The following is a 61,636-nucleotide window of genomic DNA, read 5'->3' as shown; positions in this document are numbered from 1 at the left end:
GATTTCATGGATTTCAAGAAAGCAGAGTAATATTAGGAGTCATGATTAACATTTGCACTGTAGTAATGACTGTTTCTCTGTTGTGCTATTGAAATACAGATAGTCCTCAGCGTACAACCACAATTGAGCCCAAAATTTATGTTGCTAAGTGAGAAATGTGTTAAGTAAGTTTCACCCCATTTTACAAATTTTCCAGTCACATTTCTTAAGTGAATTACTGCAGTTGTTAAGTTAGTAACACGGTTGTTAAATCAATCTGGTTTCCACATTGACTTTGCTTGTCAGAAGTTTGCAAATGGTGTTTGTGTAACCCCAGGATATTGCAACTGTCATAAATGTGAGTCAGTTGCCAAGCATCTGAATGTAAATCACATGACCATAGGATGCTGCAACGGTCATAAGTGTGAAAAACAGTTATAAATCACTTTTTTCAGTGCCATTGTCACAAACGATCACTAAGTGAACTTTTGTAAGTTGAAGACTACCTGTACACTGCTTTATTCTGTGAAACCTACAGTATTCAGTCTTTTACAGCTTCCTTGCTTAATGAATTCAGATTCCCTAGTTAGCCTGTCACCTCATGCCTAAAGCTCTGTAATCCCGAAAATATTTTGATCTCTAAATTATCTCATATGATGCAACTCTTTATTCAAGATTCAAGATTCAAGATTTAATGAATTTGTATGCCGCCCAATCCCAAAGGACTCCGGGCGGCTTACATAAAAACAGTTTTAAAAATACTAAAAGATTTAAAATACAAAGAAGTATTGAAATACTCTCCAATTTTCTAGACCTTTAAAATCCTCCTTCAGAAAATTGGACCACTCAAACATTTCTTGTATCTTTTCTAAAGGCTTTCTGTGAGGAAGATGGATGGGTAAGAAGTTTAATAGAGATAGGTAAGTAGATAGATGGCTGGCTGGCTAGATGATAGGTAGATAGGTAGGTAGGTAGGTAGGTATGTAGATAGGTAGATAGGTAGGTAGGTAGGTAGGTAGATAAGTAGGTAGGTAGATAGATAGGTAGGTAGATAGGTAGGTAGGTAGGTAGATAGGTAGATAAATAGATAGAGATAAATCTTTTTCTCAGCTGCACAACTGCCTAGCTTTCCAGAGCACTGATAACTTGATTTCACTATTCTGCACTGCTCTTTTTCTACAAAATTTCATAAAACTAAGTTTCTACCAACGTACAGTAGATTCAGTTGTTCTCTTGGAGGTAGTTTAGGTAATTAAACATTCTAAAGATGTGCTGTGAAAAGCTTTCTCTGTCCTTTCTCCGACCTCTACCTGGACTTTATTTTTCAAATCCTTTGTTTTAAAGGCATGTGTCAGAGGCAGGTTTGACTCCTACCTGCTGTTAGAGAAAGTGCGAAGAAACTGAAGTGTTACCATGCATGATGCATGGACCTGCCTCTGGGATGAATTGGAAGTCAAAAAGTAATTTGCCTTCAAACATTTTAGAATTAGTTAAGTTCCAGCTGGGGAAATTATAACCTTGATGGGAATTTCCCTAATTTAAATCTAGTGATGCCAAACTTACCTGAATCAAGTAGAATACGTCTTCCCACTAAGTCTGTTTGGACAAGCTAACAGACCACCATACATGAGAGCTTTGTGTTTTCCTAAATAGGGTGAGCACAATATACCTTCAACTTAAGTAGCCTCAGTTCCCTGTGGAAGACTGAGTCTTTCCTCTGATGATCTGGAACATTAGTATCATGCCAAACATTTTCTCTTAACTTTCCCAAAGGGAATTTCATCTAAGAAAAAGAATGGGGGGAAAACCACCATTCCCTACCCGAGATCTTCAAGTAAATAATCATCTTCCACATTAAAAGTTCAGTCATTTTATGTATTTATTTATCATTTCACCTTATATCATTTGTTTTAGGGCCCTTTCTGGAAGAAACAGTGTTGTTCACATTTGATAATAGCCAGACCTTTTATTATTATAATAAAAAACTATTTATTTAAATAGGTTTTAGAGAAAAACATAAAAAGGGAAAGAAAAGAAAATAACAAAAACAACAACAAACTGAAGAGAAAAGAAGGGATTAATAAGAAAGCTGTTAGCTAGCGTGAATGATTAATCTGGCTTGAATCATGGTTCTAAGTCTATACAGATTCAAACCAAAACTAACTAAAGTGAATAATTATGGCTTCATCATATTTGAGAAGTAAACTCCAATTTCCGCATTATAAAATAAAGCCTAAAGATCTATTAAAAATTGTGGATTATTTTTTTTTGAAAAAATTGATGTCTTACACCTCTTATTTAAAAATATTTTATTTTTATGGAACTTTTAAAATCAGTTCCTTGAATACAATCCCCCTCCCCCTTTTTCAATTTCTTATGTTTTTAAATGTTAAAGACTCATAGTTTGGCAAATTATTTCTAGGAAACACACACACACACACAAACATGCAATCAACTTTGCAAAGTTGAATAGAAAAATATGAATATTCATCAGTGGTGGGTTGCAGGTGGTACACCCCAGTACGGGAGTACCGGTGCCTGCCTGGAGCACCAGGTACCGTTCTAGTATGATGCTCCAGAGGGCCCACCCACCCACCTGAACTCCTTACCTGTATTTGAGCTCTTCGGCACTTCCACGCATGTGCACGGCGAGCATAGCACCTGTGCGACACTCCGCAAAGAAATTTTGAACTTTGCAAAGTTGAACAGAAAAATATGAATATTCACCCAGTCCCTGTATCAGATTTTATTTCCTAACTAGCAATCCATGATTTAATTTCATATAATTTAACTGGTAACATAAATGTTCACACATCTCCCCTCCAACTCAAGAGCAAAGAATACTACTTCTTATCCACATGTCTAAACATGTCAGGATCAGAGGTGGGTTGCTAATTTTTTTACTACCGGTTCAGGTGCGTTCCCACATATGCACACAACACTTCTGCGCATGCACAGAAGTGTCTGGCGGATGGGTGGAGCCCAATGGTGGGATTCAAATAATTTAACAACCGGTTCTCTGCCCTAATGACCATCTGGGTAAGTGGGGCTTGGTGGTCATGTGACTGGGTGGGCGTGGCCAACTCAAGGTCACTCAGGTCGATGGGCGCTTCGCCTTAACTGTTACAATGTAATAAGGGTTAACCGGAGAGGCAATTTCTGTAAGCAGGGCAATAAAGATTAGGCTAGAAACAACACTAGAATGTTTCCTTCCTGCCTTCCTTACAGGACTAGCCCTGTAAAGTGGAAAAAAACAAAAGGAGATTTCTTCCAACAACCGGTTCTCTGAACTGCTTAGAAAGTTACCAACTGGTTCTCCCAAATAGGTGCGAACTGGCTGAATCCCACCACTGGTGGAGCCTCCCACCAACACCACTACTGGTTTGCTTGATCCGGGCTGAACTGGTAGCAACCCACCTCTGGTCAGGATCATGATTCATGGCATGGGCTGAGGTCTGTCACATGACAGCCAGTAATGACAGCCAATAAGTCTGTCACATGACAGTCAGTAAGGATCGGAATTATATGTCCAGGCATGTCTGGGAATCAACTGCATGTAGTTTCCAGTTGTGAATCAAACTCTGTTTTCTATTGGGAGACATATTGTGATTTAAATGATCATGAGTTCCTGAACTATGATCACTGCGTGTCTCCTTGGAAGTTTCTTATGGAGAAATATTGATATATTGTGGATGGTGATTTACCGCCTTCAGGCTGCCCTTCCCATCTTCCCTCTGCCATTTTGTCTGGCAGGAAAAACAGGTGCCTGGTTTCCACTGAGGCATATTCTTGTCACGCCTGCCATGTTCATTATTGTATGTTAAATGGGATCCTTGCAAACCCAGTTTTGGCTCTTTTCAAAGAGGCGGGAAATCAGTAATTATAAAAACAGGACTAGGCCTCTCCTGATGAAGCTGTCATGGAAGTGTGTGTGCTTATGATACGTGTGTCTCTTGCCTGGCCCCTGGGAGATGGAGGTGCTGCTTTTCAAGGTTCTTCCTGGGGCTTTACTGTTGAAGGTCTCAAGGAAGGAAGAAGGATGCATTGAAAAGGGAGAAACAGTTCTTTCTGCTTCAATGCAAAGTGTGCAACGCCCAGTTTGACAACAGATTGAAGAAGTTACTGGCATAGAGCATACAGTTGCTCTATCCCAGCGATGGCGAACCTTTCCGGCACCAAGTGGAAACTGGAACGTGTGTGTGTGTGTGTGTGTGTGTGTGTGTGTGTGTGTGTGTATGTGTATGTGTGTGTGTGCACGCCGGAGCACCAGAAACCCAAAGACCAGCTGGCCGGTATGCATGTCAGAGCGCCGGAAACCAGAAGACCAGCTGATGATGGTCACGTGCCCACAGAAAAGGCTCTGCGTGCCATATGTTCGCCATCATGGCTCTATCCTAATCTTAAGCCCATTTGAGGAGAGACCATGCACGACTGGCCGTGCTCCACGGCAGGAGGAGGCATGGCACAATGGAGCAACTGCTGCTTGTTTGGTGGGGGGGGGTGCTGGCTATAATGGGCAGCTTTGTTTTTTTCTCACAGTGATTCTGCCGCTTGCCCCACCCACTACCAGCCAGATGCCCTCGCTTCCCTCAAGTATTGCTTTGCCAACTTAATTTCCAGCTCCGTCGTGTTTTTTGCTATCATGTGCAGGAAAAGAAGTTTTCGTGACTAAAAAAAAATTCTATCGATTCCAACTTTGTAAGATTTTTTTCTTTTGCAAGAGGTTGAAATTGATTGATTGCATTTTATTTTTAGTCCCACAAAGTTTTGTTTCTCTGCACATGATGGCGAGAAATGTGATGGAGCTGGAAATCAGGTAGGTGAATAAATGCTTGGGGGAAGCGAGGGTATCTGACCATTGCCAGCAAACCTTTCTGCCCACAAAAAACTCATTTTTGACCGCTGACATCAAAAGGCGGAGCAAGAGCTGCCGGAAAGAAGCCAGTAGACCTGGGAATCTGAAATACCTTTCCTCCTCCCCCCGACCAACCTTTCCCCCAACTGTCACATTCCCCAAATTACAGCGAAAGCGAGAGGCAGGAAGCCCTGCCATGCTTGGTGGGGGAGAGAGAAGAGGAGCTCCATCTCATTCCATGACCCCCAATGAAAGGCAGTGTCAGCCACACGCCCTGTCACCATGCAGAGATCATGTAGGCAGAGGCAAAGGCAGGCAAGCAGGCCGGGCTGTGTGAGAGGCAGCTAAGGGAGGAAGACTCAGTAGGCAAGGATCACCTGGGCTGTGGGGGGACGTGGTTGAGGCAAGTGAGGGAACCAGAGAGTAGCAGCAGCTATGCCACAGGCAGGACTATAGAAATCGGTCAATGTGGGCGGGTTGAGATAAGGAGGAGGGGCAGGGTAGGGCCAGCCAACAATTTAACAACCCGTTCGGCCAAAGTGGTGCGAATTGGTGGAATCATATCTCTATGTATATTTATGTGTGTGGTGTATGTGTATGTGTATGTGTATGTATATGTACTTGGATCAAATAAGTCAATTTTATATTTCTTTTTGTTTTTAAAATCTTGATATTTATTCCTTTTAAAAAGAATCCCCAAAGCTTATTTCTTTTTATTTTCTCTCAGGAACTCCCTTGTGAGTATAGCACTTCTTTTTTATAAGTCCAAGATAAATAAATTGTCCACGTCACTCCCCTGATTCATTATTTGTCTGTTGCTTTTAGTGATTAAGTCATCAACTGGTTTCACTTATAAATACATTCTCCATTTCATTCTTCTATTTTGTCATTTTAAAATCCATATCCCAAACAGTCTCATTCTCATTTGTATCCTCTTCTCTTTTAAATTCATTTTATTGCAGCATACAATCTTAAAATAAATTTCTGAGTGCATTGTTAGCAACATCCTTGTTTTCTTTGAAAGTCAATATACTTTTCTCCCTCCTATATTAGTAGAGCTCCTTTCCTTTAATTATAATATTTAGTTATTTCTAGTTGCCTTTAGTGTTCAACCATTAAATTCTCCTTTTATCATGGGTTTAATCCGCAACACTTTCCCACAAACACTTTGTATGTTTGTGTGTGTATTTGTGTGTGTTTCCTAGAAAGAATTTGCCAAACTATGAGTCTTTAACATTTAGAAACATAAGAAATTGAAAAAGGGGGAGGGGGATTGTATTCAAGGGACTGATTTTAAAAGTTCCATAAAAATAAAATATTTTTAAACAAGAGGTGTAAGACATCAATTTTTCCAAAAATAAATCCACAATTTTTAATAGATCTTTAGGCTTTTCTTTATTTTATAATGCGGAAAATGGAGTTTACTTCTCAAATATGTTGAAGCCATAATTATTCTCTTTAGTTAGTTTTCATTTGAATCTGTATAGACTTGATTAATCATTCACTCTAGGTAACAGCTTTCTTATTAATCCCTTTTTTCTCTTCAGTTGGTTGTTGTTTTTGTTATTTTCTTTTCTTTCACTTTTTATGTTTTTCTCTAAAACCTAATTAAATAATTTTTTTTTATTATAATAATAAAAAGTCTGGCTATTATCAAGTGTGAACAATACTGTTTCTTCCAGAAAGGGCCCTGAGACAAATGATATAAGGTGAAATCTCCATGTGTTAAAAGGATTTAAGAAACTCACAAGGATTGTTCTAATTTCAAAATCTTATTTCTTAATCTTATTTCTAATTCATCTGACCCTAATTTATAATTATAATTATTTTATAGTTTTCCAAAAGCATATTTCTAATCACCATTTTGCTGTTATTTAAAAAAATCTTTAAATTTATATTTAATAATTCTTTCAAGCATTGAAGGAAATACACCTGATGTTTTTAGGCTTGTTGATCCATAGGTCCCTAAGAGCTGAAAAGCAATTAACAAGCAATTTCTTAAAGTGATTAGAGAAGGGCATAGGCAAACCTAGTGTTCTTTTAAAGGTGCGAAGCATAATTTTAGCAAGATGCTATAGTGTTATCTCTCAGAGCTCTAAACCTTCCAGAGTGCTAGCTCCTTGCAAAGAACAACTGTATACAGTAGAGCATTTGTGGGTGATCTGAAGACTTTTTTCTTGTCCAGCGGAAAATCACAAAGAGCCAGACTATTCATCAGCTCTTCATTCTGCCACAGTGGAGCTGTGCTTCAGTTTGCCAATTCTTACCTTGAAGTCCAACTTTTTCTCCAGCTTCTCATTGTCCAGTGATTTTATTCTGATCATGCTGTGTGTGTTTCATTCTGTTTCTGCCTCTCTGTAGGATGTTATATAGTAGGAAGAGGAATGGGAAGATGTATATATTGGAAACAGTTGCTTACAATGAGAAGTAAGTGTGGAAATTTTTGAGGACCGAAGATGGTGGTTAATTCTTGCAGCAATCTCTCAGATCTGCTGTCTTTCTTCATCATCTTTTATGAAGGAAGGAGGGAAGGAAGGAAGGAAGGAAGGAAGGAAGGAAGGAAGGAAGGAAGGAAGGAAGGAAAGCTGACAGTAAAAATTGGGGCTTAATTGTCTGTAATCTAGTCTGGAGAAATACAGAACCTAAATGACATTCATTTGGGTGCTGTGAGTCTCCCCCAGATTTTTTTGAAGGCTGCCTTTACATCTTTGTTGCGTAGGCTATAAATTAAAGGGTTGACCAGAGGATTGACTACTGTATAAAACAATGCATTTGCCTTGTCCCAATTTGGAGTGTGTTGAGAGTGAGGTCTGCAATACATGATTAGAATGGAGCCATAGAAGAGAGTGACTGAAACCAAATGAGCAGAGCAAGTGAAGAAGGCTTTGCGTCTCCCTGCAGCCGAGCGGATACGCACTATGGCTGCCCCAATACCAATATAGGAGCTCAAGATCACAACTGTGGTTGCCAACATATTACTACCAATAAGAGTAGCCAGAATGAGTTCATATACTTGTGTGTTATCGCAGGCCATCTTCACAAGTGGCATTGCATCACAAAAGTAGTGATTGATGATATTGTCCCCACAGAAACGTAGTCGAAAGGTGTTGCCAGTGTGGGCAATGGCATTGGCAAAACCAGCTACGTAGGAACCTACTACCAGCTGGACACAGAGCTTCTTGGGCATAGCAGTGACATAAAGAAGTGGGTTGCAGATGGCCACAAAGCGGTCATAGGCCATGACGGCCAGTAAGAAGCATTCACTATAAGCCAAGCCAGCAGAGAAGAAGAACTGGGCTGTGCAACCAGCAAGGGACATGTGGTTGTTCATGGACACACAGTCAGACAAGATCCGAGGAGTGTAGACTGAAGAGTACCAGATATCCAGGAAAGAAAGACTGCCCACAAAGAGGTACATGGGTGTGTGCAAGCAGGAATCTAGGTAGATCAGGGTCATAAGGCCCAAGTTCCCAATCAGTGTTAGCGTGTAGGAGACCAAGAAGAGCACAAAGAAGATTATTCGTAGAAATGGGTCTGTTGTAAACCCAACCAAGACAAAATCAGTAAGCAATGTCCAATTGCCTTCCACTTCTGTCATTTTTTTGAGCATAACCTGTTTAGAAAGGAAAGTGAAGTGAGAATTCTGCAGTTCTCAGCCCAAGAATAGAGAATTCATTCCAATCTCTTGAAGATTTGTTGAACTCCCAAGACCTTTGGTACAATTTTGTCAATGATGCCCCGAACTGATTTTGCTTCTACTTTTAAAATGTTCTATACACATTTATAGCATGCTGTTTATAATTGTTGTCAATAATATTCCAAACTTATTTCTAAATATAGCTCTCAGCATATGGAAGTACTTGACTGATATTATTGGCTGTCAAACCTGTTGGACGGTTGGGAGATGAATAGAATTTGGAGGAAGACAATGAGGAAAACTAGTCTGGGAAGCTAGAGACATCACCTAGGGCAGGTTCTCCCAGATAATTACATGGACACCTCTTTTTGTTATAGGGCTGCATAGAAAAAAAGAAAGAAAAGAATGAGAGATTAAAGGGATCCTATGTCTAGCATGCCAAATTAAAATGAAGAAAAGTATCCTAGTACCTTTTATTAGATTAAAATGGAGAAGATGAAATCCACATGAAGGTGTGGACTTCATGTTTGGGGGAGGAGGTGTAACACCATTAAAGGCTGAGCTCCAGACAAGATGAGGCCATGTATTGTAATGGGGGAAGTGTACATTTAGCAGGGGCTTCTGCTGCTAACATGAACTACAAGTGAGGGAGGGGGGAGATCATGCATAAATATTTGAGAATCTGAAGGCCCAGTTCTGCACCTGTTGATTTTATAATAATGCATAGATTTTCAGGCTGTAAAAATCAAAGGTTAAATGAGGCATAATATTTTATATCAGCATCTCACAAAACAGGTTTAGAGGAGATTTTATTCTGGAATGATTCAAATCTAGTCCAAATATTTTAAATCTTGCAAAAACAAGTGAATACTATTTCCCATAAATTGTCGAGGAAATAGATGCATCTGTTGTGCAAATTTTTAAACAGATAAAAATATCCTTTTAGAAAGTCTGCACATTCCTAAATGAACCAGCACCAATTACTTATCTGGAAATTCTTCATTTCTTAATTTATCTGTTATTCCCTCCCCCCGCAATCATCTCAAGGCTTATTCTGATCCCTCCCTATATTCCTTTTCCTATAATTTTGTCAGGTGCAACAGACCAAGAAAAAGCGATGGAATGAAAGTCAGTGAACCACATATTTGAGCACCATCTGGGTAATGGGTATTGGTAATAGTAATGACATACCACCCAGGCAATCTATTACCTGCCAGTTATGGACAAATGGAAATCTCAGATTGGTAGGATGAATATTGTCCCATTCATGTTATACATCAAGAGGGTCTCTGCCATATAGTATATCCATAATTAGCTCATCTGGGGCCCTGCATTTACAAAACTGGAAGCTGACATCAAATTAGTTTGTGAAAATGCTCCCAGTCCCCATTCTCAGCCTTTTTTGGGGGGGGGGGGCTCATGACTCTCCTCACCTTAAGGTGCTTTGGCAGCATTAGTATTGGATTCCATAATTTCACCCTTAATATTCTGTCATCAGACTTCAAATAGTTCAGCCAAGCATTCTTAACTTCGTCCTCTCTTCCCCAATATACTGGAAGCAGTTATCATAATACTCATCCAGAATAGTCACTGCATCAACTAAGTGCCTGAGGGTGCAACACGTCTGGAAAGGCAAGCTGGCTAGAGAAAGCAGACCTCACCAATGACTTCATTTGCGGTGGTGAAAGCTAAATTGTATCCATCTTCTGGATTGTTTTCTTTTGCCCTTTGTCTCCTGTCACTATCAACCTGTTTATTTCATACCAATTGCATAATGGTACATTAAATCTGAAGCCATTAAATGCTGGGGATGATACTTGTTCAATAATTCTGAGATTTGCACTTTCATTTTTCTTGTTGACATGAATTCGAATTTTGCTGACAACCAGCACTTATCTTTCAAGTTTTCAAGGATTTTTTTTAAATGAATAGGGTACATGGAACAGTTTAAAGTGCAACATTATGCATTAATCATAGGCCCTGTAATGAATCCAGCACGAATTACTTCCAACATGTTGATGTAGGATACCCCTATAAGAGAATGCTTGGTACCAAAGCTCCTAGGGCGCATATGAATTATTTTGCATTCAACACAATCCATTGGAGAGCAATTTCTCAAAAGCAGAATTATTTCAAAATTGCAGAGAGGGAAAGCTTAGACTAGAACCTCAAATGTATAATAGAAACCAAATAGGGAAAGAAAGAGTTAATGGATTTCAAGAAAGCAGAGTAATATTAGGAGTCATGATTAATATTTGCATTATAGTAATGACTGTATACTTATTGTGCTCCTTTATTCTGTGACACCTACAGTGTTGTCTTTTACAGTTTCACTGCTTAATGCATTTAGATTCATTAGTTAGCCTGAGCCACCCCATGCCTAAAATTCTGTAATCCCTACAATATTCTGATCTCCAAATTATCTCATATGATACAACTCTTCATTGAACCTTCTGGACCCTTGAAATCCTCCTTCAGAAAATTGGAACTTTATAGAAGTCAGCAGTTTAGGTAATTAAATATTTTAAAGAGCTTTCATTGCCCCTTCACAAAGCTCTACCTGGACTTCGTCTTTCAAATATCATTTTAAGATTTTTGTCAGAGGCAGGATTGGCCTGTTTCTGGGGCAAATTAGAAATCAGAAAATTGATCCACCTTTGAATACGTGGAGTTAATTAATCAAATCCTAGCTGAGGAAATTAGAATCTTGGAAGGAATCTCCCTAAATTATACCTGGAGATGCAAAGCTTACCTGAAATCAGCTGAGTACATTTTCCTGCTAATTCTGTTTAGCCAAGCTAACAAATCAGCCTATATGGGAGCCGTGTTTTATCCTAAATAGGATGAATACACTATTCCTTCAAATTAAGTACCCTCGGTTTCCTTTGGAAGTACTTAGATTGAGTCTTTCCTATGGGGGATAATAAACTGAAGATGGAGCATCAGGATCATGCCAAAAGTTTTCTCTTAATTCCTCCAAGGGGAGTTTCTTCTACAAAAGTGAGTGAGTGAGAGAGAGAGAGAGAAAAATCACTATTCCCTGAGGCTACCTTAGATCTCCAGGTTAAGCAATCATCTTCCATGTTAAGAGGCCTTAGAAATTCAGCTACATTCATAACTTGTCTCATGGCCTTTTCCAGAGGGGGGAAAATGTGGATTTAATAATGATCATCCCTTTAAAATTATTGTAATTATTTAGTGAAACAATTTTTTCCGAAAAATACAAAGAGAAAAACAAAGAAAATAACAAAAGAAAGCAATGAAAGAATCTATAACAAACTAAAGAGAAAAAAATAAATAAAAAAGGATTACTTACTAAGAAAGCTTCCAGTCAGTCCTAGAGTGAATGATTAACTTGACGAAGACCCTGATTCTAAGCCTATATGGATTCAAATCAATAGTAACAAAGGTGAATATAATGACTTCATATTTTGGAAATAACTTCAATTTGCGCCTTGTAAAATAAAGAAAAGCCTAAAATGTTTTAATTTTTATGGATTTTTAAAAATTGGTGCCTCTAATGCAAAAAAGAATACTTTTTAAAGCCATAACTGGTTTACACCCTTTATTTAAAATATTTTTGCTGACTTTTCAAAATCAGTTCCTTAAATACAAAAAAAAAACTTTCTTGAACAGGAAAACACCCCACCCCTCTCATGCACACACCAAGAGAGCTTTGCAAGTTGAATAGAAAAATACGAATTTTCACATACATTTTGAAGCAACCAGTGAATCAGATCTTATTTCCCCATTAGCAAGATGTAATTTAAGTTGACACAATTTAACTGGTTAACACAAATGCTTGTACACCTCCCCTCCAAACTATGAACAAAGAATTATATTCCTTGTCCACATGTCTATTTCTGAATATGGACTGCAGTCTGTCACATAATGAACTGCAAAGAGGGTGGGTGTGAGGATGATAGTAGAATTGATTTGATGTTACCTGTTCTGGAAGGTTTCTGCAACTGCACAGTGCAGCCTTCTTCAGGGTCTTCTTTCCAGTTTTTCTTCAGCCCCAACCTTGTTAACAGTCTGAGTCCCGATAAGAACCTTCAAGCACACACATATGCTGAGACCACCTTCAGAGAAGATTAGCCGAATACAGGGAGTGCTCCTAAGTAAAGAGAGCCTTCTCTTGTCCTTTTTGTCTCAAAGCTGAATCCTGTAAATATATCCAGCACATTAAACACAGAGAAGCAAAATCATTTTAGGAGAAATGTCCCATGTTAAGTAATACTCTGTTTCCTCTTTATTCTTAATTTCCATTGTTATCCTGTTATCCTGTTTTTTTTAGCACCTTCTAATATTTTCTTTATTACCTTTTCATCTATAGGTATACTTTCATTGTTCCTATTTTGTGCATATGTGTGATTCTTGCTGCTGTTATTACATGTAACATTCAGTTTTGTTGTATTTCCCCGGTACTTAATAAGAACAGTTCTTGTTTTAGATCTATTTGCTGTGCTGTCATCTCTTCTAACCATCTTTTTATCTTTAACTAATATCTTTTTGCCATTGGACAGGTCCATCAAATATGGGAGTAGGAACTGTTTACATTCCCAGCATTCTGGTGAAATATTTGGGAACATTTTTGCCATTCTTGCTGGTGGCAATGCCATTTATAGAACATTTTGTACAGGTTTTTTTTATATGCTGTTGACATCATTAACTTGTAATTTCTTTCCCACAATTTTTGCCAATTATCTAATTCTATAGAATACCCCAAAATTTTTGCCCTTACTATCATGCTTTCTTTTACATATCTTCTTCCATTTTAAAATAAAATAAGTAATTATAAATTTTCTTTATTAATTTACTACCTGTCCTTAACAATATCTTAACAATTTTATTAAATATTTTAATTACAGTTGTAAAATTTAATATAAATTAAAACCAGAACTAGAATTATAAAGAAAAAGTGCAAAAAAAGAACAAAGACAAAGAAAACATATAAAGAAAGGACTTTCAATCTTTATCAAACAAATGATTCTTCTTCTTCCCATAACCCAACCCTTATTTACAGGCAAATCTATAAATCATCGACTTTTCAATCCTGGTACCAGCAGAAAGTTCATAAAGGGCTATCAGAACTTTCTAAACATATTATATTAACTTTGATCAAGCAAATCAACTCTATATTTCTTCCTATTACTTCTAAAAATCTTGATCTTTAACTTATTCAGATGTCACTGGCTTTGGTCCCTTTGCAGTTTTTCTCTTTCCCATCCCAGGGGCTTCTTGGAAGATTTAATCAGCATCTTTTACATGTCCACTAAAATGTTCTTTGCCTTGTCATTCCCTTGGCTTGCCATTTGTAATTCCACTTTAATTGCCTTCTTTATTTTGTAATACCCACTTTGAAAAAATATCCAGGATTTCTGGTTCTAGTATTTCTGGATCAGATTTAACATCTTTGGGACACAGTCTATATATAGAAGTACCTCAATGTGATATTTCTGATATTGTGGCTAATAATGTCTGGCTTCTTTCTTTGAGAATCTTCTGCACTATTACTTTTTTATAATAATTTTAATATTTTTTTAATTAAAGTTTAAAAATACAAAGATAAAAAACGAATACAAATTAAGGAAAAATGTGTTTGTGTGTAAAGAGAGGGGGAGAAAAAGGGGGAATGGAAAAAGAAATATAAATTATCACTGTCTCTAACATTCCAACCAAAGATACTGTATCTTTATCCTGTATCTCATATTTTATCTATTAATAAATAGATAACAAACAATAAAACCACATCATTCAATCATAATCAGTAAAAGTCCATTAAGAGTTATCAGAAATAAGAATATAATATATTTAACTATGAACAAATAAATCAATTTCATAGTCTTTCCTTTCATTTGTACAGTAATTTATCATTTTCTCGAAAACTGCAATAAAAATCCTTTCTTTCCATATCTAATCTCATATCTATCTTTTTGTCTTTTTTGACTTTCTTTCGCCATTTGTTTAGTAAAACATGTTTAAATAAACAATTAAATAATATTTTAAAAAGGGCTGGTTATTACCAATAATCATATTTTTTCTGGATAAGGCCTCAAGGCAAGTGATGTTTACTGCTGAATTTCAGCTCTCAAGGTAGAAGTTGATTGTTTACCTGAAGAACTCAGCTAGCACAGGGGACAGTGTTTTTTTCTTACGCAAGAAAAAACTCCCTTGGGAGCATTAGGAAAAAATATTTTGGCATGATAATACTATTCCCATTTCAGATTGTCAAGAGGACAAATTTATTGCAACTGTAGGCAATCAAGGCTGCCTAATCTCAGGAAGGTTATTTTACTTGGGAAAAAATAAGATTCCCAGATACGCTGATCTGTTGCTCAAAGGTTCTTAGCAAGAAAATGTACCTGGTTTCGTTCAGGTAAGTTTGGGATCATGAAGCATCATTTAGGGAGATGTCTCTCTCCTAAACTACTACCATTCTAGGAACTAGGTCTACTCTAGTCCTCCCATGGCCCCTCTTCTCACAGCTGATTGTCAAGGCTGTAAGAGGCTGGCTCACACTGATCCATTATAGAGGAAGAATAGAAGAGAAGAAGTTTTCCAACTTCTGATTTCCCCCAGAATCAATTCCATGCATAGTGGAAGCTGACTTCTGAATCTTTATCTTTGGGGACAATCAAATACAATTTGGATTAAAGGTGGTTCTCTATAATTTTCTGTACAGAGTGATGCTTGATAGAGAGATTGAGTTAGAACCCTGTGATCTTGTGAGCTAGAGAATTGTATGACAAATAGAAAATTCAAAGAAGATACAAAAATATTGAATTGCTCTTGTTTTCTGGAGAAGGATTTCAAGGGTTCAGAAATATGGGTTTTTCAACAATGAAGGTTTTGTATTACATAATATAAACATCACAGTACTGAAGGGAAGAATTTGGGTTCAAGGTAATTTATGCTAATTGAGGAGTTTGAATGGATTAAGCAACTAAGCTTTAAAAGGTTGAATACTGAGTATCCTAGAACAAAGTAAGTAATTAACTTCAGCAAGAATGAATGCATTACTCTATTGTACTATTGCTGCTATTGTCATACTATTTTATTAGTATTATGCTAGAGAAGACAGTTGATATTTGCTCTGATTTTGTGGAATCTGCTAATTTTGTATTTCCCAATAAGTTGCCTCCTACATGTTCAAATTCCAGCTTCCACAGACAGCCCAAGTCTTCATTTTTTGCTACTTTGAAATCATTCTGACTTTTTGGAATTGCCCTTCTGTTCATTGCGTTGAGGGCAGATATTTTTTATCCGCTAACCTTGTATCTCTTTCAAAGCTCTTGTACATCCACATATGTGGAGGTTATTCATACTGGATTCACTATGGGGCCAATGCCTACAGAAGTGTATAAAATTATAAAGTAAGCCCTTCTGTGGACCCTTATTTAACAAAGGGCACAACTCCTTGGAGTCCCAAAATATCAGCCGGGGATATCAACACAGGTGGCATTAACATTAGCATACATACAAATCTCAATTTTATTATATTATTATATAATATTATATATTATTTATCACCCTATCTTATAAAGATTCCAGCTTTAGTGCCCTATTAAATAAGAACATAACTTAAAGAAAATAAAAAGACAACAAACATGAACAAAAGAAACAACTCATGCAACAGTTTAGAAACAGTTTTAATTTCCCCCCAAAACCAGCCGATGGAGCAGAAAGTTGGCATCAAGAAAGGCACAAGGCAACACTGTCCCCTGTCTCCATTGTTGTTTATACTGACATTGGAAGTATTAAATAGAAATATTAGACAAGATACGGAGATAAAAGGCATGGAGATAAAAGGGAGCAGTATAAGTTACAGGCGTTTGCAGATGACCTAGCCTTTATTTTAGAAGACCCATGGATTAAACCTTTTTCTGAACGTTATATGGCCTTCACTTCTGGATTTGTGGTAATTGAATTTCCATGCATCACTTTTAATTTTTTAATTCTTAATTATTTATTTTATTTTTTCCAAGAATCTGAGTAAATAGAGTGATTGTTGGCAGAAGAGCTTTCCTGGGGAATCAGGATGGTTTTTTTTTTTAAAGCCTAAGCTGACTGACAATAATTTAGCATCATTTGTTCTCTTGACCCAACCTTTAAATCGGTTGGATAGAAAGAAAGTTATCTCTCCTTGACCTTCATCACTCATCCAAAATATTACCTGGGATTCTTGCAAGATGCATGATAAACACATGAAGAGTATAAAAAGAAATCAAAAGGATCTGGGTGGAGGAATCTATGTGGAATATATGCTTCCTTTCCACTTCATCCCATTAAAAAAGGCATCATCCCCATGTAATACTCTTGACAAATATTTAGAAGTATTTTTTTCATTACCAGTCCTAGAAGGTTCCTCCAACTGCACAGTCTAGATGTCCATGTGGTCTCCCATCTAGTGCTCCTAAGCAATGAGGCCTTTATCTTGTCCTTCCTTTATAAATGCTGAATCCTGTAATATATCCACGATATTAAAAAAGCAAAAGCATTCTGGAGCAAAATTGCAAAATCAAAATGTGTTGAGGGAGGGGGATTCAATACATAATTCAAAATATCAGCATGCACTCTTCATATCAGAGCTGAAAACTTCACAATTCGAACTTCTTTTTCAGGTTACACTTATGAAAATGATGGAAGTGGAAGGCAATCGGACATTGCTTACTGATTTTGTCCTGGTTGGGTTTACAACAGACCCATTTCTACGCATAATCTTCTTTATGCTGTTCTTGGCATCCTACACCCTAACGCTGGTTGGTAATTTTGGCCTTCTAGCACTGATCTACCTGGACTCCCGCTTGCACACACCCATGTACTTCTTTGTGGGCAGCCTTTCCTTCCTTGATATTTGGTACTCCACAGTCTACACTCCTCGGATCTTGTCTGACTGTGTGTCCAAGAACAACCACATTTCCCTAGCTGGTTGTGCAGCACAGTTCTTCTTCTCTGCTGGCTTGGCGTACACTGAATGCTTCCTACTGGCCTTCATGGCCTATGACCGCTTTGTGGCCATCTGCAACCCACTCCTTTACAACACTGCTATGCCCAAGAAGGTCTGCATTCAGTTGGTAGTAGGAGCTTATGTAGTGGGCTTTGCCAATGCAATTGTACACACTGGCAACACCTTTCGTCTACATTTCTGTGGTAATAATGTCATTAACCATTACTTTTGTGATGGACCACCACTTGTTAAAATGTCTTGTAATGACACAGGTGTCCATGAACTCATTGCAGCTACTGTATTGGGTTCCAATTTGCTAGTACCCACAGCTATCATCGTGAGCTCATATGTCGGCATTGGAGCAGCTATAATTAACATCCGGTCAGCTGCAGGGCGACGGAAAGCCTTCTTCACTTGCTCAGCTCACTTGATGTCAGTCTCCCTCTTCTATGGTTCCATTTTCATCATGTACCTCACACCCAACTTTCACCGTTCTCCAAACTGGGACAAGATAAATGCACTGTTCTATACTGTAGTCAACCCTCTGGTCAATCCTTTCATTTACAGTTTACGCAACAAGGATGTGAAGGCAGCCCTCAAAAAAGTTGGTTGGAGATTCATAGCACCCAAATGAAGGCCATTGAAACTCTCTTTCTCTAGACAAATTTCAAACAAGTTAAACCTTACTTTATGGTATCAACCCTCCCTCCCTCCCTTCCCTCTCTCCCTCCCTGGTGGTCAAGGGAACCATCTTCAAAATCTCCAGATTTGTTGTTCTTGGTGGGCAATTGTTTCTCACACACATCTTCCCAGGCCTTTCCCTACCCAAAAGCATCTTCAAAATATGGTCCATGGAGGGTAAATAGAATGAAGCATAGCAGGCAAGATCAGGATGGAAACATTGGACAATGATAGACTAGGGACACGGTTTCAACCTTAGGAAAGATGAAAATGTATCAATCCAAGGTGTGCTTAATTATTTCCCAAACATTACCCACTATTTGAAAATTACTTAAGGGCTTGTTTCTTAAAGCCCTCCTCATAGTCCCATTCTATAAATATCCCTGCACTCCTGATTATTTTAAAAAGTATATAGCCTTAATCACATTGTCCCAAAACCCAGTCCTATCCTGCCTCAGCAATCTGGCTGGACAGCCTTTCCTGGTTTTATATGGGATAGATTAAAAGCAACAATTGGTGTATTTCTTCAGCTTCACTTCCTCCCCTACCAAGAATCACCCATTAAGAAGAAGGGGGAAAATCAGCAATTTTATTCTTCATTAAAGGGTGGAGTGGGGCTGAGCCTAACTGAAGGCAGGTAGGTAGCTGGGATCCAGGATTATCCACTTTTCAACTCACCAGAGTGTGACAGGGTGGAGCAACTTTGCCAGTAATCTGTCATTCAGTCTATTGCTGAACAGGGTGCATTGGCAGGAGCAGAAAAGGACTATTTTCCCAATATCAATGAACACTTTATTCTTCCTTCAGACCTTCAGTAATAAAGCCCCGTGAAGAATCTTGAACCTGAGTCAATTCAGAATCTTTAAAATCATTTTAGCAGTTTTTAATTTTGTTCTCTGCTTCTTCTTACTATTTTTATTTTTATTATCGTTACTGCCATTAGTCATGGATTGTGAGCCATTAAGACATTTTAAGCTCTGCTAACTCATAGTTGGTATTCAGGTTCATGATTATTTGACTTTATCAGAAAACTTCAGTTCTAAGTAGGAGTCAAATGTTCTGCAAATGAATGGGGGATACATATTTGAGATCAATTACTATGCAATGATTATTTCTTGTTATTGCTATTATTAATACTTATTACATTATTTTACCAGTATCAGAATTTTGTCACTCATATTTACAATATTGGTGGTAAAAATCACCCGAAACAGCTACAAGGTCCCTTCCAAATCTGCTATTCTGTATATTCTGCATGCTTTGGCTGCTTCCAAGAAACCTGAGATGCCCTCATCTTTGATGGAGTCTGTATCTGAATCGAAATCCACATTGTATTTCTATCAAAATATAAATAAATAGATATTTATTTATATAAAAGACTATAAAAGACTTATATCAGTTTATTTCTTCTCCTGAAAAGGATGCCATCTAAAATCTATTGAAATACTTTTTGAAAAAATGTTTTTTGTTCTTACATTTAATTATTTATCAATTATATGTACAAGTGTCCCATTTCAGTGCTCATTCAATAAAATATACATTAAAAAGACCAAAAACAAAAATAAAGACACATATTCCTCTTTAAATGTTTTTTTAAAAAAATAATTTAATGTGGATATTATTACTCATTTTTATTTAGATCATTGTAATTGCTATTATTGCTATTATTATTAAAAATAGTTTCTCTCTTTCTTCAAATCCCCCCCCCCAACCATAGCTTCTAAGATTGTCTTGTTGTATGATATACATTGTATTTATTGGACCCACTCCTGCTTGAATTTACAACATAGACTTCCGCTGTGAATGTATACTACTAGTTTTTTATTGCTGCATAGTCTCCAATTTTAATGTCCCAATCCCTTTATTACTCAGCGGGGTTCTCTTTTCGAATGCTGTTTTTATTCATTTATTTACTTATTCAATTTTTATGTCCACCCATTCAACCAAGTGACCCTGGGCAGCTTACAAGTCTACAACTTTAAAACAATTAAAGCAAATAATGCTGTAAATCTCCAAGTGTCATTGCGTTGCAGGAATGGGTGGCAAATACATTTAATAAATAAAATTTTAAAAACCATTAAAACAATAAAAACACTCACAAAATATGTACAAATATAAAGAGCAGCCATGATGATTAGTCTGCTAAATAGTAAAGACAACTAATAGGGCTCTTCTCGCATTCCGAGTACATAGCCAAGTTTTTAGAGCTTTGTGAGGCGCTAACAGGGTTGGGGCCATTCTGATCTCTGAGGGATGTTCCATAAGGCAGGGAACTAGAGCAGAAAAAGGTCCACATCTAATTTCTGCCAGTCAGCATTCTTTGACTGATGGGATCTGCAGCAGGCACAGTCCGTTGCATCTGATTGGATGGGTAGACAGTCCTGGAGAAAGAGGTCCCTCAGATAACCTGGTCCCAAGCCAAATGGATTCTTGCCATTGTTGTTGGCACACACCTTCTTAAACTGTGAGGCTTCCACACACAGATTATATTCTGTATATATTGGGCAACCAAAAGAATACAATTTAAAGGATAAGCATCAGATTTTTACAATTGGCAATATAAAAAATATTGGTGGGCATCATTAAGTCCTATGGTCTTATGAATAATTCACATATGTTTGGAAAAATATTTTAACATATATATAACATATAGATATAGATAGATGTTATATTAAATTAAGAGCCAAAATTTTGGGATAGAATTATTTTCAAGAGATATAGTCTATTTGCCCTGAATTGCTCCTGAGGGAATTATTTTGAGGAACTGGAAAATGGGTATTATTTCATTATGAAGGGCAGGATTTAAGAGACATATAACTTTTCTGTTTTTGGAAAGACAATTATATACATTAATGCAAAAAATATTTATTCTATTTGTTTTCCTTTTTTGTATTTTGGTAAATATTATGTAAGTAAATACATAATAATTTAAAATGATTCACTATGATCACATATACTTTTTGGAGGGTTCCCCACCCCCTCAAAAAAGGCCCTGAGACAAGTGATGATTGCAGTTGAACTTCTAGTGTCCTCAGGGTAGAAGATGACAGTTTATCTGGAGAATTCAGGAAGCCTCGGGAGTGATTTTTCACCTTTTTTCGCATAGGTGAAACACCCTATGAAAGATTTAGGAAAAAAAACTTTTGGTAGCAACTATAATATTCCCACTTCATATCATCAAGAGGGATAATTTAATCTAAGTGCTTCCATGGGGAACTGAGGCTGCCCAATTTGAAGGAAAGATGTGAGCACTTTATTCATGAAAGTACAATGTTCCCAAATAGGTTGATTCATTGGTTTCTCCAACAGACATAGCAGGAAAATGTACTCAGCTTCATCCAGGTAAGTTTGGCATATCTGGGAATAGTTTAGGTAGATGTCCAACAGGATTCTATGGTTATCGCAGTTAGGATTTGACCAATGCTCTCAAAGCCGTTTGTGTCACTTCTGATTGTCAAGGGTCTCAGAGCCATGCACCAACCCACCCCTTCTCTATTTCTGAATACGGAAAGGTGTTCAAAAGTGGTTCACTTTTCCGATTTCTGCTTCCCTCCAGAAGCCTTCATGAGCATGGCAGTCACTTCTTCCAACCCTTCCTCTAAAGGAAGGTTGGAGTCAACCATGCCTCTGACAGGAGTCTTAGAATGGGAGTTGAAAGACAAAGTCCAGGTAGAGCTCTAAGAAACAGCAGGAAAAGCTATTCACAGGACATCTTTAAGAAGTTTACTTATCTAAACAGTTGATTTCTATGAAGTGAAAAGAGAACTATTCACACTTCAGAGGAAAGGGGACAATAATCTGGATCTAAGTAGAAAATGGCAAACCCCTGAGGAGTCTCGGAGAGAACCTTGATTGACAAGGGTGCAGCTGCACAAGGGGAGGGAGGGAAGATCTTTTCTGCTGTTCCACAGAATGGAAAAAAGGCCCTTTCTTCTGCTGTGAGATTTCTCTTTATTTTCCTTTTTTATAACAAATATATTAATCAGGGTAGATTCCTTGTCAAACTTGGTTAAGTTTCTGCTATGAATATATACTGTCAATTTTTCCATTGCTTTGTATTCTCTAATTTTAGTCTCCCAAACATATTTGGTTTGCAAGGTTTTCCTTTTCAAGTTTTGTCCCAGAGGGACTCTTGCCATTGTCAGCACATATTTTCATAAATTGTGAGGGATATTGTCCAGGATCATACCTAATAAAAATATATGTCTGTTTGATTCAAATTTATTGTCAGAATTTTCTTGATATATTGATGTATTTCTTTCCCATACTGTTGAGTCTTTTTGTATATATGTTAAAATGTTAGTTTTTTATTGTGGCAATTCCAATATTTATTGCACAATTTGTTCATCTTGGCAATTTGTAAAAGAGTTATAAATCAACTATCAAATATTTTGAACTAATTTCTCCACAAATTGTAGCTTGAGATCAATGGTCTTGATTTTTCTTCTATAAGTTTTTCAAACACTGATATTTTTCCCAGAGTCCTGTCTTCTGCTGTGAGATTTCTTTTTATTTTCTATTCAGGGCAGATTCCAGCTTCATTATCCAATTCTGATTGCATTTTAAATTGTTTATTGGGTCCATATGTATAATCTTGCATATGTAATCAGATACCTCTTAACATAATTGTCCTTGAAACAGAATTGCTAGTAATGCAATTGTTGGAATGGTCCTTGCATTTAACAGGCTTCCTCATCTAATAGATCCCTTCACATTCTTATCTTTTTTGTCACAAAGATAACTTTTTTTCAAGAGGCAACTGGACTTTATGGAAAATCTAGTTGCCTCTTGGAAAAAAGCACCTTTGGGACCACCATGACCTGGATGACTGAGAATCTCCATAGAAACCTATCTTCTTTGTTTTGTTATTCCATACATACCTGTGAATGAGCTTTTTCTCCAAGAAAAGTTTTCCCCCAACCTTCATTACTTATGATCCATAACTCTTACGAGGGATGCTAGGAAGCTGCAGTGATAGACACATGGAGAGACTAATCCAAGGACAGCCTGGGAAGTAAAATCCGTTTGGAATTTATGCCTTCATTCCACTTCAACACATTTTAAAAAGGCAATATGTCTTTCAGGTCCAGGATGACGCTTTATGTTAACATGAGGAAGACCATGCAGTTTTCTTGACAAAGAAATAACCAGGTTTTCTCTAAATCTACAGTCAGGGATTTTTATGATTTTTCAACCCAGTTTTCATCAACCCTGATCTTGTTAACAGTCTGAGCCTGCTTTCAGAAAGGATTACACTGTTTCCCTGAAAATAAGACCTCCCCGGATAATAAGCCCTCCCCACAAATATTGCAACACAGCAGCAGCAATGAGGTGACCACACTCGCCACCTCCTGCATCTCAAAAACAATAGGACCTCCCTGGAATTAAGGCCAAGTGCTTATTTCGTGGGTCAAAAGAAAATAAGACCTTGTCTTATTTTCGGGGAAACACAGTAATAGACTACATGGAGCGCTGCTCCTAAGCAATGAGGGCCTTATGTTATAATTTTCTTATAAAAGATGAATCCTGTAAATGTATTTGGAATATTAAAAAAGCAGAAGTAAAAGAATTTGGTAAAGTAAATAGTCAAACTCATACCAAATATGCCAGAGAAGGGGGACTTCAACACTGCCAAATTTTGACTTCTCTTTCCTTTGCAAACAGGTTGTGCCTATGAAAATGATGGAAGTGGAAGGCAATGGGACATTGCTTACTGATTTTGTCTTGCTTGGGTTTACAACAGACCCATTTCTACGCATAATCTTCTTTATGCTGTTCTTGGCCTCCTACACCCTAACGCTGACTGGTAATTTCGGCCTTCTAGCACTGATCTACCTGGACTCCCGCTTGCACACACCCATGTACTTCTTTGTGGGCAACCTTTCCTTCCTGGATATTTGGTACTCCACAGTCTACACTCCTCGGATCTTGTCTGACTGTGTGTCCAAGAACAACCACATGTCCCTAGCTGGTTGTGCAGCCCAGTTCTTCTTCTCTGCTGGCTTAGCGTACACTGAATGCTTCCTATTGGCCTTCATGGCCTATGACCGCTTTGTGGCCATCTGCAACCCACTTCTTTACAACATTGCCATGTCCAAGAAGCTCTGCATTCAGTTGGTGGTAGGAGCTTATGCAGCTGGCTTTGCCAATGCAATTGTACACACTGGCAACACCTTTTGGCTAGATTTCTGTGGCAATAATGTGATCAACCATTACTTTTGTGATGGGCCCCCACTTCTTAAAATGTCCTGTAATGACATAGGTTTCTATGAACTCATTGTGGCTGCTGTATTAGGTTCCAATTTGCTAGTAACTACAGCTATCATTGTGAGCTCATACGTTGGCATTGGAGTAGCCATAGTTAACATCCGGTCAGCTACAGGGAGACGCAAAGCCTTCTTCACTTGCTCAGCTCACTTGATGTCAGTCTCCCTCTTCTATGGTTCCATTTTCATCATGTATCTCACACCCAACTTTAACCACACTCCAAACTGGGACAAGACAAATGCACTGTTCTATACTGTAGTCAACCCTCTGGCCAACCCTGTCATTTACAGTTTACGCAACAAGGATGTGAAGGCAGCCCTCAAGAAAGTCTGGGGTAAATTCACAATAACCAAATGAATGCCATTGATAGTCCCTTTCCCCAGATTGTACTTCAGATGATTTAAACCTATACTGTCAGCCTTCCTTCCTTCCTTCCTTCCTTCCTTCCTTCCTTCCTTCCTTCCTTCCTTCCTTCCTTCCTTCCTTCCTTCCTTCCTTCCTTCCACAGCAATCATGATGATAGATGTGTATGAATGAAACCTGTGCTTAATTCTCTCCCAAACTCTAACCAATATTTGGGAATTACCTCAAAGGTGTTATCTTAGAGTCCTTCTCACAGTCACCTTCACATTTGTTTTCCTGCACTGATGTAATTATTTAAGAATGTGTACCAGCCTAAATTGCATTGACTCAAAACTAAGTCCTATCCTGCTTCAGCATTCTGGCTGGATAATCCTTACTGATTTCATATGAGACAATTTAAAGGCAATAATTGGTGTATTCCTTCAGATTCACTTCTGCCCCAACCAAGGATCTCCCATTAGGAAGAGGGAAAAAATCCCAGCAATTATTGTCTTTACTGAAGGGGGCAGTGGGGCAGCCTAACGGAAGGCAGATAGCTGGTGTCGAGGACTAGCCATCTTTCAATTCACCAGAGTGACAGGATATAGGGCAGCAGTGCTCTCGGTGCCAGTATTCTGTCTTTCAGTCTGTTGTCACATTCTTTCCATTGACTGAAGCAGAAAAGAGTTCTTTCCTCCTTTTCTATGAACCCTTCTTCATTTGCACATTCAATATTTCTATTTTCCTCCATATCCTTTTTGTGACCTATTGTTTTTCAAATCCACCTTTGAATCAATATCAGCTTCACTTATAAACCATGTCTAAAATATTGCTTCTTTTTGAATGGATGTTCTAAAAATTTTCTGATTTTTTAAAAAAACTGTCTTCTTTTTTATTTGTTATATTTATGTATTTATTTAATTTATATGCCTCATATGTCATTTTTCATTAAAAAATAAACACCCCCCCCAAGGCCAAAACAAAGAAATGATCCATATTGCTATTTTGATTTTTTTTAGAATTTAATTTGGTACTAATTTCTGTTTGGATCATGCTAATTATTACTATTACTCTAGGCTGGAATACTGCAATGTGCTCTACATGGGGCTGCCCTTGAAGAGCGTCCGGCGACTTCAGCTAGTCCAGAATGCGGCCGCGCGAGTGATCGTGGGCGCACCACGGTTCGCCCACATAACACCGATCCTCCGTGAGCTGCGCTGGCTACCTGTTGATCGTCAGGTGCACTTCAAGGTCCTACTTACCACCTATAAAGCGCTCCATGGTAGTGGATCTGGCTATTTGAGAGACCGCCTTCTGCCAATTACCTCCCTGCGTCCCATCAGATCGCACAGGGTAGGCCTCCTCCGAATTCCATCCGCCAGTCAGTGCCGACTGGCGACTACGCGGAGGAGAGCCTTCTCAGTTGCAGCTCCGACGCTATGGAACAATCTCCCCGTGGAGATCCGCACCCTCACCACCGTCCAGGCCTTCTGCACGGCCCTCAAGATCTGGCTATCCCGTCAGGCCTGGGGATAGGATTTTACTCTCTCCCCGCCCGAATGTTGAGTGAATGTTGTGTTTTATGGTTAATTTTTTTACTCACGTTTTTCTTTTATGTCTTGTCTTGCACTCCCTTCCCTCATTATTGTAAGCCGCCCTGAGTCCCCTCAGGGAAAAGGGCGGCCTATAAATGTTCAATAAATACCTAAATACCTAAATACTATTATAGTTCAACATCCAGTCAAACAGATGTTTAGATTGAATTTGCCACTTTTGACCACCTATCAAGTCTTTTCTAACGTCTTGGGATAGGCAGAAGTTATTCTTTGAAGGCAGGATGGAAGTGGTTCCAAATAAAGCTTCCTTTTACAATTGACTAATTTGGATTTTGTCATGATGTTCAAATGGAGCTCCAGCCCAAGCCACTGGGCTTGCTCGGGAATTAGTCTCCCCGTCCTCAGACCAATTAACACATTAAAACATTAAAACATTTTAAAACACTTAAAAAAAACATCCAGTTACTTGACCAGTTAGTAATTCAGCCAGGAAACGCAGCCCTTGACACATTCAGCAACCTGGGCACAGAACATAGCCAAGTGTTAGAGCCTTTTGAAGGGTTAGTAGGGTTGGGGCCATTCTAATCTCTGAAGGGAGGATATTCTACAGATCAGGGGCCATTGCGGAAAAAAATGACTTATAGTCCCTACCAGTTGACAATCTTTGTCTGACAGGATCTATGGCATGTACAATCTGCTATATTAATTTGATGGATAAAGTCTCTTGGAGAAAGGTAATCAGGTACCAAGCTAACTATCACTTTGAATGGCACCTGGAAGCACACCAGTAACCAACGGAGCTCACATGGAATTGATGTTATGTATGGTGTACATTTGGCACTATTTAATACCCCCATAGCCACATTCTGTAGCACTTCAAGTTTGTAAATGCTCTTCAGGGGTTTAAATGAGAGGTTACAATGGTATGAGTCAGCAGGGAATGGATGCAATTGGTGTACCACCCAAAAGTGTTCAAAGGCTCTCCAATCTACAGCTGCCACTTGTGCACTGGGTTTGTCTAGGGTAGTGCAACCCCATCCAGTACTAAAGATGGAAGAATCTTGTGCCTCGGGGGTGGGGGGGGAATACCCACAGCCATTCTGTCTTCCTCGGGTTGCATTAGAACCTGTTTTACCCCATCAGGTTCCCAACAGCCTCTAGACCAGTGATGGTGAACCTTTTTTGGTTTGCATGTCAAAAATGGGGGGAGCGCAGGGGGGGTTATGCATGGGCATGCCAAACCCATAATGCTATGTGCATGACCACAGCACACATACGTGCACAACCAGCACTCCCCCCTTTTTGGCATGCTATTTTCACACTCCAGAGGAGCTTCCCTGAAACCTCTGGAGCATGAAAAACCGGCCCTACGGGCAAACCGGAACTTTAGGAATGGACTTCCAGTTTGTTAGTAGGGCTGGTTTTAGCCCTCCGGAGCCTTCAGGTGCCTCCAGGAGGCTTCCCTCTTGAAATGAGGCTTCCCTCTGGGAGTCACTTCTTGTTTGCTCGTAGTGTCGTTTTTTGCCCTCTGGAGCCTTCAGGGAAGCCTCCAGAGGCCTCCTGAATGCTCCGGAGGGTTAAAATGAACCATATGAACAAACTGGAAGTCCGTTCCTGAAATTGCGGTTTGCCCATAGGGCCAGTTTTTCACGCTTTGAAGGCTTTAGGAAGCCTCCAGAGGGCGAAAAATGGCCTCAAAAGAAGGCCAAAGTCAGCTGGCCAGGGCATGTGCCCTGATGCCACTGTGGCAGGCATGCCATAGATTTGACATCATGGTTCCATATCAATTCCTTGGTGGACTTTCTCCTCAGAATGAATTTTAACCCCCCAAAAAACTTTCTGGAAGACACATCTCTGTTCTACTCAGATGACACAACATTATTTTCAAGAATATCTATTGGCCTTAAAACAGCATTAAAAGCATGAGCAGAGTACTGCAGAGAATACTAACACACTCAATTATGAAAAAACTAGAATCATGGCAATTGCCAAAAGGCCCAAGAGTCACTCCTGGAATTTAGATGGGTAGAAAACTGAGTAGGTATCCTGTTTCAATTCTGGGTGTTGTCCTTCACTCTGCTAGCAGTAGGAAAACTCATAGGGATATGAGTGTAAGAAAGAAACTAGGAAACCCATGGGGACTATATTGCTGAAAATGCACAGAGGAGCACAAATGCCATACTCAAATTTCTCCAGGTAAGAAATGACCACTACATACTTACAGAACTCAAACTATTCGTAGCCAAGCCAATAACACACATTCTTTACAGAATGCAGGTGAGCCATTTTACAATTTTGCATCATTACAATATGTTCAATCCAAATTTCTAACACTGGCCCTTGAGATTCTAAAATGTGGTTCTAATGCCTCCCTGAGTTTGCAGAAAGGCTCATGGAAATGGAGGCAAGAGTGTGGGTGACCATACTCAATTATTGGCTCAAAGTCTCATTTTTCTCATTGACCTTGCCTCACTAACTGTGAGAGATGATTTTCAATCCACATGAAAAAGGCCATTGCAACTAAAGCCTCATCCTCGGGCTTCTCTACAAGGGTAGGATATGATCAAGCTAAAGCTCTCATCAAACAGCATATAGCAGACACAGAGCCCCAGTTGGATCTAGCCAGGTCCCTACTTTTTATTGATGATGAAAGTTGGTGAATGAATGAACCTATCAAAATGAATCTGATAGGCTCTCTGTCTCTCTCATGACATCTTTAACAACCTTGAAGTACCTAGACACTGGATGGCCTTCATGTTTATACAATGGTATGCCTCCACTAACCTATCCTTGAAAGCCAATACAGAGAAATTTCCTACCTGGAGAGACAATGTCTCTTGTTTGTAACTCACCCACATCCCTATGCTGACCTATGACCATAATAAATTGACTCACTTTAGTTAATTTTGATTTGATGGCTTTCAGACAACTATGGACAACTTCTTCACCTAGGATGAGGAATCTTGAAGATTACCGTGCCTAATGAGGTCAGCAGAAAGCGAACTCATCCATCTTCTTCCTTTTGACAGACCATTCTCTTAAGCATGCCTGGATTTCAATTATACTTTTTAAAGCTCCTGTTTTGCTTCAGCTCTCTAAATGTTGACCGGTTGGTTGAATATTGATTTATTTTAATCTCCTGCTGGATTTTATCCATTTCTTTCTTGTTCTTTTCCTTTTGTGTTTTTTTTAACTTTTTTTGAATAACCTTTGTCTTCTGAAAGGGAAACACAGCATGCCTTGCAGTAGTGGAAGTGTTTGGACTTGATTTACAGCTATATTGGACTGTCACTACACTTTGGAGATTATTTCTTTAAAAATATTTTTATCCTGGACTAAAAATATTTTCCCTGGGAGTGTGGCCATTAATATTGTAGAGAGATGACAGGTTAATGATTTATAAACAGAATCATAAATTTGAAAATATGGGGGGCTTGTTTCATAAAGGGTGGGAAACCAATATTGTTATAATATATTTATATTATAAATATATTTATAATATGTGTATGTGTGCATTTTTAAAAATGTTTTGATCCTTTTCTGTTTGTTTGTTCCTGTGGATTTTCTACTGTTTTGGAGCTTTACATTTTCTTTTTGAATAAAAATAAAAATCATTATGAAAAAAGTAATTCCTTTTTTTATTTTTCTCTTCAGTTTATAGTTTCTCTTGTTGTTTCTCTTTCTTTGAATTTTTCTGTAAACTTTGTTTAAAAGAATAATTATAATAAGTTTAAAGAGTTGCCATGGAAGACAAATGCTTACCTGGAGATCACAGGTAACCTCATGGTGTGGTGCTCCCCCCTTTTTAAGATGAAACTCCCTTTGGAGGAATTAAGAAAAATCTTTTGGTATGATACCAATTCTCCACCTTCAGATCATCAAGAGGAAAGACTCAGTTTAAATACTCCCACAGGGAATGGAGAGAACCTAATTTAAAGAAGTATTGTCCTCACCTTCCTCAGGAAAATACAAGGCTCCCATATAGGCTGCTCTGTTGGCTTGTCCAAAGCAAGAAAACATACTCGGCTTCATTCAGGTACGTTTGGAATATCTGGGAATAATTTAGATAGATGTCCAACAAGATTCTATGATTATTCCAATTAGGATTTAACCAATGCTCACATATCCCTTTTTGTTACCTCTAATTGTCAAGGGTGTCAGAGCCATGCAACAACCCATCCATTTCTGTCCTGTGAATAGTGGAACGTGTTCAAAAATAATTCACTTTTCACTTTTCCAATTTCTGCTTCCCTCCAAAAGCAGCACCATGCATCATGTGCATAGCGTCACTTCTTCCAGGATTTTCTCGAAAAGAAATACTATCTCTGACAAGAGGCTTAGATTGGGAGTTGTAAGACAAATTCCAGACAGAGAGTTCTGAGAAAGGGAAAGGTGTTCATAGCCCTTCTTCAAAAATGTTTAATTAACTGAACTTCCCTGAAGTAGAAAGGGAGCTGTCCACACCTCTGAGGAAAGGGAACAATAATATGGACCTAAACATGCAGTTGCAGTAGGGAAGTGAAAGTGACTGTTTTCTGCTGCTTCTCTGGTGGGAAATGAAGTCACACAATGGGACCAGGGAGAGGAGTGGACATTCTCTTTAGGCCACAAGAAAGATCCTTCAATGAATCAAACAGTTTACACAAAACTGGACACTCTCCTTTGTTTATTGATAGTATTGATATTATGCTTTTTCAAAGGGAGCTTGAGTGGCTATCAGAGTGGAGCAGTCAACTTCAGGTAGTCAACTTGTAATTCTCTTTAAAAGAGAGAAAATCTATTGCTTTTTTTTCTTTTTTCCCATGCTTAGGGAAATTCTGTTTGTTTGTTTTTTAGCTGGGGTGTGCCAAATTTGTTGAAATTTGGAAAGGGAAGCTTCAGTGCAATTACACGTATGGGTGCAATCAAATAGAACATCTTAACCAGGGTTGGTAAAAAATATATATATATATGAAATTTTGTAACAAAGATCATGGCATGTCAATGAAACCAAGTTATAGCTGCAATGCTCTGCAAAACCTAGGAATTGTATGGCTAAGAAAAGCTTCAGAGAAGATAGAAGAAATATTTCAATACGAATCTTAAGAATTATGTTGGTTCTGGAAATACGAGGAACTTTTCAAGAAAGGAGGGCAGTTCCATATCATGTAATTTGGAAATCAGGATATTTTAGAGAACAGAAGGAAGGGAGAGATTTGGGCATGGAGTAAATGACTCCAAGGAACTGAGATTTGGAAAAGATTTAGAAGAGATTTAGTAACTGATGCTAACTAAGGAACTGAACTCACAATGCAGGTAAGCTGCAAATATTGAACCCGGAAAGGTATCCCTGTAAGTGATGAAAAAGAAACAAGTTAAAGCTAGCAAGAAATAAAAAAAAAGCTAACAATTTAGGAGTTGCTTTGGAAAATATGAGGAGTTTAGGAGAATATTTGGAGATGTTTGATGCCAGAATATGGATGGTAAGGTTGAAACTACTGAGTCCAATATTAATACACACTGTCAAAATAAAGATGGGAACATATTCCGATACTAATTCGATGCCACATTTGCAGTTGCAAGCTCCTCAGATATGTTGATTGTGGATAATAACAGAGAATCATCTCTGAATGCTGACTTTGGGTATGAGGACCTTCATCATTACTTTTTTTTTTCATTTTCCATAATAGAAGCCATTATTTACCTGTAGTGTGTCAGGTGCTGATATTATAGTTCAGATCTAATTAGTAGACATCATTTCCCTCCCCTGCCCTCTATTTTTTCAGAATCAGAATACATCAAGTGTTTTTAAACGGGGCCATTGGGTATTTATCCGTATCCTTTTCTCCAGTTGTATTTTATCAGTGATATGCAATGCCAGATAGTTCCCCAAACTCATGAGAGTGGCCTCATCTTGTCAGGAGCCCAAACTCTTTCATGCCTCCCATCCCAACCAGGAAGCCACATCCTTCCCTATACTCTGTGGCAGCAAGAGTGCCTCGGGGTCCATCTCAGCCCCCCCCTCAAATCTACTAGGATGAATTTGTTCATCTTAATTTGCATATTATGTATTGTTTTGTTATAATCCCTCATTCTTTCATTTCTTTTTTTCCTTTGTGGTCCCTACAAAATTAAGTTTTTAAAACCATTGGGTTGGTTTACTGTACTAATTTAAAAATGGTTTAATATCACAGAAGATATAATGCTTTGATATGTCTTTGAAGCACAGAATCTCAGGGTGCAGAACACGGACATTGTATTCCCTCCAGTTCGTCCTCTCATTTCCCTTCCCTTGATTGATTCTCTCCTTACTCCAACTTGGGCCTTTCCCTGTTCAAGATTACTCATCTGTTTCAGCCATCTGAGCTCTTGACACATACATAGTTAGAATTGCTGAAGCCCTTCCCCAAAACAGCTGTAGACCCAGACACTGAGGCAGAGATTCTAAATCAGTCCTTAACCCAGTCCCTTCTTTGCACTTCTCCAGATCTTTTCTTGTTTGTACTCTGAGCCATTTATATCCTTGCAAACATGCTGAAATTATGGTTGGTCATATTGACAGCCAGTTGTTGAGATTAGCAAATTTATCTATTTATTGAGTCCTTCTCAAAGGCAGATGTACAGATGCTGTTCTTTAACAATTTTATTAAAGGTATCATCACAGGTGGTAAGGGATGCTTTTGTAATTGGACCCAAGAAACCTATTATTATTGCTACTAGTTTTGCTTTCTTTTGCCATGCTCACTCTACTTCTATTTGTAGGTCCTTATATTTTGTAATTTTCTCCTTTTCCCCCTTCTATTCTGCTGCTTCCAGGTATTGCAATGCTCACTATCTGGATTTTATTGTCTTTCTTATTAATAATATTAAGTGCAGGCCATTGTGTGGCAGATACTTGTCCATTTGAATCCTAAAGACTCAGAGCACTTAGGTGACTTTAATTATGTTCTATTATTTTGTCAATTTTGTAGTCCCATCAGTTCTTGCTTGCAGGCAAATGGTATTCGTTGCAGGAACCCTGGTGATGCAGTCATTAGAATGCAGTATCACATTCAAACTCTGCCCACTGTCTAGTGTTCAATCCTGATTGGCTCAAGGTTGATTCAGTTTTCCATTCTTCCAAGCTTGGTAAAATGAGGGCCCAGATTGTTGGGGAAAATATGCTGACATTATAACCAACTCAGAGAGTGCTGTAAAGCACTATGGAGTAGTATACAAGTAATAATCAGTCTGTGTAATCTTCTTTTTTTTTGTAATTTATTTTATTTTCAAAACAAACATACAAATCCTCCTTCTTTACATACTGTAGAAAGTGTATCAGCTGGTTACAAAAGGCTTTTGTGCATCTCTTCCACCGTCATCAAATATAATTCATATTAATTCAAATATCTTAATTCAAATATTTATTATATTACCATCATCATGCCTCCACTTTTATTTGACTATAGTTGTTTAAACATCCTTCATCCTAAAATATACCAAGATTTAATACATAACCACATGCTGGCATTTCATTTACTTATTTATAAAATCATCCATTAACATTCAATCCTCATATCCTGTTTTAGCTAAACATCCATAATATTTAATACCAAAATTTTCTAATCCTCCATGTATATAATTTATTATCATTATCCTTTCTTTATTTAACTATATCCTATATCATAACATTTTCCCTCTATTAGTTAAAACTTAACTGTGTCTAATTTTGTTTTTGTATTATTATTGTTATTAATAATCTTTATATATAGTCCAAAAATATTTCTAACCTTCCCTTCTCATATCCAATTATTACTTATCATAACAGCTCAACATTGTATACATTACTATCATTATCAATTTTTATTTAACTATACCTATTATCACTGGATTTAACTAAGTTTAGCTAATTTTGAATTATACTCTTCCATCTATCAACCTGTATCTCTCCAATAGCAAAACAATCTTATATCTACTGCCATTTGTGGATCCAATTCTCCAAACATCTTTTTAAACAAGTCTGTACAGAGTCCTCTTTGCACCTTCTTGTTTGTAGTATCTCTCATATAATGTTGACACCCTCCTTCTGTTTCCTTTGTCAGCTTATCTTTAATTTTCAGCAGTGTTATCAAATATTTTGCAAATAGTATTTCATAGTCCATAAGTTCTTTAATGTTTTCTTCTCCTTCTATGTCCTGTCCTTTGAAATAAGTTTTCTCTCCATTTAATTCCTCTTCGAATGTTCCACTCTTTCCTCCCTCAGAAATAAACCATTTTCCACGAATATCAACAGGCTCAAACTCTTTATATTCGTCTTCCATTTCAATTTTTTGAATTTCCATCTTCTTATTTTGTATTTGATGAACATCCTCAGTTTTTTCATCACATTTTGTTGCCAAATGCACCAAATAGTCCATTTTTCTCTCAATTCTTTCCTCTGTATCAAACACCCTCTTCAAAGCTAAAAGTATCGCTTGAAGAGATGCCATGTTTATACAGAGTTGTATTTTTTCTTAGAAGCTCAGGAAGATTGAAACACACTCGCAAGCGAAAACAAACTACAGAGGAACAGCTGTACAATCTTATCAGATCTTAAGCCAGAACAGCCAAGCAATAAAAGTGTCGAGATGTAAACAGCCAATTTGTAGCTTACAGAGAGTCAGAAGAAATATTAGGGTAATCCATCCATTTGAAAAGGTTTACTTAGAATCAATCCATGTAAATAACATTTAGAAAGTAAGATAACCACTCTCCAGAACCATTACAAAATCAAATTTGCCGCTAAGTTCTTCTATTCTTTGATTTAAGTTAGTTTTTAAATTTTATAGACAGTCCGTTTTTTTTAAACAATAAAAGTTTCTCACCAGCTTAACACTTCTCCATATTGCCCTGACTTTGTCAGCCTTGATAGATTGGAATTTTTATTGCCAGCAGAAGACTTTTGCCTTGCTTTTCTCAGAGATTTTGCAAAATCCCCGAGATTAGCAAGATGTAATCTTCCTGTTCACCATCTCTTCACGATGATTTAGGTCCGTTGGAACCCCCCAGCAATAAAAGTGTTGAGTGCGATCTCAGAGCTTTCAGATTGCGCGTTGTCTCGTCACGGCATCGGCCCCTCAGGTCCCTGTGTAATCTTCTTGAAGGAGCTAACTAGATAGTCTACTGTTGCTTTAATTTTTTGTTTTCTTTTGTTTTTTTGAACAGATGGGATTTGCTGTCTGTTGCTGTCTTCTCTATTCTGTCTTTGTATGCATCTGTCCTTAAGGCTTGGTCTTTTGCAGCCAGAATGATCCCTTTTGCCTCTTTCTTCAATTTTCCTGCTCTTACCCACTGCCAGATATTTATTTATTTATTTATTTATTTATTTATTTATTTATTATTATTATTATTATTATTATTATTATTATTATTATTATTATTATTATTATTATTATTATTATGTTTGGTCTCACAGTCAGATGATGACAATGATGATGAAGAAGAAGAGGAAGAATGGGTGATCTACATTTAAATTCAAGTCCAAACAAGTAGCCTTGAACAATATAAGCAATTCCTACCAAGGTGGCCTTTGAAAAATCAAAATATTCAGGTTCCTCCCCTCAATTCAATATTTCCAGATACTGAGGGAATCCTTTATAAATTAATCCAAGGCCTCCAATCACAATTAGTATAGCAACAATTGCTTTTTCCATTGGTGTTCTATTACAATCTGATTTTTCCAGTCATTCCTCCTCAATCCTAGCATCCCCTGGTAAAGTCACATCAATGAATCAAACTTTCTAGTTTTCAATAACTGTTACATTAGGTATATCTTGAATCACATGCCTCTCTGTCTGGATAACAAAAGTCCCATAAGATGTTGACTCACTGATTTTCTAAAACATTTTCAGCTTAGTGGTTGAAGTTTTTCATGCAGTACATTCAAATGCAAATCTCTTGCCCAGGTTCCAGTGAAGATTTTTGGCAGTTCTTATTATTTAACAATATCATTAGTAAAAATTAATTATGTTCATCACACAGCCAGCCAGATGTTCAGACTGGAGTTAGCATTTTGACTGCATATTTAGTTCTTACCAAAGACATGGGATAGGGAGATATGGATATTTGATGGTATTGTGCTTATTACTGTTTAAACATGTGTATTTATTGATTCACAACATTTGTTTGCTTGTTTATTTTATATTCTTTTATATTTTATTTTAAATGTCCTTAATGCAACGAGGAGTCAATGCTATTATTTTCAGGTAAAACTTGCATTCTATAAAAATTTACAGAATGTTCAAAACGAGAAGCAAAAGTCAATTTGGGGGTCAAATTAGCAACATCAAATCAAATATGCTGTTTTCAAAATATCTTTTGAAGCTACAGCATGAGTTTATTATTGAGGACCCAGAACTGCTTATTGAGGACCCAACACCTTACTTGGTTTTCTTCTTATTTTTCCTCTGTATGCAGGTCATGAGAAAATATGGAAGTTGAAGACAATTGCACATTGGTTACTGATTTTGTGATGGTTGGGTTTACAATAGACCCATTTCTACGCACAATTCTTTTTGTGGTGTTCTTGGCCTCATACATCCTAACACTGACTGGGAATCTAGGCCTCATAATCCTGATCTACCTAGATTCCCGCTTACACACCCCCATGTACTTCTTTGTGGGAAGCCTTTCCTTCTTGGATGTCTGGTACTCTTCGGTCTACACTCCTCGGATCTTGTATGATTGTGTGTCCAAGAACAACCACATTTCCTTAGCTGGTTGTGCAGCCCAGTTTTTTTTCTCTGCTGGATTGGGCTGGAGTGAATGCTTCCTACTGGCCTTTATGGCTTATGACCGCTTTGTGGCCATTTGCAACCCACTCCTTTACGCCACTGCCATGCCCAAGAAGCTGTGCATCCAGCTGGTGGTGGGAGCCTATACAATGGGGTTTGCCAATGCTATTGCACACACCGGTAACACTTTCCGCCTACACTTCTGTGGTAATAATATCATCAACCACTACTTTTGTGATGTGCCACCACTTGTGAAGATGGCCTATGATGACACAAGAGTATATGAACTCATCCTGACTGCTCTCATTGGTTTCAGTTTGCTGGCAGCCACTGTTGTCATTGTGAAGTCTTACATTGGTATTGTGGCAACCATTATTCGTATCCGTTCGGCTGCAGGGAGACGCAAAGCTTTCTCCACTTGCTCAGCTCACTTGGTCTCTGTCTCCCTTTTCTATGGCACCATGCTTATCATCTACTCCACACCTAAGTCCTATCACACTCCAAATTGGGACAAGACAAATGCTTTGTTCTACACGGTAGTCAATCCTTTGATCAATCCTTTGATTTATAGTTTACGCAACAAAGATGTAAAGGCAGCCTTCAAGAAAGTCTGGGGGAGATTCACAGCCCCCAAATGAATGGCACTGATACCTTCCTTCTTTAGAGTAGCCTGAAGGTGATGAAATTAACCTCTAGACTTTAATGTCTGCCTGCCAACCAGTCAGTTTCCTCCTTCCTCCACTTTCTTCCTCAGTAAGAGATCATGGAGAAAGTCAGGCGACCAGAACTAATTTCAAAGATTAACAATTATCCCCTATGCTCATGGATACGTTTCTTCTTTGACAATTTTATTCCATATTTATACCTTCCCAATCTTCTCCTAACCTAGCAGCATCCTGACTTTATGTCACATTTTTAAATTATGTTAACATTTTTAAGTTGCTTTGTTTTGTTGATGTTGTAGTTATCATTCTTGCTAGTCTGGCAATGGCAATGTGAGCTATTAAACATATTTAGGCCCTCCTTGGTCGGAGGTTTATATTCATTCTAAATTCTCATATTGGTAATATTGACCTTACCATGCTATAAATATGTCACTCAAATCACAAGTCATGTCTTTTTAACTATAAAAGCTTTTTTATTTTTTTTAGCAACATCCATGCCTTCATCCAAACTAAACAACAACCTCTAAATATAATCTTAAATCAAGTTAACTGAACCTTCTCTTTCTTTTGCATCTTATACAACCCTATGTTTCACTCTCAAATATATACCTAAATTTGTGTGGCCTGGACTTTGTAACAACGATACATTAAATACCTGAAGAAATTTCACATGCATGCCCTCCACGCCATCTTTGACATTTGTTGACAAGATTATGTCTTCAACCTGAGGGTTTTGGATCATAGTATACCTCACCACTATGAGCTGTGGTGTACTAAAGACTGAAAACTCAAGATTGTTGGAATGCACTATGAAGGAAATGCCTTTGTAACATCGGAACTAGAAGCCGTGACTGCTGACAGAACTTTCACCAGTTTTGAAGATAGGCAATGCCAAAAAGTGATAGACAAAACTGTGTGAGACATTAAAGAATCACACCATGTAATTACTACAACAATGGGCAAGTCCTATTGTGCTAGAGTCTCTGCACTTCCAGACTGAGACTGCAGAGCCATCTCCACAGATTTCATAATAATAACTTATTGGAATCCGAAGGATTACCCATATGAATAGTTGGTCTATAACAAAACAAACAGCAATTTTTCTTGTTGGGGACTTCTGTGACAAAAAATAAGACCAATTTAACCCCCTCTCCCCAGCTTATAAAACAAAATATTTATCTTTACCTTAAGATCAGGTTGCTGTTTTCCTCCCAGCCATGAGTGAACAGCACAGGACTTACCTTCTGAATTTCGCCCCTTCTGTTCCTCACAAAGGTGGCGTCATCTCATAAGACATTGACATTGCTCTAAAGAGATAGTTCAAAAAATTCATCATCATTAAATTTACCCCAACAGAAAACACAGTTTGATTCACAGCTGAAATCCCATGTAGTTGATGCCCAAATATGCCTGGATAAATAATCATTCCTGCTCTTACCCACCTTTCTGGCTGACAGGTGACAGATTTCAGCCCATGCCCAGAATCATGACCTTTATATGTCTAGATATGTGGGTAAGGAACAGCATGCTCTTGGGTTGGAGGGGATGTGTGTGAAGTGGTGAAGTGGTGTCAGATTGAATCATGGTGTACATAGTGGGGAAATGAAAACTAATATTACTGATTCAAAATATTTAAGTGTGTGAAATTCATATTTTGCAATTCAACTTTCCAAACCTTATTATTGGTTTGTGTTTATACATACACACAAATACATACATTACATACATGTATACATGTTTCTTGGCAAAAATTTGCCAATGTGTCTTTAGCTTTTAGAAAAGGTAAAAACCTCAAAAAGTTATTTTTTCTGCATTAAAGGGAGTGTTTAATTTAAGCAAGCTTTGATATTTCTTGCCTTTAAAATATTATTTTTTTAAAAAGAGCAAATTACTGCACAGGAGTCTATTTCCAAAATATAATGCTTAGAGTTCTAGGTGCTGGACTAGAAGGCCTCTGAAGTCTGGCCCTTTGATTCAATGATTCTGGCAGTTATCCACTTTAGCCAAACTCTATGCAACACGCCTACAATGGAAATTCCATGGAATAAACAAACATGTGTGCAGAGGAGGAGGCTGACTTTAGGGAAGGCTGATCTACCATTGATATATATAGAATACTAATAATCTATCACAGTGATGGCTAACTTTTTTACCATCATGTGCCAAAAGCGGGGGGAGTGTGGGGGGTCGTGCACGTGCATATCCATACCCATAATTCTATGTGCTCTCCTCCCGCGCATGCGCAGTTGACCACCCTCCCCTCCACTTTGCCATGTGATGGCACATTGGACCCGTTTTTTGCCCTCCCCAAGCTTCAGAGGCTTTCTAGGAGCCCGAGGAGGGCAAAAATTGCCTCTCCCACCCGCAGAGGCAATCCGGATGCCAGAAATGGCCCATTTTCTGACCTCTGGTTTCCATGTTGAATCGTTTTTCTCACTCCGGAGGCTTCAGGGAAACCTCCTGAAGCCTCCTGAAGGACAAAAATGGCTGAAAACCAAGGCCAAAATCAGCTGCCCAGTGCACACTGGAGCTCACAGAGCAATATCTCATGTGCTCTTGGAAATGGCTCCCTGTGCCACCTGTGGCACACATACTATAGGTTCCCCATCACAGGTCTATCATCTCATAGAAAAATCCTCACTCCACAACACAAAATCCCTATATGTCACTTTCATAGATTTCAAAATTGGAGACCTCGTCAATTGAGTGACATCTACTTTTTTAAAAATAAGTATGCTTCATGAAGGGATCTCATTCAAAGTAAGAATAATCTCCAGGGCCAACTCTCCAAGGTCATCAGAACTAAGAAAGGTATAAAGGAAGGATATTATTGACCCTACTCCTTTTTAATTTCTATATCAACTCCTTCTCCTCAACATGAATCCAACACACACAGACACAGACACAGACACACACACAGACACACACACACAAAAACACAAACACACACACACACACACACACACTTGCTGGAAGTCACATTTCTGTTGTATTCACATGACACAGCATTACTCTCAAGAATATCTATGGGCCTTAAAAGAACATTGGAAGTACTAGCAGAATATTGCAGGGAACATTATCTAGTTCACAAATATCAGATAATCAGAATCATGGCATTTGCCAAGAGACCCAAGAGCCACTCCTGGAGTTTAGATGGGCAAAAGACTGAGCAGGTCTCCTGTTTCAAGTATCTGGAAGTTGTCCTTCTCTCTGCTAGCAGTAGGAAAACTCATATAACTCTAATAAAGATTTGGTTCAATCATTCTTTTTAGTTATCAGTAGTTTTTATCTGAATCCTTATAGTTTTTGAACCACAATTTCAGATTAGGTTAATCATTCACTCTAAGATTGATTAGCAGGTTCCTTTGTACACTCTTTTTTCACACTTTTCAGTTTGTTATTGTTTCTTTGTTTTCTTTCATGTCTGTCTGTCTGTCTGTCTGCCTGCCTGCCTGCCTGCCTGCCTGCCTGCCTGCCTGCCTATCTATCTATCTATCTATCTATCTATCTATCTATCTATCTATCTATCTATCTATCTATCTATCTATCTATCTCTTATCTATCTGTCTGTCTATCTGTCTGTCTGTCTGTCTGTTTGTATCTATCTTTTTATTTTTCTGTAAATAATTATAATAATTTTTAAGAGGTCACTATTATGAAGTCTACACTCCAACTTTTTTTTACAGAAAAGGCCCCAAAACAAGGGATGATGAAGCTGAACTTCTAAAGTCCCTCAACATGGATGAAGTTTGTTTCCTTGGAGATCTCAGGTAGCCTCAGGGAATGGTGATTCTTCTCCTTCCTGTATCTTTAGTTGAAACTCCCTTTGGAGGAACTAAGAAAAAACCTTTGCCATGATACTAATGTTCCATCTTCAGATCATCAGAGGAAAGACTCAATCTTACATATTTCCATAGGGCAGTGAGGCTTCTTAATTTGAAAGACTATTGTATTAAAGAAAACACAAGGCTCCCATACAGGCTGATCTGTCAGCTTATCAAGTCAGACTAAGTGGGAAGATATTCTTCGCTTCATTGAGGTAAGTTTGAGATCTTTAGATGCCATTTTAGGATGTTCCCCCAAGATTGTATTATTCCTCCTGGTAGGATGTGATCAATTGTTTTATCTGGTCCTTTCTGTCACATCTGAATGCAAAGACTGTTACAGCCATGTTCAAACCCATTCATTCTTCCCCTTCTGTGAATAGATGATCCACGTTGTTCAGAAATGATCTACTTTTCCAATTTCTGCTTCCATCCAGAAGCAGCTTTGTACATCATGTGCATGGCGGTCATTTCTTCCAACCTTTCTCAAAGGAAGGCTGGAGCCAATCTGACAAGAGCCTTAGAATGGGAGTTGAAAGACAAGTCTAGGTAGAGTTCTTAGAAAACATTGGAAAAGCTGTTCCTTTCAACATATTTGAAATGTTGAATTACCTAAAGACTTCTAGGAAGTAGAAAGGGAGGTGTTCACACTTCTGAGAAAAGGAGATAGTAATTGGGATCTTAGCAGAAGATGGAACCCCCTGATCAGATGAGGGTTCAGGAAGAACCTCGGTGAAAAACCTCCAGATGCTTAAAGGAAATGTGGAGAGATCATTTCTGCTGCTCCTCTGGCTGGAAATGGAGTCACTCAGTGAAATCAGGGGGAAGAGTGGAGATGCTGTTTAGAACAGAAGAAAGGTCTTTCAGTGAGGCACAAAGCTCACACAATAGCACTGGGCAGCCTCCTTTGTTTATTGCTTGTATTTAAGAGATGGGCTTCCAAGGGCGACCTGAATGGCAGTCAGAGTTCAAGTGTTCAATTTGGAATTCTCATCAAAAGAGAAAATCTTTCTGCTTTTTTCTGTTTGTCACATTTGGGGGGAATCCTTTTTGGTGTTTTTTTTTTAATAGGAGCGTTTCTGGTTATACTGGTAAAATTTGGAAAGGGAAGCTGCATTTTGGGGATAATAAAAAAACAACTTAATTTAAAGAGCAGTGCATGGACTAGGGGTGATTTGATAGCAGCGTTCCAGTATTTGAGAGGCTGCCACAATGAAGTGGGAGGTCAACTTATTCTCTGAAGCACCCGAAGACAGGACAAGAAGCAACAGATGGGAACTAATTAAGGAGAGGAGCAGCTTAAAACTAAGGAGGAATTCCCTGACAGTTAGCACAATTAATCAGTGGAACAACCTCCAGAAGTTGTGGGTGTCCAACACTGGAAGTTTTTAAGAAGAGATTGGACATCTATTTGTCTGAAATGGTATAGGGTGTTCTGCTTGAGCAGGGGGTTAGACTAGAAGACCTCCAAGGTCCCTTCCAACTCTGTTGTTTTGCTATTCTATTGTTCGGTTGTTCATGTTGGTGAAACCAAGTTGCAGCCACAGGGCTGTGGAAAACCTAGGGATTGTATGACTAAGGAAAGCTTCAGAGAAGATAGAAGAAATAAGCTCTGCAATTGATCTGCCTTGCGTGAGATGTTGATATAATTATTGTTTAGCTCAAATTAGATTAGATTAATAGATCTCATCCCCCCCACCCCCACCCCCTTTTTTACAGACTGAGAATATATCCACTGCTGTAAAACTGGGCTATTGGACCTGACCACTTCAGTTGTGTTTTATTGGGGGGGGGGGGGAGATCAAATCCAGGATTGGCCAAAGACATGAGAATGGCCTCATTTTCTCAGCCCAAATGCTTTCATGCCTCTCCTCCCAACCAGGAAGCCAATCCCTTCTTGATGTACTCTGTTGCATCAAGAGTGCATCTAGGTTTTGTTGTTACTTTTACCATTGTGCAAGTAATCAAGATACTTTCTTCTCCATCTCAGTCCTATTAAACTTGCTAGGATGATTTTGATTGTCTTAATTTGGGATATGAAATATTACTTTGTTATAAAATCTCAGTCTTTCATTTCCCACCACCCTTTGTTGCCCATACACAATTAAGCTTTTAATAATATTGGGATGGTTCACTGTATTCATTCAAAAGTGATTGTATAGCACAGAAGGCAGAAGGCAATGATATGATATTAAGCACACAAATGGTGGAAGCCCTCCATCTCAGGATGCAGAACATGGACTTTGTAGTCCAAAGTGCTCCTCTCATTTTCATGCCCTTGATAGATTCTCTCCCTTCTCCCACTTGGGCCATTCCCTGATCAAGGCATCTGTTGCTCATCTCTTTCAGCTACCTGAGCTCTTCACACAGACATGGTTAGAACTGCTTCCCTAAGAGAAGCTTTTCCTTAGCAGAGTTGGGGATCCAAGCACTGAGGTAGACATTCTATTATATTCCCCTTAATGCAGACCCTTCTCTTTGGATAATCTACCATTAGATTCAAGTCCTAACCAAGAACTAACCAAGTAGCATTTAATAATATCAGCAGTTCCTAGCAAGGTGGCTTTTGAAAAATTAGAATATTCAGGTTTTCCCCACTCCCAATTCAATAGTTCCAGATATTGAAGCAATCCTTTAGGTATTGGCCGAAGGGCTCCAATCACGATTGGTATAACAACAGCTTTCTTTTTCCATAGGCATTCAGTCTTAACCTTTCCAGTTGTTTCTCCTCCCTCCTAGCATCACCTGATAAAGTCACATCAATGAACCAAATTTTCCTCTTTTCCATAACTTCTTATGTTAGGCATGTCATGAATCAGATGTCTGACTGTTCAGATCTTAAAGGTCCAATAAGATGTTTCCCCAAAACCTTTTCAACTTGATGGCTCTGGTAGTTTTTATTTAGTACATTCAAATCCAAACCTCTGGCCAGATTTCTAATGAAGAATTATCATTAATAATTAATTATGGTTATTTGTACAGTTGTACAGATATTCAGGCTGGATTAGCCATTTCCCCCTACATAGCGAGTCCTTCCCAAGGACCTGGGAGAGGCAGATGTGGATGTTTGACAATGTTAAATGTATTGTCACAGGATGTGATCTCTTCTGAAGAAAGCTGCCTTTTTGCAGTAAACAACTGATGATTTTCTCAATGCCAGGAACATTCAAATGGAGCTCCAGCTGTTTTGGGATTGCAAGCAAGGTGCCTTTGCTGTCTTTTGCCACAGTTGTTCTAATTCTATTTGCTATATTCATATTTTGTTATTTTCTCTAATTCTTTCCCTTCTATTCTATAATCTCCAGGTGCTGCCATGTCTCCTATCCAAATGTTTTGTCCTTCTTATTGAAACTGTAAAATCTGGAATGTTATGTGGCATGTGCCTGCCTGTCAGTTTGGATTCTAAAGTCCCAGAGCACTTTAGCTTCTTCATTTTCTGTTTTTTTCACTATTTTATGGTACCACTAGTTTTTGTCTTCAGGCAAATTTATATTTCTTTTAGATCTTCCGAAGCACCATTGTTTCTACTTTGTAATCAGTCATTTTTTCTAATCATATTTTTAGGAATTTGATTACCCAATCATATTTTGGGGAGTCAAATATCTTCTTGTAATCAATCAATGGTACAGTCAAGTTGGTCTTCCTTCTCTTGCAATTTCCCAGAAATTATTATTGTTGTTGTTGTTGTTGTTGTTATTATTTAAACTCATATGCCTGCTGACTCATAAAAAACATGTTTATTTGTTTGTTTTATAGGCTGAGACCTATCATAGAAAAGCATTTGCAAAACACATGGGATCAAGTGCACCTAATGTGAAGAGGAGATAACATTATTTTCATGAATATCCTATACTATGTAAAAGTTTATAGAATGTCAAAAACCACAAGCCAAATCAGTTTGGGGCAAAATTAGCAATAGCATACCAAATATAGCAATAGCAACAGCAATAGCAGTTAGACTTATATACCGCTTCATAGGGCTTTCAGCCCTCTCTAAGCGGTTTACAGAGTCAGCATATCGCCCCCACAGTCTGGGTCCTCATTTCATCCACCTCGGAAGTATGGAAGGCTGAGTCAACCTTGAGCCAATGAGATTAGAACCGCTGAACTGCAGATAACAGTCAGCTGAAGTGGCCTGCAGTACTGCAGCCTAATCACTGCGCCTTATCATAAACTGTAATACCCTCACTTGTTTTTCCTCTCTAAATAGGTTATGCTTGGAAAAAGATGGAAGTTGAAGATAATCGCACATTGATTACTGATTTTGTGGTAGTTGGGTTTACAACAGATCCATTTCTACGCACAATTCTCTTTGTAGTGTTTTTGGCACTGTACATCCTAACACTGATTGGGAATCTGGGCCTTATAACCCTGATCTACCTGGACTCCCGCTTGCACACACCCATGTACTTCTTTGTGGGTAGCCTTTCCTTCCTGGATGTCTGGTACTCCACAGTCTACACTCCTCGGATCCTATATGACTGTTTGTCTAAGAACAACCACATTTCCTTAGCCGGTTGTGCAGCCCAGTTCTTCTTCTCTAATGTAGTTGGTGGGAGTGAATGCTTCTTACTGGCCTTCATGGCTTATGACCGCTTTGTGGCCATCTGCAACCCACTCCTTTATGCCATTGCTATGCCCAAGAAGCTCTGTATCCAGCTGGTGGTGGGAGCTTATACAGTGGGATTTGCCAATGCTATTGTACACACTGGTAATACCTTCCGCCTACATTTCTGTGGTAGTAATATCATCAACCACTTCTTTTGTGATGTGCCACCATTGATGAAGATGGCCTGTGATGACAAAAGAGTATATGAACTCATTCTGACTGTTGTCATTGGCTTCACTTTGCTTTCGGCCACTGCTGTTATTGCAAAGTCCTACATTGGTATCGTGGCAGCCATTATTCGCATCCGTTCAGCTGCAGGGAGACGCAAAGCTTTCTCCAATTGCTCGGCTCACCTGGTCTCTGTCTCCCTCTACTATGGCACCATGCTCATTACATATTCTGCACCCAACTCGCATCACACCGCAGATTGGGACAAGGTAAATGCATTGTTCTATACAGTAATCAACCCTCTGGTCAACCCGTTGATTTACAGCTTACGCAACAAAGATGTGAAGGCAGCTTTCAAGAAAGTCTGGGGGAGATTCACAGCCCACAAATGAATGGCAAACTCCTTCTTTAGGGTGGACTCCAGATGAGGAAAATAACCTCTAGGCGCCAATGTCTGCCAGCCATCCAACCATTTTCCTTCTTCCCTCACTTCCTTCCTTTGTAAGGGAAAGTGGAGAACGTCATCAAGATTTAACTTCAAATAATAGCATCATTCCCATGGTCAAAATCAAACTTTTCTTAACCAGCCATTTCATCCCATATGTGTACCTTCCCAATCTTCTATCCTAGCAGTATGGACTTTTTATTGCACACTTTTAAATTGTTTTAGCAGTTTTTAATTAGTTTTGTGTTGTTGTTGTTACTGTTATTGCCACTATTCTGGCAAAGTGAGTCACTAAATATGTTTATGCCCTCCTTGGTTGGAGGTTTTTTTTATTAGGATTTATAGGCCGCCCTTTTCCCTGAGGGGACTTAGGTTAAATAGGTTTAAATCTATTCCAAATTCTCATACTAGCACATCTAACAAAATGATTTTCAAAATATGCATTAATATTGGCTTTACCATACCATAAGTATCTATTCCCACCCAAATCTCAAGTCATGTCCTTTGAACTTCAAAGCTTTCTATTTCTCAGCAACATCCATTTCTTCATACAAACTAAGCAATAACCTGCAAAATATAATCTCAAATCAGGTAAACCCAATTTTCCTCTTTCTTTTACATCTTGTAGCCCCTTAGATTTCACTCTCAAAGATGTCTATGGCGATTCTCAGTCACCTAGGTCATGGTTGTCCCAAAGATGCTTCTTCACAAGGCAACTGGACCTTCTGGTTTTTATCTGAAGACATTTCACTTCTTGAATGAAAAGCAAAACATCTTCAAAAAAATAGAAAGTCCAGTTGCCTCATGAAAAAAGCACCTTTGGGGCACTCTCAAAGATATACCAAAATCTATGTGGCATGAATGTGCGCCCTGGACTCTGCACTAATGATGCAATAAAAATCTGGATAAATTTCACATGCACGTCCTCTGCTCCATCTTTGGCACTGGTTTGCAACTTGGCTACTGTGGCTACCATGTCTCCAACCTGAGGGTCTTGGAACATGTAAAATACAGCAGTGGCAAATCCCTGATAGTCAGAGTCCAATTTGGAAGGTGGGGGAACATATCTTAAGAATGTACTGACCTTGTCTTGTCAGTTGCTGAATGTTGTACTAAAGACTGGAAAGACAGATCTCAAGATCATCCACTCTAGCACTACAAAGATGGTATGAAGGGAACCCTGTGCCTCTTGACATCCAGCCAAAGGAACTAGAAGCTCTGGCTGATGACAGAATCTGCTGCCAAGCCATGTGCTATGAAGGCTCCACTGGCTTTGAAGACAGAGGACAACAAAAACTGATGGAAAACCCTGAACGACATCATTAGAATAATTCCCACAACAATGGACTTCCAGTTTTCCCATTATCCTAGAGACTTTATCTTTCCCGACTGGGATTACAGAGCCACCTCCACAGATCCATAGATAATGATGATAATGATGATGATGATGATAATGATGATGATGATAATGATGATGATGATAATGATGATAATAATAATAATAATAATAATAATAATAATAATAATAATAATAATAATTTAAAAAATCAAAAATCGAAATTCAACAACTATGGCACAAACCAGCAGTGGTAATTCCAGTGGTAATTGGCACACTGGGTGCTATTCCAAAAGCACTGGAATTACATTTAAAACAGTTAAAAATTGACAAAATCACCATCAGTCAAATGCAAAAAGCCGCACTGCTTAGATCTGCACGCATATTACGAAAATACGTTACGACGTCCTAGGCCCCTGGGTGGGGCCCGACTAGTAACCAATGCCAAATCCAGTGAAACAACTGGCCGCTGTGATACAATTGTATAATAATAATAATTTATCAGACTTGAACATTCTACAAAAAACCACCCTACGTGGAACAGCTTATATCTTCCGACTTTACCTTAACAGTTCCTAGGTCCTTGGTTAGGACTCGAGCTGTTGAGCTACCAACCAGCCTCAAAGGCTGTGAATCTCACCAAAGATAAACCACACAACAACAACAACAACAACAACAACAACAACAACAACAACAACAATAATATCATCTTCTTGAAACCCTAATCCATACGAATGTTTGGTATGTAACAATACAAACAAGCAAACAATACTTTTTCTTGTTGGGGACTCTTGTACAAAAATTAACCAACTTCATACCCCCTCCCTGGTTTATAAAACAAAACCTTGATGGTTACATCAAGATGGTGATTTTTTTTCAGGCTGTGTGTGAATAACAAATACTTAACTTCCTAACTCTGCCCCTCACAGCTGATATCACATGCAGTTGATGCCCAGATATGCCTGGAGATATCAACTCCACCACACTCACCTGACTTAGAGAGTAGGGAGTAGCCTTGTTTGCTCTTGAGTTGGAGAGGATGTGTGAGAGCATTTGTGTTAGCACTTAAATTGTGACAAATTTAACCAAGGTCTGCTAGTGGGGAAATAAAATCAGATACAGGGACAGCTTCAAAATGTTTATGTTTGTGAATATCTGTATTTTGCAATTCAATGTTTCAAATTTCAGAAAGGTTTGTGTGTTGATACATACATACATATATACACACACAGTACATACTTACCTACACATTCCTGGGGGAAAATTGGCAAACTATATGCCTTTCAGATAGAAAGTTGAAAAAGTTAATTTTTTCTACATTCAATGAATATGAAAACTATAAAAATAAAACTTTTTTAAAAACGATAGAAGCAAGGCTTGTTTTTCTTCCATTTAAACTACTGATTTTTAGAAATACACAAAAATTAATGCACAAATTGTAGTTTATTTCCAAAATTATAAGGAAGTCTAGGATTCCAGGGGCTTGATTAGAAGGCCGTCTGACCAATTGATTGTTTGATTTAATTCTCATCATCTTTTAACAATCCCATAATCCCTTGCGGATTGGAGTCTGGCGAATTGAATGGATCAGAGTGTTTATTGGCCGGATGCCTTTCCTGTTGATAATGCGAAACTATATTCAGCAGATATGTTCTCAATCTGCCCAGAGAGACAAATATTTGCCTCTACATCGGATTGAAATAACCACCTCCTGATTGTGAGGCAACAGCTTCCCCTCTAGGCCACAGCACCACTCATTTGATATAATTCTCTGATTCTGTTATTATCCCCTTTAGCAAACTCCTACAATGGAAATTCCATGATTGGCTAGAATAAGCAAACATATTTGCAGAGAGGGAGGTTGGCTTTAGAGAAGGTCGATCTACCATTAATGATTGTCTAGTAGTCTATTATCTCATTGAAAAACATTCCTTCCACAACACAACCACCTTATCTGTCATTTTCATAGACTTTAGAAGGTAAAAGGTAAAGGTTTCCCTGTACAGTTGAATCCAACTCTAGAGTGCGCTGCTTATCTCCCTTTTTTATCCGAGGAAACTAACATTGTCCAAAAACATTTCTTGGTCATCTGGCCACATGACTATACCCTGAGGTTCACGTAACTCTGTTACCTTTCCACCGAAGTGGTACCTATTCATCTACTCACATTTGCATGCTTTCAAACTGCAAGGTGAACAGGAGCAGGGACACGCAACGGGAGCTCACCCCATTGCATGGCACTTGGGTCTCAAACCCGGACTGTCTACTTTCCAGCTGACAAACTCAGTGTTTGAACCATCATGCCCCACCCCTCCTTTAAAACAACATTTAATTCTATATTCCAAGTTAAATTGTGGAAAAAGTTGGAGATTTTCTCAATTGATCAATATCTCCTTTTTTAAAAAAAATACATATGCATCATAAAGGCACATCACTCAAAGTAAAAGTAATCCCCAGGACCAACTCTCCAAGGTTTTTAGTACTAAGAAAGGTGTCAAGCAAGGAAATTATTGTCCCCACTTCTTCTTTTTTTGAAATTTTTGTATTATTATTATTTTCCTTCTACAACACCTTACAGTCATTATATCAACATTATAATGTCATCATACCTGTACATGTGAATATTATTTCGCTTCTGTGTTGACAAACCTTTATACACAGTATGTATGTATGTATGTATGTATGTGTATGTATGTATGTATGTATGTATGTATGTATACTATATATATAGTTTTTCAGCTTAATTTTATTCTTGTTTTGCAGCCATTTGTACCAATTGTTCCAAATTTCATAATATTCCGACTGCTTTGTCTTTTAATTTGTCCATCTCTGCACAATCCAAAATTTTTTGTATCACTAATTTGTCTGAGGGGATATTATTTTGTTTCCAGCATTGGGCAAATGCTATTCTAGCTGTGGTCAGCAGATGGTGTAATATGTACTTAATTTTCTTCGTATATTTCCCTTTGATTATTCCCAGCAGAAAGAGTTCGGGTTTGTTCTCCTGTAATTTCTTGTACCCATTTCCAAATTTTTGTCCAATATTTTTGAGTTTCTGGGCAGGTCCACCATATGTGATAGAAAGTGCCTTGTATAGTTTTACACTTCCATCAGGTTGGATTCATGTTTGAGTACATTTTAGCCAATCTCGTTGGTGGTAAATGCCAACGATAAAACATTATATATATATTTTCTTTGAGTGCTACTGATCATGTTAGTTTATTGTTTGTGTTCCAAATTCTTTCCCAATCCACTAGATCTATATTGTGTCAAAAGTTTTTTGCCCACACTATCATGCAACCTTTAACTTTTTCTTCTTCTAATGTTACTTCTAATAAATATTTGTAAATTTTCATTATGAATTTATTTTCCAGGCCACTTAAAATTTTATCTATTTGTTGTAATTCTGTGTATACTCCATATTCTTTTGCATCTTTTTTGTATCTTGATTGTAGTTGAAGGTATGGCCACCAATCTATATTTATATTTTGCTCCTTTAATTCCTGATTTGTTTTCCTTGGATATCTAAAATTTCACTATATCTAATCATTTTTGATAGATCTAGTATATTGGGATGTGTTATGGCTTCCATAGTGGAAAGCCATGTCAGTATCTTCATGTAGTATTTTTCTCTAATTTTATTCCAGACCTGTATCAGTGCATCTCTAATACAGTGTCTACAAAAGCATTTTTATTTCTTTTTACCCTCTTCCCATAGGAAAAAGTGCCATCCTGTTTGCAAATCATGGCCCTATAATGTTAGTATTCTTTTATTTTTTAAATTTATCCAATCCCCAATCCATGTTAATGCTGCTGCTTTGTAATAAATTTCCCAGTCAAAATCATGTCCATACACTATTTTGAAGGGCGTAAATCCTGTGCTGCTGTGCACCGAGTTGTTATACGCCACTTCAGCATGAGGCAATAATTCCACCCAATTATCTTGCTGGTAATTGATGAAACATCGGAGGTACTGTTCCAGCACAGAATTAGTCCTCTCACAGGCCCCATTAGTTTGAGGGTGGTGGGCGCAGCTTAAGCCCTGGGCAGAGCCTATCAACTTCAAAAACTCTTTCCAAAACAAGGAGGTAAATTGGACCCCGCTATCCGAGATGATGCGGTCCGGTACTCCATGTAGACGATATACATATGTAATGAACAACTTAGCTAAAGATTTAGTGGACAGGATCTTGGAACAAGGAATAAAATGAACCTGCTTGGAGAACAAGTCGGTAATGACCCAAATTACCGTATTACCTTGACTTTCCGGCAATTCAACAATGAAATCCATAGATATCTCTTTCCACGGTGCCTCAGGACGGGCCACTGCCTGGAGCAATCCTTGGGGTTTCCCCAATGGCCGTTTTGCTGTAGCACATGTGGGGCAGCTAGCCACACAAGATTCAATGTCCTTTTTCAATGAAGGCCACCAAAATTGTCTTTTAATGAGATGCAGAGTTTTTACAAACCCAAAATATCCAGCCGTGCGCGAGTTGTGAGCACGTTGAAGAACCAGGCCCCTAATAAATTTCCCTGTCTATCAATTAAGTCTCTGTATCTTAGCATTTTGTTCATATCTATAAAATTTGGATGGGTCATCCTTTTGTCAGTGATAGCCAATTAACCTAGCACTTATTTTATTTAATTCTTGAAAGAATGTTTTACCTGGATTAATAGGTGTGGCTTGCAACAGGAATAAGATTCTTGGTAAAATATTCATTTTAATTGTCGTTATATGTCCCATGAGTGATAGCTGTATATTTTTCCAGCTTTCTAAATCTTTCTTTATTTGTGTCACTAATTTATTATAATTATCATCTTTAATTGTGGAACATTTTGCCGAGACCCAGAGCCCCAAGTATTTCACTTTCTTAGTTATTTGCATTCTAGTTGCTACTTCCAGTTCCTCTTCTTGCTTTTTTGTCATGTTCTTGGTTATCATTTTTGTTTTGTCTTTATTGATCTTTAGTCCTGCCACTTCTCCATATTCTTCTAATTTTTAAATTAATTTCAGACTGGATTCTAATGGATCTTCTAGAACAAATACTGAGTCATCAGCATAGGCTTGGGCCTTATATTCTTCATTTTTGAGTCTTAAACCTTTTATTCCTTGGTCCAATAAGAAAGACAAAACATTTGGATAGTAGACATGGCAGCACCTAGAGATTGCAGAAAAGAAGAGAAAGAATTAGAGAAGATAATAAAATATGAATATAGCAAATAGAATTAGAACAGGTTTGGAAAAAGACAGCAAAGGCACCTTGGTTGCAATCCCAAAACAGCTGGAGCTCCACTTGAATGCCCCTGGCATTGAGAAAATCAACAGTTATTAACTGCAAAATGCAGCTTTCTTCAGAAGAGCTCACATCCTGTGACAATACATTTAACATTGTCAAACATCCACATCTGCCTCTCCCAGGTCCTTAGAAATGGCTGGTTCACCCTGAAGATCTGTACAACTGTACAAGTAACCATAATTAATTATTTTTTCCAAAGTTGTTTTTATTTTTATCTGTCATACATTCATTCACAAATATACAGTCTCATAGTTATTATTAATAGTATGTGTTATCTTTTAACATTTATAACAATTCCTTTCTCCTCCTAAAATTAAAAAATATAATCGAGATTGCTTTCCTGCCATCCCATCCATCCATCTTGTTTTACAACAACCCTACTTCTTCTTCCTTCTCCTTCCCTCCCTTCTTCTCTACTTCTCTACTTCTCTATTTTCTTCTTTCCTCCTCTCCTTACCCTTTTTCTTCCCCTTCCTCTCCCTCACTCCTCTCATCTTCTTCCCCTTCCCGCCCTCTCTCCTACTTTTATTTCTCCTCCATTTCTTTCTCTCCTTTACCCTTTGTTCTTTCCCTCTCCTTTCCTCCCTTCTTCTCTTCTTCTCTACTTTCTTCTTTCCTCATCCTTCTAACCCTCCTTATCCTTTTCCCCCTTCCTCTCCCTCACTCCTCTCCTCTTCTTCCCCTTTCTGCTGTCTCTCCTACTCTTACTTCTCCATTTCTTCCTCTCCTTTTGCCTTTCTTCTTTCCGTCTCCTTTCCTCTCTTCTCCACTTCCTACCTTTCCCTCTACATTTTAATAGTTACACGTGTATCATCCTTTAAGCATAAATTTGTATATTACAACCTTTCTATTTACCCCCTCTTTCCCCCTCCTTCATTTGATAGTGAACTGGAGGAGGAGTACAAGAGGTTAGAGACAGAATTATAGAAAAATCCATAAAATAAAAAGACTAAGAATTCGATGATTCTGAAAAAAACCCAAATTAAACTTAATTGAAAATGAAGATTTGGCAAATAAAATAAAACCAACAAGACAAAACTTTTTTTGAAAATGCAAATAAACCAGGACAATGGTTGGCATATAAAATGAAAAAGGTGAGGGAAAAAAATTAATAAATCAATTAATGACCAAGAAGGAAACATATGCCACCAAAATGAGGAAAAGAAAAAATAATTGAGAATTACTATAAAAAATTATACCAACCTGAGACAATTCTAGATGAAAAGATAAAACAATTCTTAGAAAAGCCAAAATACCTAAGATTGCGGAAAAATTTAAAAAGGAACTAGAAGAGAGAATATCAATGATGGAATTAATGGAGGAAATTAAAAGGCAAAAGAATGGGAAAACAACAGGACCAGATGGACCAGCAGAGCTGTACAAAACATTACAAGATGTACTAGGCAATGTAATGCTGGGAGTATTAAATGAGTTGTAATTAAAAGCGAAGACACTGGACATGTGGTTGGAGGCGTATATAACCCTTATACCGAAAGAGGAGTCAGACTTATAGCAAATAAAGAATTATAGACCAATTTCCTTATTGAACGTGGATTACAAATTTTTTGCATCAATAAGGCCTGAAAGATTGAAGAGATTGTTAAACGAATTTATATATCCAGATCAAGATGGGCTCCAACGCAAGAGGCAGATTACAGACAACAGGCAGATTATATTGAACACTTTAGAATATTATGAAGTGCATTCAAAGAAGCAAATGGCATTGTTATTTCTAGATGCACAGAAGACCTTTGACAACGTGAACTGGCAATTTATGATAATGCAATCACCAATGATGGTTTTTGGGGAGGGATTTATAAATATAGTCAAAACTATAATGATCAATTGGCAAAGGTGATTGTAAATTGTGACATGACAGAAAAAATGGATATTAGGAAGGGAACTAGACAAGGCTGTCCGTTACCTCCATTATTATTCATATTGACATCAGAGATCTTGAATACAAAGATAAGACAGAACAAAGAAATAAAATGAATGAGTATTAAAAAACAAGAATATAAATTACAAGCATTTGCAGATGATTTGGTTTTTTTTATCGAGGATCCAGTAGAAACAGGTCCAAAGTTACTTGAACAAATAGAGGAATATGGAGAAGTAGCAGGATTGAAAATTAATAAGGACAAAACAAAAATCCTAGTGAAAAATATAACAGAAAAACAGAAAAGGGAACTAATGGGGATATTGGATATTCAAATAGTGAAAAAAGTGAAATATTTGGGTATTCAATTGACATAAAATGTGTAACTATTAAGGAAGATAACTATTACAAACTGAGAAATCAAATTCAAATAGATTTGGAGAAATGGAGAAATCTACAGTTACCATTAATGGGAAGAATAGCGGTAATTAAGATGAACATATTACCAAGAATTTTGTTTCTATTTCAAATAATACCAACAAAACGTGAGAAAAAATAGTTTGAAAATTTGAATAAAATAATGTGAAAATATATATGGCAAGGGAAAAAAGCAAGAATTAATATAAAAATGCTACAAGACTCAAGAACCAGAGGTGGGTTTGGATTACCAAATTGGGAATTATATTACCAAGTGGCAGCACTAACCTGGATGCAAGAATCAATTTTATTGAGAAATATAAAGCTATTGACGTTGGAGGGACATCATATGCAACTAGGTTGGCAAACATTTTTATGGTATGGGAAAAATAGAATACATGATTATTTTCAGAGACATGTAAGAAATAGTTTAACAGAGTGGGAGAATGTGAAAGAAAAACACTACTTGAAAATACCAATGTGGCTTTCAACAATGGAGATTTTGACATACTCGAATATTAGTAACATGAGAAATATCATTAGATATAAAGACATTTATCAAAAAGGGAAAAATTAAAACAGAAACAAGAATTAGAAGAACAAGAGATTGATATAGGCTGCTTTACACAAATGCAAACACAATCACGATATGAAAAATATGTTAGAGAGTATGGCTTTAACCTGCGAGGATAAGAATTGGATAAGATACTTATGGAACAGATGAAAAAATGATAATAAAGTAAATAGCTATCTATTACGAATTAGATTAGAGGAAGAAGAGGTAAAAGAAACAATGATAGCATGGGCAAAAAAAATTGTTATACAATTGAGTTAGAAAAATGGCAACAACTATGGGAAAGGAACTATAAACTAACAATGGCAACAGCATACAAAAAAAATTTATACAAAATGTTTTATAGATGGCATATGCCACCTGGAAGATTAGCAAAAATGTTTAAAGATAAATCAGCTAAATGTTGGAAATGTCACCAACTACCGGGATCATATTATCATATGTGGTGGACATGCATAGAAGCAAGAAATTATTGGGTTAAAATACAAACATGATTAAGGAAAATCTACATTGATGTATAGAGTTAAGGCCAGATATATTTTTATTGGGTATTTTACCAGAGAAATATGGTAAAGAAGACACATATCTGATCATTCATGTAAGAACAGCGACTAGAATTTTATTTGCACAAAATTGGAAAGCAGACAAAATCCTATCAGAAGGAGAGATAATAAAGAAAATCTTAGACTGCAGAAATGAATAGGTTAGCATTGAGAATAAAGGATGAAGAGGAATCGGTGTACTTTAAGATGTGGGGACGATTTAGGATTAGTTAGAAAAGGAATATGAATAAAAAAGGAAATAGAAACCAAGACGATACACTATCAAACCATAATTAATTATTAATGATAATATTATTAAATACTAACCACTGCCAAAATTCTTCATTAGAAATTTGGCCAGAAGTTTGGATTTGAATGTACTGAATAAAAACTACCAAAGCCATCAAGTTGAAAAGGTTTGGGGGAAACATCTTATTGGACCTTTAAGATCTGAACAGTCAGACATCTGATTCATGACATGCCTAACATAAGAAGTTATGGAAAAGAGGAAAATTTGGTTCATTGATGTGACTTTATCAGGTGATGCTAGGATGGAGGAGAAACAACTGGAAAGATTAAGATTGAATGCCTATGGAAAAAGAAAACTGTTGTTATACCAATCGTGATTGGAGCCCTTCAGCCAATACCTAAAGGATTGCTTCAATATCTGGAACTGTTGAATTGGGAGTGGGGAAAACCTGAATATTCTAATTTTTCAAAAGCCACTTTGCTAGGAACTGCTGATATTATTAAATGCTACTTGGTTAGTTCTTGGCTAGGACTTGAATCTAATTGTATGACTAAGATTATCCAAAGAGAAGGGTCTGCATTAAAGGGAATGTAATAGGGTGTCTGCCTCAGTGCTTGGATCCCCAACTCTGCTAAGGAAAAGCTTCTCTTAGGGAAGCAGTTCTAACCATGTCTGTGTGAAGAGCTCAGGTAGCTGAAAGAGATGAGCAACAGATGCCTTGATCAGGGAATGGCCCAAGTGGGAGAAGGGAGAGAATCTATCAAGGGCATGAAAATGAGAGGAGCACTTTGGAGTACAAAGTCCATGTTCTGCATCCTGAGATGAAGGGCTTCCACCATTTCGGTGCTTAATATTGCCTTCTGCCTTCTGTGCTATACAATCACTTTTGAATGAATACAGTGAACCATCCCAATATTATTAAAAGCTTAATTGTGTAGGAGCAACAAAGGGTGGTGGGAAATGAAAGACTGAGATTTTATAACAAAGTAATATTTCATATCCCAAATTAAGACAATCAAAATCATCCTAGCAGGATTAATAGGACTGAGATGGAGAAGAAAGTCTCTTGATTACTTGCACAATGGTAAAAGTAACAACAAAGTCTAGATGCACTCTTGATGCAACAGAGTACGTCAAGAAGGGGTTGGCTTCCTGGTTGGGAGGGGAGGCATGAAAGAATTTGGGCTGAGAAAATGAGGCCATTCTCATGTCTTTGGCCAATCCTGGATTTGATATGGCCTCCCACTGATAAAACACAACTCAAGAAAAGGATATGGTCAGGTGCAATAGCCCAGTTTTACAGCAGTGGATATATTCTCATTCTGTAAAAAAAACCAGGGGGGGAGGGCGCGAATGAGATATATTAATCCAATCTAATTTGAGCTAAACAATAATTATATCAACATCTCACACAAGGCAAATCAATTGTAGACCTTATTTCTTCTATCTTCTCTGAAGCTTTCCTTAGTCATACAATTCCTGGGTTTTCCACAGGAATTTTTTTTCCCAATTGGGTCTAGTATAAGAACATCCACCCAAACTTTCTCTCCTCCTAACCAGATAGAAGGGGAAACACATCTGAGGTGGAAAAGATTGTAGACTCTAGGTTAAATAGGGATCGCTTACAGTATTTAGTGCAATGGAAGGGTTACCCTTTGTCTGAAGCCACTTGGGTGAAAAGCTGGAACTTAAAAGTGGAAAGGTTAGTAGAACAATTCCACAAGAAGTTTCCCAATAAGCCAAAGGGTCCCCTGGTGGGGGAAAGAAGGTGGTTAATTTTTTTATGTTAACTTTTATGTTATTCTCTTTTCAGGAAACATTTTTCTTCTGAGGAGACGCCGCCTGTCAGGCCTGCAATTATATTCCTTTTAGAATTTTGGCCTGCCACACTTTCTCTTATTTCATTATGCTGTTTCTTTAGCATAGTTTATGGGAGGGGGGAATAGACAGGAGTGAGATTGTGGAATGTATTGTTTTTCATACTTTACTAGAAGCCAAGGTCATCCTTTGTACACCTGACCGGAAGCAGCTGGGTGTGGATGCCAGTATGGAGGAAGAAGATTGGACCATGTGATGGATTGTGGGTGTGGGGACAAGATCATTAACTTTTAACTGGGTGGAATTCTGATGTCATTTCCAGAATTGGGATCCATAGTACGATGCCAACATGCCTGTCTTATTAAATTGGAACTTTAAGGATAGTTTTGCTTTTGACTCTGATTTTATTCTGCGTGGTATTTGGAACGCTGACACCTGTGGCTGCAACTTGGTTTCACCAACATGAACAACCAAACAATAGAATAGAAAAACAACAGAGTTGGAAGGGACCTTGGAGGTCTTCTAGTCTAACCCCCTGCTCAAGCAGAAAACTCTATACCATTTCAGACAAATGGTTGTCCAATCTCTTCTTAAAAATTTCCAGTGTTGGAGCACCCACAACTTCTGAAGGTTGTTCCACTGATTAATTGTGCTAACTGTCAGGGAATTCCTCCTTAATTCTAAGTTGCTTCCCTCCTTGATTAGTTTCCATCTGTTGCTTCAAGGTTGACCCCTCCACTTCATTGTGGCAGCCTCTCAAATATTGGAACATTGTTATCTTGTCACCCCTAGTCCATGCATTGCTCTTTAAATAAGTTTTTATTATCCCCAAAATGTATAATTGGAGTGCAGCTTCCCTTTCCAAATTTTACCAGTATAACTAGAAACACTCCTGCTAAAAAAAAAACATCACCAAACAGGATTCTCCCAAAATGTGACAAAAAGAAAAAAGCAGAAAGATTTTCTCTTTTGGTGAGAATTCCAAATTGAATGCTTGAACTCTGACTGCCATTCAGGTCGCCCTTGGAAGCCCATCTCTTAAATACAAGCAATAAACAAAGGAGGTTGCCCAGTGTTATTGTGCGAGCTTTGTGCCTCACTGAAAGTCCTTTCTTCTGTTCTAAAGAACATCTCCACTCCTCCCCCTGGTTTCACTGAGTGACTCCATTTCCAGCCAGAGGAGCAGCAAAAAGGATCTCTCCTCATTCCCTTTAAGCACCTGGAGGTTTTTCACCGAGGTTCTTCCTGACCCTCATCTGATCAGGGAGTTCCATCTTCTGCTAAGATCCCAATTACTATCTCTTTTTCTCAGAAGTGTAAACAGCTCCCTTTCCACTTTCTAGAAGTCTTTAGGTAATTCAACATCTCAAATATGTGCTGTGAACAGCTTTTCCTCTCCCTTCTTAGAACTCTACCTGAACTTCTCTTTCAACTCCCATTCTAAGGCTCTTTTCAGAGGCAGGATTGACTCCAGCCTTCCTTTAAGAAAGGGTTGGAAGAAATAACCATCATGCACATGATGCATGGAGCTGCTTCTGGATGGACGAAGAAATTGGAAAAGTGGATCATTTTTGAACAATGTGGATCATCTATTCACAGAAGGGGAAGAATGAATGGGTTTGAACATAGCCGTAACAGTCTGTGCATTCAGATGTGACAGAAAGGATCAGATAAAACAATTGATCATGTCCTACCATGAGGATTAATAAAATCTTTAGGGAAGCTCCCAAAACAGCATCAAAAGATGTCAAACTTTAAGCACAGTATTCTTTCAAATTAAGAAGACTCAGTGCCTCATGGAAGTATTTAAGATTGAGTCTTTCCTCTGATAATCTGAAGATGGAACATTAGTATATGACAAAGGTTTTTTCTTAGTTCCTCCAATGGGAGTTTCAACTAAAGATACAGGAAGAAGAAAAATCACCATTCCCTAAGGCTACTTGAGATCTCCAGGGAAGCAATCCTCTTCCATGTTGAGGGACCTTAGAAGTTCAGCTTCATCATCACTTGTCTCAGGGCCTATTAAAAATGTTGTAGACTTAATAATAGTCATCTCTTTAAAATTATTATAATTATTTGCAGAAAAATAGAAAAATAGAAAGAGAGAGAGAGAGAAAGAGAGAGGGGGGAAGAAACAATAAAAAAATGGAAAAGTGTGAAAAAATATTAATGTACAAGAAATTTGTCAATCAATCTTAGAGTGAATGATTAGCCTAATCTGAAACTGTGGTTCAAAAGCTATATGGATTCAGAGAAAAATTACCAATAATTAAAACGAATGAATGAACAAAATCTTTATTACAGTCATATCCCTATACAGTCATATCCCTATTGCTAGAAGAGTGATGGACAACTTCCAGATACTTGAAACAGGAGACCTGCTCAGTCTTTTGTCCATTTAAACTCCAAGAGTGGCTCTTTGGCCTTTTGGCAAATGCCATAATTCTGCTTTTCAGATCATTGTGAACTAGATAATGTTCCCTGAAATATTCTGCTAGTACTTTCAATGTTCTTTTGAGGCCCATAGATATTGTTGAGAGTAATGCTGTGTCATGTGAATAGAACAGAAATGTGACTTCCAGCAAGTGTGTGTGTGTCTGTGTGTGTGTTTCTGTGTGTGTTGGGTTCATGTTGAGGAAAAGAGTTGATATAGAAATTAAAACGGAGTAGGGTCAATAATATTCTTCCTGTATATCTTTCTTAGTTCTGATGAGCTTGGAGAGGTGGCCCTGGAGATTACTCTTACTTTGAATGAGATCCCTTCATGAAGCATACTTATTTTAAAAAGTAGATGTCACTCAATTGACAAGATCTC

The 61,636-nt window shown here is 37.9% G+C and overlaps 5 protein-coding genes across 5 annotated transcripts; 4 read left to right on the top strand and 1 right to left on the bottom strand.

The window, feature by feature from the left end:
* Positions 1-7,487: 7,487 nt before the first annotated feature.
* LOC106546203 (olfactory receptor 9G4-like) lies at positions 7,488-13,072 on the bottom strand. Its single transcript, XM_014062995.2, has 2 exons — positions 12,794-13,072; positions 7,488-8,447 (listed from the first exon to the last, which is right to left on the bottom strand). The coding sequence occupies exons 1-2, from the start codon at positions 13,070-13,072 to the stop codon at positions 7,488-7,490; spliced, it is 1,239 nt and encodes a 412-aa protein (XP_013918470.2).
* A 4,032-nt stretch (positions 13,073-17,104) lies between these two features.
* On the top strand, positions 17,105-18,055 carry LOC106546202 (olfactory receptor 9G4-like). Its single transcript, XM_014062994.2, has one exon. It carries the CDS (start codon positions 17,105-17,107, stop codon positions 18,053-18,055), a length of 951 nt encoding a protein of 316 aa, XP_013918469.2.
* Positions 18,056-23,775: 5,720 nt separating this feature from the next.
* Positions 23,776-24,726, top strand: LOC148049507 (olfactory receptor 9G4-like). Its single transcript, XM_087718103.1, has one exon. It carries the CDS (start codon positions 23,776-23,778, stop codon positions 24,724-24,726), a length of 951 nt encoding a protein of 316 aa, XP_087574229.1.
* Positions 24,727-36,693: 11,967 nt separating this feature from the next.
* Positions 36,694-37,635, top strand: LOC106545756 (olfactory receptor 9G4-like). Its single transcript, XM_014062411.2, has one exon. The coding sequence runs from the start codon at positions 36,694-36,696 to the stop codon at positions 37,633-37,635; it is 942 nt and encodes a 313-aa protein (XP_013917886.2).
* An 8,078-nt stretch (positions 37,636-45,713) lies between these two features.
* Positions 45,714-46,714, top strand: LOC106545757 (olfactory receptor 9G4-like). The gene has a single exon (XM_014062412.2). It carries the CDS (start codon positions 45,714-45,716, stop codon positions 46,653-46,655), a length of 942 nt encoding a protein of 313 aa, XP_013917887.1. The 3' UTR covers positions 46,656-46,714.
* The last annotated feature ends 14,922 nt before the right edge of the window (positions 46,715-61,636 follow it).

This window comes from Thamnophis sirtalis, unplaced genomic scaffold (genome assembly GCF_051295495.1).
Source record: "Thamnophis sirtalis isolate CommonGarterSnake01/CBP01778 unplaced genomic scaffold, rThaSir2_p1.2 scaffold_1, whole genome shotgun sequence".
Taxonomy (NCBI): Eukaryota; Metazoa; Chordata; class Lepidosauria; order Squamata; family Natricidae; genus Thamnophis; species Thamnophis sirtalis.
Note: the sequence above shows the minus strand (reverse complement) of the source record. Positions and strands in the feature narration are given on the sequence as shown.

Excerpts from the sequence above, each read along its gene's own strand:
- LOC106546203 (XM_014062995.2), bottom strand. The coding sequence starts at position 13,072 with ATGGCAAAAATGTTCCCAAATATTTCACCAGAATGCTGGGAATGTAAA. Across the intron at positions 8,448-12,793 it reads GTATACCTATAGATGAAAAG|GTTATGCTCAAAAAAATGAC; the intron begins GTAATAAAGAAA and ends CTTTCTAAACAG.
- LOC106546202 (XM_014062994.2), top strand. The coding sequence starts at position 17,105 with ATGAAAATGATGGAAGTGGAAGGCAATCGGACATTGCTTACTGATTTT.
- LOC148049507 (XM_087718103.1), top strand. The coding sequence starts at position 23,776 with ATGAAAATGATGGAAGTGGAAGGCAATGGGACATTGCTTACTGATTTT.
- LOC106545756 (XM_014062411.2), top strand. The coding sequence starts at position 36,694 with ATGGAAGTTGAAGACAATTGCACATTGGTTACTGATTTTGTGATGGTT.
- LOC106545757 (XM_014062412.2), top strand. The coding sequence starts at position 45,714 with ATGGAAGTTGAAGATAATCGCACATTGATTACTGATTTTGTGGTAGTT.